This window comes from Monodelphis domestica, chromosome 8 (genome assembly GCF_027887165.1).
Source record: "Monodelphis domestica isolate mMonDom1 chromosome 8, mMonDom1.pri, whole genome shotgun sequence".
In the NCBI taxonomy this organism is placed as follows: domain Eukaryota; kingdom Metazoa; phylum Chordata; class Mammalia; order Didelphimorphia; family Didelphidae; genus Monodelphis; species Monodelphis domestica.
Window position 1 is genome coordinate 250,662,003 of NC_077234.1, and position 63,739 is coordinate 250,725,741.

At 36.1% G+C, this 63,739-nt stretch overlaps 1 protein-coding gene across 1 annotated transcript; it reads left to right on the forward strand.

The window, feature by feature from the left end:
- Positions 1–32,150: 32,150 nt before the first annotated feature.
- POU1F1 (POU class 1 homeobox 1) lies at positions 32,151–59,954 on the forward strand. The gene is made up of 6 exons (XM_056807139.1): positions 32,151–32,431; positions 36,391–36,540; positions 53,186–53,410; positions 55,948–56,112; positions 56,807–56,867; positions 58,775–59,954. The coding sequence occupies exons 1-6, from the start codon at positions 32,290–32,292 to the stop codon at positions 58,968–58,970; spliced, it is 939 nt and encodes a 312-aa protein (XP_056663117.1). The 5' UTR covers positions 32,151–32,289; the 3' UTR covers positions 58,971–59,954.
- The last annotated feature ends 3,785 nt before the right edge of the window (positions 59,955–63,739 follow it).

A 63,739-nucleotide genomic window follows, 5' to 3' on the forward strand; every position in this document is an offset into this window, starting at 1 on the left:
TTACAATAGTTTATTGAATTCTCAAGAATATTTCAGGTCTATATTTGTAGTAATGGTTTTTGTTGTGAGTTATAATGAAAATTAAGCTCTGTGTGTATATACATATATATGCACAAACACATAGTTAAATGTTAGAAAGATACAAAGAAAGATATGCAGATAGGTCTAATTCTGACACTGCAATCATATCTTTCTAGGTGCTGAATTTTGGCAAACTGCAGTGATAATGTTGCCAGTTCAGCAATTTCTTTGCACATTCAAATAATAAAATGTATCTATGATCTGTATATAGATCACATCTCATCTATGCCTACTCATCACATGGGACTCTTAAATTGCATAATTCCATTACATCATCCCATTATATCCCAGCTCTTGCCACATAACCAGTCTATCTTCTCTTTCTGTCATAAATATCTTTTGATGACATTTATTTCTATTCTTCAGAATTCCCCATTGTTTATATGCTACAGTCTGTCCATACTCGTGTGCCTTGTCATTGTCCTCTGTGCAGTTATTATCATTAGTTCTTTATTAGTAGTAGTATTCTAGGTCTCAATGCTCTAGAAAACCAATAAAATATTTTTATTGAAAAGATGGGACCTTTTTGCTATAGGAAATATAGGAAATGGTCCTCTATTTGTCCAAAACAAATCCAGCCTGTTTTCTTTATCCTTTTGATTCTGAATCAACAACAGCTTATTATACAGTGTCAGATAGGCATATTCTTGGAATACTCTAAAGAGAATACATTCAGATGCATGTTGAAATTTGAGCAACACACATTCTTTATCCGCTTGGTCTTTCACATGTGGATGGACAGTTCAAACTCTTTTAACAATTATAGATCATTCCAGAAAACTCTTCAATATCTTGGGGCTTGATGTAAGCACCATAATATCACTTGTAAACAGGAACACCCGGAGGGCATCAGCCCAACAGGGAATCCCTCTTCAACTTATACTCTAGTCTGTGTTTCTAATCACAGTGGTAAGTATGTTGGTGCAGATTTCTGTCTCATACATCACCTGATGGATATCATCATAGGGTCATCAAATAGAGTTATTTTTAATGTCAAAACTTCCAAATGATCTTGAATAATCTTGATATATGGATGGGATAACCCTTGTTATAAAAGAACATGTAAGGCAATGATTTGGTGTACTAAAATCAAATCATCTTTTTTTCCAACAAATAATAAGCACAATTCTACATTATATTTTCTATATTTTTCAGTCAATTATGAGGTGGTAAAGAGGTAATCTATTATTGAATACTGCTTGGGAAAGGCTGCTTGTTTCCTAATAATATCATCATCAAAGATGCCCTCCAGTCACATATACATATCCCTCACAATGATTTTTTGTATAGATTTTCTTACATTATCTACATCTATTATTTTGGTGATGATGATGATGATGATGATTGGAATGCATATTTTCATTGGGTTTCTGTGGACAAAAAATGAGCTATTCTGCATTTGAGCCTAAAAGGAGCCACTCCAAACTTACATAAGCTAAACAATAGATAAAGATGATTAATCCACCATCAGACTCATTTTTGATAGTAACAGTATTTAAGATTTTATTATATTTACCTGTTTTCAAGTCTTGGGTCAGTAAGATGGTGCAGTGGCTAGAGTACTGGGACTGGATTCAGGAAGACATTTTTCTGATTTCAAATCTGGCCTCACACACTTAATAGCTCTGTGACTCTGGACAAGTCACTTAACCCTGTTTGCCTCAGATACTCATTGGTAAAATGAGCTGGAGAAGGAAATGGCAAACCAATCCAGTATCTTTGTCAAGAAAATCCCAAATAGGGTCACAAAGAGTTAGAAATGATTGAACAATCACAAATGTTCAACTCTTAAGAAGAAGTCATCTTTTAGAACCAATGTGTATGAAGATTAGTCTGAAAGAAAAAGTACAGGATTTGAGTTGACAGCAACCTGTTAGTATTATTAATTAAAGGGACTAATTTCCTTTTTTAATAAGAAAATGCAATATAATACTATTTTTAATCTGTCTATTGCATCCTTATTGAATGCCAGTTACACTGACCATCTGTTTGGATAATGAATCAGGGAAAGTGACTGAGTCTATTTTTTACTTAAAGTAACAATGAGAAAATTTGTTAATCATCTAAACTGGAAAAAAAAAGAGCCCAGATGTTCTAAAACTTGTCAGATTATATCCTTTCAGACAAGTTTAGGAAAAGGGCCCTTCTCAGCTCTAAACATTTATTATACTGTGATTCCAAAATCTTCATTCTGAAAACTTCATCATCCAAACAAAAAGAAATGTTGCTGGACCCAGGAGGACCATGGTACTATATGGAACATCTCCTATTCTCTAATCAGGAATAAATATGATTTAGTCTCTTTGGTCCTGAGAAAACTGAATATCATAGAAAAGTAGTTTAGACTCCCTGTTCTCATATTCTGGCTCACTAAATACTCACCCAATGGCAAATAATTTGTAAATTATGATTATGGTTCACTTTTACATTTTCCCCAAAGGGGGGAGTAAAAATGGAATTTGATCAACATGAATCTGGTATGAATCAGGTAATTTACTGCTGCATGAAAGCAAATCACTAAGTAGCTATTTTATTTCAACTTCACTCTTCACTGACCAAACAATTCCTAGCACATGTCCATCAGTAAAGTGGCCAAGCTTAGATGAGTCTTTTTGTCATTGGCCTTCCTCTACAGTAATGCTTGGAGTAGTTGCTAAAGACTCCTTCCCTAAAGGCATTCAGCTCTAACCTGATGAGACCCAGGATATCTGAACCCTTGAGTTCCAGATATATCCATCTCAGGTAGATCCTCATCCATCCAAGGTCAAGAAAACAAGCAAACATAAAAGATGAATGCCAAGTAGGAGCTTGGTTGGTCAAGTCCTTGTTCATTAGCTGAGTGAAGGTGAGATGAAGTCACTGTGATGTTGGGGTGGAGAAAGTCAGTTCTTCTTCATCACTCATTGAAAGTCTTGAATTATGTGATGGCAGCTGAAGCAAGAGAGATTGAGCTGCAAGTTGACTCTTCTTTTAAATGTTATAGTTTATATGTTTATATGTTATATAGTTATCTTGCTACTATCACAACAGTGAGGGTGGACTAAAAAACTACTCTGGGCTTATCATGTTATACCAAAACACAAAGATTTTTTTCAGTGTTTAGTCACTATGTGGCAGGAAGCACATACCAAAAAGCTCCTACATGCCCATCTGGAACAGGGAATGAGAACTCTAAACATTCTTCATGTAATGACCACCAAAAGTCAATTCCATCTTGCTACAATAAAACAAAGGACTTAGCTATCATTTTGTAAAGAAAGGGCTTTTTCTTTCCTGATTCAGGGGTACACCTGGAGGAAACCTGGGACTATTTATGAATGCCAGTCAGAATAGCCATGGCCAACTCTGTATTTGGGTCCCATTCCAATTCTAATTCCAAATCTGAAGTTCACAATACTGCCAAGAATACATTTTTTCCCTTGAGTAACCATTGGTCTCAAGGATGCATCAGAATCTCCAATGTCACTTAAACCCCTAAGGGTTTCCTTTTGTAGATCCTTTCTTCACATGCTCTATCTGGATCAATAACTCTGTATAACTACTAGCTTTGATTTAAGAATACTGGAACCAGTTGAATTGTTTGTCAGCTCCAAGAGGGGGAAAGAATGTGGGGAGGGAGAGAGCATGATTCACATAAGCATGGAAAAAATATTTTAAAATAAAATAAAATTAAAATTCTGTTAAAAACAACAATCTGACTAATATGTGAGAATGATTCAGGGAATATGATATTAAACCTGATATTAAGATGACTTATTGCTCTATTAGGTTTTAGAATATTGTATGTGAAATATTATAAAACTTAAACACCCTATATAAATGTTAGTTATTATTGTATTTTCTTTACTGTTAGTGTTAATGCTGCTGCTTTGACTTCTGCTGGTATTCCTCCTCCTCCAAGGTCTCCTCACACCATCCATGGACACTCAAAAGAGACTGGCATTGCAATCTGCTCTGGAAAAACAAAACTCACTTTGTACAGGTGACATCATATAGATTGATAGTCAAATCATTAAGATAGATTTCTACCTATCTATCTTTCCATCTAATTTTCTATGTATTTCTCTACCTATCCATCCTCCATCCATCATTTTAGGGTCACACAAGTAGTAAGCTCTAAAGCTGAATTCAAACTCAGATCTTCTTGTGCCACCTAGTTGCTTCATCATATCACATTTTGCAGGTGGTAAAATTGGCAGTCATTGAAGTCACTCACAAGATCTCTGACCCAGGAAAGAGAAAAAATGTAGACAAATATACAAAATCTCTGTGAAAACTCTAGAACAAGACTTTCCAAGCCCTTGACCCTGGCACTTTGAAGCTTTCAGCCCTTTCCAGGAACTAAATATACACCATTTGCAACTTTCAAAGTATAAACAATCCTCTCCTCTCATTAATAATGGTTATTTTAAATGGCCCTATTAATAAAATACTCAGCCAGGTGGAGATACTTAGTAATATCAATCAGTTCCCACTTAAAACATTAAGTATTCATTTAATAAATTTATTTATTCTCTATATGAAGTTTGTCATCTTCCCAAAGTTGATTCTTTCTGGGATAAATCTAAGAGATACATTGTTCTTCTAGTCAAGGAATAATTGTCCGGCAACTCTAAGGATCCATTCTTGGCAATCACAGGGGGAGAAAAGGGGGAAAATATGTCCTACAAACATGAAGATGACTGTTGGTTGCTGGATTAAGAGAGAGGATTAGGATTGGATTGATTTGGAAAAATCTTCTACTCTGGTAATGTATGTTTGCCAAATTGGGCAATTAGATCTTCAGGCAATGCCATGGCCTCTGTTTTCTTTGGGACCTCATTTTGTAAAAACGATCTAGGCAAAGCTTTAAAATGGAATGGAAAAAGCATTTATTATGCACTTAGTATGTGTCAAGCACTATGCTAAAATAGACTTTTATTGAATTGTTAACTTCTAGGACCAGATCAGATGTTAAGTTTTCTTGATTGCTAGACAAAGTATTTTATAAACAAACACCAGGAGTGTCTCTTGGGGCTACTATAAAATTATGGCTTTTTTCATCACCAATATCCTCGTCAAAGAAGTACTGCACTAATCTGAGCTATAGAAAGACTATGGAGTTGAAAAGGAAGCCTATTTACCTGGATAGCCTTCCCATATGAATGCTTGAAAACTATCATTGGAGGACAGACAGACATACTGCCCATATATATGTGAGGTCTTCTTCAGTGTGTGTAGTTGTCAAGCCTAGTTTGTGACTGCAACTATATCATTGTGCTGTAATTTTACTTTAATCATCCCATTAAGATTTTTTAAAACTTTAGAATAAAAATCATTCTGATGTTGATTTTAGATTTTGCAGAACTTCTCTGCATTATCTGTATCTCAGTTGGTTTTAAAGGTAATCCATCTAAATATTTATAAGAAAATCAGGATTAACTCAGTTTTCTAACATCAAAAATTGAAGTTATTTGACTTATTTTCTATCTTACTTCCTTAGATAATTTTTCTATCTCCTTTCAAGCACAAAATATTACATCCATACAGAAGAGATATTGAAAAATATGACCTACCTTGAACCTTTGTTTAAAAAAATGAAATTACTTCTTTAAAAAATAAATTGTTATTTTACTCTTTGGATAGGGGGATGGAGTAGGCAGGGAAACCAAAACCCAAAAAGGAAAATAAAATGAAGATAAAATGATTGATATAGAATAGAACAGATGTCAGTGTAGGGGATGGGGGAAGAAAGGAAAATGCACTGGTCTTTGTGTGTATGTGTGTGTGTGTGATTTAAGGGAAAAAAGAAGGAATATAGAAGAAAAATTATTTCACTTTCCTTGAGTGGTCAATTCAGCTATAACTGAAATGTATGCTTTATGAACTATGGAAAATATATGTTGCAATCTCTCTTCTCTCTAAAACGTTTCCCCCCTCAGGGAGTAGATGTCATTTCAGAGAGTACTTAGGCAGGCTTGATGAGCATTTGAGAAACAGGGTGATGCTTCACTTTAAACACAAGAACATCAGAATCCCAAATAGCAAAGATGAAGCTCTAAAACCTTTCCCTATATTACCCTCAATAACCTAAGTGCCAACATTCTGTGTATTTGCACATATTCTTGGCTTCACACAGTGGGGAGGTTTTATTGGAAGTGAAGCATGGTGATAGAAGCTATCCCTGAGCTCACATACGAGTTGGATGGGTATGTACCTGCCTCCCACCATGCCTAGGGATGGAAGAGATTCTTTTATTACATATTTGTCCATCAAGAGGGCTGCATGGGAAACTGAATCTCCGCTATGAACGAGGTCAGCTTTTGCTATTGTTGTTTACTGTATTTCAAGTTTTAACGAGTTCAAATACTGCCTCAATTATCTGTATCCCCTTCTGACCTTCCTTATGTGTACAGACAAGTGCTTATAGTTCAACCTTTCATTTTCTTTCTCATTCCCTCCTGCCTATCTTGGTCCCAAATATTCACTCAGCATCACTTCCCTCCACACATTTGTTAGTTAACTTCAGAATGAAATTATCATCTAGAGCTGCAAATGTGGTCGTGGACATGAGCAGAGAGGCTTTAGGACGTTGAGATAGGACCAGGAAGGAACTTAAAACTCAGGGAGAATGATAGATGTTCTGTGTCTATAAGTAAAGAGACAGGATAGGATAGGAGTAGTAGCGGGGAAATTCCTGTGCTATGTGGGTATCTTTTGTGTCTTTGTCCATACATTTCCTTCATTTGAGGAGGGGGAAAGCACAGTGCTGGATTTATTGGGGAGGACAAGGAAGGCTCCCAGGGGTGTTCTGGCATTCATTGATACCAGCTTATTACCAATGTGAGTGTTATTACTTGAAAATCACCAAACATTCGAAATTGCAACTCGTTTTACTATTTTGTAGATTATTTAGATTTGGGAAAGTTATGGGGAAGATATTAACAATGTAGATTAAACTTAAAAATATGCTAGAGGCACTTTTTCTTTCTCCTAGATTGATGGTTGCTCAACATTGACCAAGACCTTCTCGGTGAGTCTCCTAAAAACATTTACCGACTCACACTTGTAGTCTCTCCTAAAAGAGAAAAGGATTTCATGTTTATAATTATGTCTGCCATATATATCTAGGATAATACCTGCCTTTCAGAATTAGTATTTTAGAAGCTTCTTTTTTATTAATAAATTTGTTTTTGCTACATTTAAATACCTAGTTAACTCCATTCTTTCCCTCTTCTTTTAGAAAAGGCATCTTTTGTCAAAAAATGTATATATATATATATATATATACATATATATATATGTGTGTGTGTGTGTGTGTGTGTATATATATATATATATATATATATATATATATATATATAAACTGTCTTACTTATTTCTGTTCATCATCTTTCTCTGGAAATGGACAAGTCATTTTTCAAAAATATTTCTGTTGCTGTATATAATGTCATCCTGGTTCTGTTCATTTCACTCTTCATAATTTTATGTAAGTCCTTCTGTTCTGCCAAAATGAACCTATTCATCGTTTCTTAAAGCACATTAGTATTCCATTATAATCATATACCACAACTTGTTCAGCCATTCCCCAATTGATGGACATCCTTGCAATCCCCAGTTCTCTGCTACCACAAAGAGGTGTGCTATCAATATTTTTTATATATAGGTTTTTTCCATTTTCTTTGATCAGCTTAAGAAATAAAACTAATAATGGTATCAGTGGATCAAAAGGTATATACACATTTTTATAACTCTTTGACCATAATTCAAGATTTCTCTCCAAAACAGTTGGATCAGTCCATAGTACCACCATCAGTGTGTCTGTTTCCATTTTTCCACAACCCATACCACATTTTTCATTTTGCCTTTTTATTATTTAAGTCAATTTGATATGTTAAGTTGGAACTTGGCATCATTCTGAGGTAAAGTACTATCTGTAAGAATTTGAAGTCATTTCCACAATTTGGACCTCAAGCCTTCTTGACTATGAAAGGATGTGGTTCTATTCTTGCTAATTACTGCTTTTTAAAACAACTTAAAATCTGGTACTGCTAGGTCTCCTTCCTTTATGATTTTTCATTAATTCCTTTGACATTCTTCCAAATGAATTTTATTATTTTTTTCCTATCAAAAAATAATTTTTGGTAATTTAATTGGGATGGCACTGAATAAGTTGAATTTGTTCAAGTAGGATTGCTATTTTAATTATATTAGCTCCATGAATAATAAATATTTCTCCAATTATTTAGATCTGTTTTGATTTGTGTGAAAATTGTTTCATAATTATTTTCATGTACATCCTGGGTTTGTTTTGGCAGGTATCCTCCCAGATATTTTATTCTATCTGTGGTTATGTTAAGTGGAGTACCTCTTTCTACCTCTTCTTGTAGCACTTCTCCAGTAATATGTAAAAATATTGATGATTTATGGGGATTTATCTTATATCTTGCTTTTTACATGTTTTTGAATTTAATAATCTTTTAGTTGTTTACATGTAATAATATTTTATTTTTTAGTCTTTTAAATTCAGACTTTTATTATTTCAGACTGGTTCCTTCTCTCTCCTTGCCTTCAATATTTCATGTTAATGGAGTAATACTTAAAATACTTTTGGAAAAGCTTAAAAAAAGAAGCCCATGGGCGTGGTCTTGTTTGGGATTTGACTTTGAGCTATCTAATAAAGTTTAGTTAAGGTGATGGTGGAGAGGTATTGGAAAGAAGAGGGTCAACATCATTCAAGTGGCACTCCTACACAGTAGAATCCTTCTTGGGTTGATACCTTGTGTCCACTATTAGAAATTGTGACAATGTCCATGAATTTTGCCATTTGGATTAAACACTATTAATCGCAGGATGCGTTATTTCTGGAATAGTTGATAGCTGAGCTTTATAATGATGATGATAACTATCCTTCTTAGAATTGGTTGATATCTTCAAAAAAGCAGGGTCCTGTTTGTGTCTACAGAGAATTTTAAAGATAAAGAAATAACTTCTATCTCTCAAATACAGGTTTTCTGGACTGTTTGAGCCAGTAGTTAAGTGTGTTGGTAAGAATAAGAGATAAAAATCATTCCACCAAAGCAATGGAAAGAAAATAAGGGGATCTTGCCTCCTTTGTTTTTGTTTCCCATACTGATTTCCAACACTCCATTAGTTTAAAAGCCCTGCTTCCTGTCTACCTCAAAGCAAATAGAAGGTTAAGAATAGTTCTTAAGCTTCTTTGTAGAACTAGGAGAAAATTACATTTATAAGATCTTCCATTAATTTTAAAAGTCCATTTTTCTACATTTTAATTAATATATCTCATTTATTTTCATATTTAATAATTGGTATGCATATTAAGGTTATAGCTTGATTTTCTCTTAGCCAAAGGTATAAAATGTGATTTTTTAATCCTCTCATTAAGTTATACATTTCAGTGTAATTGTGTAGAATATTAAATATACATTGAAGAATATTAGATGATCTTTCTGTTGTATTGTATTTTCAGTAAATGGGTTAATGCAGCGTTGCAAATGATAATTAAAAAACAAACAAAGCAATCATCTACTTCACAGTCCCTCCAACAGATAGGAGAGTTGGAAGTAGAGAAAATCTATTACCAATGAGAGTAAAAACTAATAATGCTGCCTGTCTTTCAGAATGAGGTTTACAATGATAGAACAGATGAGAAAGAGCCTCTAGAGGGGAATGTTCTTTTCTTTTCTTTCCCTCCCTCTCACCCTCTCTCTCTCTCTCTTTCTCTCTCTCTCTCTCTCTCTGTGTCTCTCTCTGTCTTTCTCTCTCTGTCTGTCTCTGTCTCTGTCTCTCTGTCTCTGTCTCTCTTTATCTGTCATGCACATATAGTTTTTATCTAATTCTTCCATTCAATTAATTTTTTTCTTGAAGGAAATGCATTACCAGAAAAGGGAAGATAGTCTGCCTATCTATAAAGTGTGAATGTAGAAAAACTGGCATATGGCTCAAGTGTTACACGAGTATTGATGAAATATTAAAGTTATAGAGGAAGATATCTAGTACAGTGGGAGATTTATGGGAGGAAATTGACAGTAATCTCACAAGATGAAAAAGTGCATATGAGTTAATCTGCATTGAGATGGCAAATCCATCAAATATTGAAGTATTATTTGGGAATTCAAAATTTTAATAGTTTGGCAATAGACTACTGGGTAACCAGGAATCATTCTAATGATTCTGGTAAAGGGCTTCATTTACTGCTTATTCAGGACATTGAACCCTACATAGCTATTCTAACTTATCTCCTTTGGTTCATATATTTACCTAGCTTAGAATATTCTCCACTGTTCTCTTTCCTAATAAAAAATATACATAACCCTCAAAGCCCATTCCTTTTCATCTTTTTTGCTTACTTTTCAAGCTTACTTTTCAACTGATTTATTTTATATATATATATATAAATATATATATATATTATATTATATATTATAAATATAATATATAATATAATATATATTATATATATATAATAGAACAACTGTGTGATACAGGGCAAGTCACAATTTCCTTTAGCCTCAATTTCCTCATTTCTAAAACAGAGATAATAATAGCACCCACCTCCCAAGATTGTTGTGAGGGTCAAATGCGACAATTATAAAGTGCTTAGCAAAGTGTCTGGCACATAGCAAATGCTATACAAATATTATTATTTTGTCTCTCTTGAATTCCCTCAATGAATTTATCCTTGTAATAAAGAAAAATACTTATTCAAAACAATTGATACAATGACTATGACTGGCAGCAAGGTCAAATTCTACATCTATAATTCTCCACATTTCTATCTAAAGAAAGGAAGTGTGGTCATTATCTGCTCTCCAAGACCTAGACTTATTATTACCATTAATTATATCTTTATTCCTTTTAATGTTTTGTAATTTGACCCACCTCCTCTTTCTCTGCTTGGCTCATTTAACCAAACTGCACTGATATTAGCAGTTAAAGGACTTTCAGAAAGAATGATCACTGCTAAAATTCACTCTCAAAGTTCTAGGGGGAACACTGGTGGGAAATAAATTCCTACTCCTGAATATTATAATTGTGAGTCCCCACTGATATGCTTCCTACTTAACCTGCTAAACTCCATTAGTTCATTCTTAATCTTATTTTGTTTTAAAACAAATGTTTAGTGATGTGTTTTGTTCTTATAGCACTATAATTTCTCCCAGCATTCCTCCCTGTAACTACACCCAGAGTCATCCCATGTAACAAATAATCTTTTTTTTTTTACAAAAAAAATAAGAGGAAAAAACAACAAAACTAAGCAGTAATAGAAAAGCTTGGAAATGTGTGAAATATCCCACATTCATGGACTTTCATAAAGGAAAGGAGTGAGATTGGGGTGTCTTCTCATATCCTTTTTTTGGAGCCATCTATAAATATTTGGCTTTCCGTGTGATGATTGTAGCATTAATGAAGCTTGATGGAAACGTCAGTAAGATTCACTTTCTCTCATCCCTAAAAACATTTTACCCTGCAATATATGAAATGTTTATTGTGCCAGTAGATATTGATGGTGGAGGTAGGGATTTCAGTAAGAGACAAGTGGGTGCTGGTTTATGTATATAAGGGTATCTAGAGTCATCAAAGTGGCAAAATGCTTATATGTATATGGGAAGAGGCATCTTACCCACTCCATCTTTCTGGGGTTCTATAGCAACTCTTCAGAAGACTCCTGAGTCTAACAGAATTTGTGCATGAGGGATGAGGGTTATAAGAAGAATAGTTACAGCTATCTTTCCCAAGTCTGTAGTACCCCATTACCTTCTCCTTTCTTTCCCTCCACTCTTACATCTATCCCTGAGTCTCCTGGTCCAATTGCTAGGGAAGGCAAGAAAGGAGGGAAGGAAAAGGAATGAGATCAGGAAGGAGAAAAAGGGATCCAAATATTTTTTCCTCTGAACCCTATAAGATCAATTCTCACAACTAGGAAACTTCAACATACATATGGTTAATCCCTCTAACACAAAAACTCTCCATTCCGTTGAACAATTTGATTTCTATTATTACCCTTCCTCAGTTGCAAACAGAAATAAGTGTTCCTCTTCCATGGTCATTAACTCAAAAATTCCTTCATCTTATACTCTATTGGCATTTTATCTTCCCCTCTGCCTTATTACCCCTAACCTTTTCTTCATCTTCACAATGACTTTGAATTGTCCATGTTTCATATCCTTCATAGGTCATCACCCTGTACCACTTTTACTGGCAATACTCTTCTCCCTTTTCCATCTTGACCTCTTGATAAATTCTGTACTATCCTCCACAAAAAAGACTTTGCTGTATCATAGTCTTGGATTACCTCCACCACTTGCAACCTTCACTTTTACTCACATGCTGATGAATAGAAGTGGAGAAAATAACAAGACTACGCACTGAGTCCACAATGAATTTAATGCTGCATAATATCATGTGGGACCTTAATGAAGCAATTTAATGCAATTTTTATACCACCCTAATAGATTTTCAGGGGCAACTAGGTGGCAGTAATGGATAGAGCAGTAAGCCTGGAGTCAAGAGGAACTGAATTAAAATACAGCTTCAGGCTTATACTAGTTGTGTGATCCAGGGCAAGTCACTTAACTTTGTCTTCGTCTCCTTATCTGTAAAATATTCTGGAGAAGGAAATGGCAAACCATTCTAGTATCTTTGCTAAGAAAATCCCAAACGGGGTCACAAGGTATCAGACATGACTGAAACCATCTAACAACAAGAACAGATTTGATTCTTAGTCATCAAATAGACTTTCCCAAAACTTTTCATCCTTCTTGTCAAGACTAACTTCTCTACATGCAAATGGGATGCTATTCCATCCTATTTTCTTCATAAAATTGTCCCTTCTATCATCCACTCTCACCAATTTTGAACGGTATCCTCTGCTTTATTAATACCTGCATTCTCATGCATATGTCATCATCTTCTTTTTAAAATATACTCTTATTTTGTTAAATATTTCTTGATTACAAGCAAAAAAAATTGTGAGAAAAAATTTTTTTCAAAAATCTCTGTCCCATCACTCCCCAATCCATTAAGAAGTCAAGCAATATGATATTGCCTACACTGTATCCTTTAAAACCTTCACTTGATCTGTCTCCCACTGAAAGCTATCATATATTTCTCTTCCTTTTCATGACTAAATTTGGAAGTCATCTACAATTTGTGCCTCTTTTTCCCCTCCTCTCATTCCTTTAAACTTTCTGCACTCTGGCTTTGATCTCATCATTCAACCTAAATTGTTCTCTACAATGTCATTAATGACTTTTAACTGACAAATCTGATGGTCTTTAATCAGTCCTCATTGTTAGTGACCACTCCCTGAAGTCTTTGACACTATACATCATCCACTTGTAATACATTCTCTAATCTAGGTTTTCATGACATTGCTCTTTCTTCTTACTCTCTTAACCACTTCTCAATGTATTTTACCTAATATTCCTCCAAGTCAAACCCACAGCCTATCAACATCCTCCCAGACTTTGTCCTAAATTTTCTTGTCTTCTTCCTCCAAGCTATTCACTTGGTGATCATGTCAGCTCCTGTTGCTTCAAGTATAATTTCCCTGTAATTTTTCAGCTTCCCTGTTTTTCTTCAAGACTCAGATGAAATACCACCTTCTTCAAGAAGCCTTTTCCAGTCTCCTCGCTCTTATACATACACCTCTAAATACCTTCTCTCTGAGATAACCTTTTTTGCATTGTGTATATCTTGTATACAATTATTTACATGTCATCTTCCTCCAATAGAATGCAAACTCCATGAAGACAGAATCCATATTTCTGTCTTGCTTTATATTCTCAACACTTGGCATAGTGCCTGTCACATAATAAGCACTGAGAGCCAATGGAGCATCTTGTATGGCAAATCATTACTGAGAGATAAACAATGGCAATAAGGTACCAGCAGTTTCTTAGTTTCTCCTGACTAAAACCAGTTCTGGTTGTAACTTAAAGGAAGCCAGGAGGCAGAGATGAGGCAAAGGGTGTTCTGGACATGAAAGACAGTCAGAGAAAGTGCCCAGAGCCAAGAATAGAGTGTCTTGTTCATGGTACAGCCAGGAGGCCAGTGTCCCTGAATCAAAGAGTGCATGAAAGGGAGTAAGGAGTAAGGAAATTAGAAAGGTGGTGGGGTGGGTTATGAAGAACCTTGGGTGCCAAATGAAAATGTTTCTTATTTGATAGTGGAAGCAATAGGAAGGCACTGGAGTTGGTGGAGTAGGGAAATGGCATGGTTGGACCTTTGCTTTAAGACAATGGATGAATGGAGAAGTTAGTAGAGTGTAGAAAAACTTGAAGGAAGCTGAACCACCAGAGGCTACCTAAGTGTGGGATAATAAGTGACTGCCCCCAAATCATAGCAGCGTCAGAGGGGAGAAGCAAGCATATTTAAAGAGCTCTTCCAAAAGTTAAATTGAAAGGCTTTGGCAATAAATTTGGACACAGTGGAATGAGAGATAGTGAGGAGTCCAGGGACTAAGTACATGCTGAGGTCCAAATCCTCCTCCTGCTGCTCCCCAATTTTCTATACTATCAACTGAGAGTGAGGTTTTTGTTTAAATAATAAAACTTTATTATATTTTTACATGTAAAAATCATTCTTAATTATTAGTTCAAGGACTAGATCGATCAGGGATTTTGTAAATATGTGACATGTATGTGTATGTGTATACATTATGTCAGTATATATGCAACATATGTATATGTCCCATAGGAAGAAGCTGAATAAATATTTCTATCTACCTGAATATATTGGTACATCTGTAGCTACCTGGGATGTATCTGTATGTAGTTTAGACATTCAGCTGGTCCCTCAAGTGGCACTTTCTTATTATCAAGGTAAATTATGTTTGAGAGAATCTAGATTATTTATCCTCACATCCAAAGTAATTAGCAATGCTCAGTTCCTCCTGGCCTGATTTGGATGCTCATTTTTTCTCCATACTTTTTCAAGGAAAAAAAGTCTTCCTTGTGTTTACATTGGTATTAGTTTCTAAAGTAATTTATTCTTTTTTTTCCACTCTAAAAACAATATTTACATGCTTTTAAGATAAACCTTTAAATTGTCAATGCCTGTTATCTCAGGTCTTATATTCTAATTTTTCTTTGTTAGGTGAAATAGGTAATATATTATTGCAGATTGAGAAATGATCTTGGACCAAGTTGAGAGCTGAATCAGGACCAAGCTCAAGCCCTGGATCTAACATAATGACTATGTGATCATAAGATGCAGAGAATTGGCCTGCCCTTGATTGAGGGAATGTCCTCATCTGGGAATTTTCTCTACCACCAAAATCATAGGTTTGGTCCTTATTCCTTCATCAAATGAAAGAATTCTATTTATATGTTTATTATTATTATTATATAATTTTTTGAGGATGAATTTTGAATTTCATTTGAGAAATTATGAAATAATTCCCAAAACTTTTCTCAATTAATCAAAAAGCAATTATTAAGCATCTTGGAAATTTTACAGGGAAATTTTGACCTTACACTTAGAATTTTTAGATAAATATCTTACCACCTCTGGCTTATGTTTCATAGATTTCCAAATGACCTTTAAAAGATGCTGAGTTCGATTTGAATATGCTGATGAAATCTCTTTGCTCAGGTGATGTTGGGTAGGGATATGAAACTCTAAACTGCCAACTCTGAGGAACAGATGATGTTTTCCTGTCAAAAACACTAATATTCATCACTGCAAAGTGTGTGTTCAAAGTTCATATATGAATATAAATCCGAAACTGGATTTGGGGGGAATTAAAGAGTAATTTCTATTAGGTCATACTTTCCCAACACTATCATGACCTTTACTTTGCTCTGATATTAAAAAAAAAAGATTTAAGAAAATTATCATTATAAAACTCTGTACAAGAACTTATGACACTTGTTTTCTCGTTACTAATCACTATTTTGAACTAGGATTTCTCATTTTGGGTTCCAATTGAACAAAATGTCCCATTCTTAAGAACTGTTTTCACTGATTATTTCCAACTTGAATTATTCTAAACAATTTTCTTTCCAAGTTTGGATATAAAATATAGGTAAAACAGAGTTCCCAATCTTTTTCCATCATCTTACCTCTTGCCATCCAGTTAAAATTCCTAGGTAAAATAAATTGTAGAGTTTCTCACACATATTCACAAAAGAAATAAAATCCAAGGGGCGGCTAAGTGGCCTAATGGCTAGAAAGTCCATTCTGGAGTCAGTAGGATGTGGTTTGAAATCTGACATTTTCTAGTTGTGTGACTCTGAGCAAGTCACTTAACCTCAATAGCCCACCTCTTACTACTCTTCTTCCTTGAAACTGATTCGTAGAATCAATTCTAAGACAGAAGATAAGGGATTTTAGAAATAAAACAAAATACAGTGAGTAAGTAACTTCAATAAGACATTATAGTTATTTACCAAATATTTCCTATACCCTTTAGACAAATTTCTTATATTACATTGCATATACTTTGAGGTGGAGAACCCCTGACCAAGAGAATTAGTAGAAAACTGCATAGTATAAACAATGACAACTAGCATTTATATAATACTTTAAGGTTTGCAAAAGGCTTAAAAATATCCATTTCATCTCATTTTATCCTCATAGCCAACATGGATGATATCATTCCCATTTTACCAATGATGAAATTAAGTCAGGCAGATACGCAGCTAATAAATATCTGAGGCTAGATTGAAAGCTCCGTGCTCACTCACCTTGCTCTTCCAAGCTTTATTCAATAGGACTTAAATTATATTTGTCTCTATATCTCTATACTTCTTTTAGTCAATTATAGACAGTTATAAATATTGTACAGTGATGACAACATACTGATGTCATTTTGGTCCTCCCAGTGGACAGGGCGACAACCAACCAGTTACATAATCATAAAGAAGCGGTGGTACTATAGAAAATTGACCATACTGTTATATCAGTTGGTTTTGCATGATTATAATTTCTTTATTACAAAGGAAAGTTCCTTCAGAGTGGAGGAAGAGGGACATATTGAGAAATAATCATGATTCCAAATGAAAAAGCTTCAGTGAAGTTTTATTTTTTTTTAAGGAAGGATAAAAAGAAAGGCAACAATAAGTTCAACTCCTGTCTCTGATGCTTCCTATCTGTGCAAACTTGTGAAGTCACTTGATCTCTCTGGCCCCAAGTTCCCCAAAGGGTATCAGTCTAGATGGCCTTTAGCCTATTACATTATGATTTCCCTATCCCCTTTTCATTTTTGCATTAAGGATGAACTCAGAACATTATCCATTTTTCTTCTTTTACATAGTTGAGACATAAATCTGCCTTGACATCCATCTTATGCCAATCTATCACTTCCTACTAACTTCAGAGCCTTCTTGAAAGTTTTGGACTTAAGTACACTTGGAATGGGCTCCCTAATTGGTTAGTTTCCTAAGGAAGTGTGTAGAAGTTGTATGTAAGTCCTGCATCTAACACTTAATTAGCTGTGTGACTGGATAAGATTTATGCAACATCTCTCCATGAGCATGTTTCTGCTGATATTAAAATATTACCTATTTTATAGGGTCATTTTGAAAATTTAATAAGGAAATATACATATATATATATATAATACTTTGTAAGCTTTAAAGTGCAGTATAAATCCTTGAATTTTGTTTAGAAAAGACCAAATATTTATTTAGTTTTACATTTGTATGTAGTTAGGGAGGGATGGAGATCTATCACAAAATTATTTTCATATGGTTTCATAATAGTTAAGTATTATCAGCATTTTATTTACTTATTATTCACAGCTTCTGTAACATTGATTTATTCTCTCATTAAGGATTTAATTATCATACTTATTGTAATGTGAAATGTACATTTAAAATGTCTTCCTATCAGAGAACACAATAATTAGGCGATTCTGATAAGATTCTTTTTTATTTTCCCTAGGACAACAAAATGAAAATAGATTGCTGTAGTACATAATGATACCATGGTTTTAATGGTATTTCTTTTCCAAAGTCCTCCTATATGAATTCTCATGGGTCTTTTTATTTAAATAAGGAAGAGAACCAATCACCTAGAACATAGAAAGGCAAAAGAAAAAAAAGATGTGAAAAATTAAGTCAGATATATAAAACTATAAACTATTAGCTATTTGGGGACAAGACAAAATTAAAGGACAGATTAGTGTTTATTTGATGCCATCAGGTAGAGAAATGATAAAGTCAGCCATATATATACTACATGAAGAGCTGGTAATAACATGCAAGGAGATGAGCTGAGAAAAGCAGCAGAATCTTACCAAGTAATTTCAGGAGGAATGCATACTGACGATGGAATGATTTTAAAAGCGCTCAGAAATAAAATCTTGAACTATCTCAAGGAAGATTTAAAACTATCATGATGGAGAATACTTTTTAAGGGAGACCTAGAAAACATTGCCAATTATAGCTAGCAGGTCTCTCAATCCTTTATGAGAAGGGTCTCCACCTACAAAAATACGAGAATAGAATAAACATGCACTCAGAAGGTATTTTGTCCGGTGGACTCTATCTTTATGTGGTTTCATGAAACATTCTATTATTCAGGGAAGGAATGATTTCCTCAGAAGCAGAGGAAACATTTCAGATGTCTCAGTCTTTCATAACAAATGGATCCCTCTCTGGAACTCATTTTGCCTCATAAAAGAAGAGCACTTCAGGGGCACAGTCTACATAAGGACAGTAGGTGGGGAAGTCCATGATTCTTTGGAAGAGAGTTGACACTTCAGAGGCTTCAGTTCTTATTTCTCTCAAGAAGAAATGGCTATGGCTGAAGTGATAAGGTTTTTCCTGTTTTGCCTAGTGAGGCTGAATCCTGCAGCTTCTTGTGTTCCATGAATTTTGGAGTCATGGGTGTCCCCCCCCCAAAGAGATTATCTAGCAATGATCAGAAAGAGATGAGATGAGATGAAGAGTTGTTTTCTTCACTGCTGTCGATGGGACAGAAACAAAAGAAAAGCTTTCCAGGGAATATATCCCTTGTGAAACCCAAGGACTCATATAGAGACCTAGAAAGCATCTCTAAATATTATAAAGTCCTCTGCAAAAGGGTGAAGAGTTGAAGGTCACAGGTAGAGTTTTTGTTCTTACTTCTGATGGAAGTCTACAGCAGTTCAATGCCTTTCCCCAAGGTGAGCAATATGAATTACCTAAGTGACTTCAGGAAATCAGCACAAATAAATCTAGAAGGAGAAATTGAGGGAGTTTTACAGATTGCCTGTTTAGAGCACCAACAGTTCAGAAGTAACCAGTCTAGAGAACAGGGTAAGGATGTCAGGGGTCCTTTTTGCCCAGGAGCTCCTTCCTGTTCTCTGATATCCGTGGGAACCTCAGCAGAGTTCAGGTGATAGTTCTTGACTGAAATGCACCTTGCCCCAGGTTTTCATTTGCAGTCAATGTAGTACAAAGACAGGTGGCTCAGTGAGAGAAATTCTTACTTTATCCTTTATCAAATAGCCCCACTTTTTTTTCTGAATTGGGATTTAAGGCTATTGTCAACAGTAATGCAATTACCCTTGTTTTTATTCAGACCCCAAGGAACCAGACTGCACCCACACCTAATAAGCTTTCTATATGTTTTTAAAGTCCCATGAAATGATTTAGGGCATGGGAAAGTGTCTTCCTATAAAACCTCTTAATCTCTTCTCATCATGTGTCCCAGCTGAGGTGAAAATGACTAGCTTATTGTGAGCATCCCACTTTTCTAAAGAAGAATTAGTCCTGATTTTATATCCCTACGTTCAAATAGTAAATATGCCAAAAGAACATTGAGTCTTTCACTTAATGAAAGTATCTGTACAGAGATTAGGATTTGCCAAGTTACATACCATTAAAAGAAATTGGATAACAGTGTGATAATGACTATAAAAGACATTATTCGATGCACAGGTTGTTTCTTTCAATCGTGAAAAGCGGAGATAAACTTACATTAGTAAATGATGATGACAGATTAGGTTAATGCCATTTAAAATGTAATTTCTTGTTTTGAAAAATGCTCTAAGATGGTTCCACCCCCCTCACCCCCCAGCTACTATATTGCCACAGTCTACAAGGGATAGAGATTGAACCTGTGGTTTCATTTAGCATAAAAGAACTCAAAAGTTAGAAAATTGCCTCAACTATGTCAGGTCAGTGACTTCTCTAAAACTTACAGTCTCCGAATGTTGCTCAGAACACTGAAGGGCCAAGTGAATTGTCCAAGGTGACAAAGCCAGTACATTAAAGAAGTAAGACTTAAACCCTGGTCTTCTTGGCTTTAAAGCGTGCTCTCTTTCCACTGTACCATAATTCCTCTCCCAGTACTTAATTCCTCTACAGTGAATATTCTAAACTGGATGACCACTGAAATCTTGTCTAACTGTAAAATTATATCACTTTATAAACCAATTATCTTAAAGGAAAAGACCAAGATAATGGGTTTAGATTAGAATAACTCATCTTTTTCTAATGTTTACAAAGCATTCTTCTCACAGCAACCCATTAAAGTGGACAGGCTCAATATCCCTGTGGATCAATTATCTTTGCTTGCTTCCATGGCAAAAGTCTGGACCCTTCTTGCCATTGTGACATTGCCACAGGCCACAAATAGGTAGAAGAGATGATGTAAATGAAGGACCTACTTGTACAAAGATACTTAGAGCAGCTCTTTTTGTAGTGGTGAAAAGTTGGAAAGTGAAGAGCTGTCCAGCAATTGGGAAATGGCTGAGCCAGTTGTGGGGGTATGATTTTAGTGGAATACTTTTGTGCCCTATGCTTTTTTAAGGAAAGATTTTTTTAAAGAAAATTTTAGATAAATAAGTGGGAGGTCTATTCTTCCAGTGAAAAAACAACTCAAAGGAGTTATAATTCACTAATACATGCTTATACATGTGTGTATATTATCTCATAATATATTGCATATGTAGGAACATGGAATATATCACATATATACTACTATGTTCTTTTTTATTATGCTTTATGTAATTTTGCAGTGATGATATTACCTATCTATCAATGCTATACATGTATACATACATGTGTACATGTAAATCATATGTGTGTGTCTATATCTACATCTGAAATACGACCCTGAAGATCTAGTTTTTAGAATTCTAGCTTCCTTCAGGGTTCAGTTTACATGCTATGTACTCTATATAAGAAGCTTTTCTTGGGTTCTAGATTCCCTAGTTGTTAAGGGTAATATTCTCCTCTTATAAGCATCTGTGCATGAACATATATATTATATAAAAGTATATATGCAGATAATATACATACATGTGTGCATGTGTGTGTTGGCAGCTGTCACAGAGGTAACTTTCCTAGAAGACAATGTGAAAGTCAAAAAATGAACGTCGATATAGTAGACTTATGGGAAATACGGGGTTCAGTTCCTGTGACCACCAAAAACTATAATCTTCCCTTAGAGGCTACTGAAAATGCACTTTTCAGCATACAATTCTTTATAACGAAACATTAACTCAAATAAGATACACTGTTCCTAACCTGTACAGTAACCATGAAATAACCAATAAGATGCATTATACAAAATAAAATTGGTGATACACTAAACAGTTTTTCTTCCTAGTAATTCCCTAGATATTGTGAACACTAACATCTCAATCTTTTAAACATGATTTCTGACAATATTTGTTTTTCATTACATGGGAAATCTACAGAAATTCTGTACAGCAAAAAAAAATTCTTAAAATTAAAATTTTAACCTAATTCTTACCTTCCACTGTGTCAAAGAGCAATGTGAGGGCATCATTCCCTATACTAAATCGCTATAAGCTTCTGCTGGAAGATGCTATGACTGTTTTAGTCTGGACATCGTCTCTGACACTTTGTCCTTCACAGTTGATGGATGGGGTTTTTGATCATTCGTATTGAGAGAGATCTTAGACATCATCACCATTAATAGCTTACATTTACATAATGCTTACTACATCCTAGTTATTGTTCTAAGTGTTTTATAATTATCTCAGGTGGTCAATACAAGTCTGGAAGGTGGGTGCTATTATTATTATTGTTGTTGTTGTTGTTGTTGTTGTTACCATTTTATAAATGGAGGAAACTGAGGCAAATAGAGATTAAGTGAATTGCCAAAGGTCACACAGCTAATAAGGATCTGAGGCTAGATTTGAATCCAAGTCTTCCTAACGCCAAGCCTAGCACTCCTCTGCACCACTGAGTTGCCTATTATGAACACATGCCTAAATTTTCTCTAAGATTTCTTTTGGGGTTTTACTATACTTCCATTATATTGAACCAGGATTGCTGGGGAAAGCCTGCCTTCCTCTTTTCGGAAGTTTAGTCCTCCCAAAACTGAATTTAGTTTGGTGAGTCCAGAGAGAGAGACCTATTGAGCAAAAGGGTGGCCTTTATGCTGCAAGTGACATCCGAGTTTAAGGAATCACAAAATCTTGCTTTTTTGTAGAAGTGGGGAAAGATTCATATCCTTAGCAAATAAATGCACTGCTATGAATCTGTCAAGGCTGCTGATTGAACATCCAAGTAAGGTTCTTTGCCCATATAATCCCATTAGAAAGCAGCAATCTTGTCATGGCATGAACCATAATCACGCCATTGCACATTAGAAAAAGAGAGAGAAAGCGAGTATCCTTTCAAGTAAGCATCATTTCTGAATCAATGTGACATTTATCTCCGTGAATACCAAGGTTGCCTTTTAGGTGCCATCAGGAAAGCATTCATCTCCACCAGGATGATAAGCCATTGACATTATCTTTTCCAGTGGTTTTCATATACTCTTGATTTCTGAGTGTGCAGTAATTCAGGCGAGAAGAAGGAGCAGCTTAATCCTCACATTCATTATAACATTCGGGATCAATGAAGAGCTCTTCCCAAGATTCATTACTGATACACAATTTAAATGAAGTCTGCTGCCAATTTATGGAGCGACAATTCAACACAGATAGCTGTAGATTCCCCTCTCATTTTGTGTTACATCCATTTTTCAAAAGTGATCACCAGTAAACAAAATTCATTTCACAACTTCTTTAATTGACTGAATAAATTCTTTTAGATCCATTCACCAGTCTTGTACATTTTCCCTCCCCTCTTGACCAAATTACCTCTTTTCCCTCCCAAGTATCCAGAACCTTGAAATACTCTATGATCACAGTAGCATAAACTGAAAGTTAGGGAGGAAAAAGAAAACTATCCTCAACGGAAAGAATCACAATAGAACTCTTGTTTATCAGTATTGTTTCCTTTACTCTATAACAGAATTATAGACTTCTAACTTTAAGGGACCTTAGAGGTCATGAAGTCTAACCCCCTCATTTTGCAGATGAGGAAACTGAGTCCAAGATAAGGTAAATTATTTATCAAGGGTCAACTCAGCTAATAAAAATCTGAGGTAGGAATTAAATGAATTAATTACTTTTAAAACATTTATTAACTATTGAATATGTGCAAAGCACTGCATTAAGAGCTAGGAATGTGGAAAGAAAAATGAACATGATCTTTGCTCTCAAGGAGCTCACATTCTGATGGATTTACAAATATGTTGTAGCTACAAGTTAAGTGGAAAAGCCCTGTGAGTAAAGTAATGGCGAAGCAGGTGATGATGTACTCCTCTGATGCCAGACCCGGTAAGAAAATGTTATCCTTTTTTGATGTTCAACCATCTGACCGTGCCAAGGAGTTTGGTGGTTAAGAACAATAGTTACGGCTAGTGAGGGGACCCGCGCTCCCAGGAGCTGCCAGGGAAGTCTCCTCAGGGATTGCTCCCCTGGATGGTGATTGCAGGGTTTACATGAAGGCAATCTTCTGAACACCGAATGTGTTGTTAGTTTTGTTTGCTTCACTTCTCTTCCTGTCTATCACTTTATCGATTTCAGAAGGGCTGCTTCTCCAAATCAATACCAGGATGTTGGCCATCCAAATCAATGGTGTCAGATTCAAATAGACAGGAGCTCATATATAAAGATCTCAATATTAACTTAGGAAAACACATATTACCCCTTTCTATGTTCTATCCTATTCTAATTTATTTTGTTAATTTTTTCTCAATTATATTTTAAGCTGGCTAAAATGAATTAAATCCAGTTAAACTCATATTCAGCAGTGCTGGGCTGTTCTATGTGTTTGATCCTTCTGACCTAAGTAACATAAAATGGGCACCAAAATGGACTTGAGAGGGTACCAAAAATAAATTCAATGAGCTTCTATGTTACTAATTCTAAAGACACACAATCAGTAACCAAATCCTAATGTTTCTATTTGTCAATATTTCTTGTATCTAACCCTCCTTCCCATTTCCATTGTCGTCATACTAGTTCAGTCTCTCCCTGCATCTCAATAGTGTTACAGTAATCATCGCTAACTCATTCTGGATCCTCTCAAGGAAATCTCAGGCTATGTTCTGTCTCTGTTCAAATACCTTTTACACTCCCCACTGACAACTGAATAAAATCCATATTCCTTAGTATGACTTTGCAGACACTCCATGATTTAGCCTTGCTTTGGTTTTCTAATGATAACTTTGCACCTTCCTTAATGCACTTATTTTTTTTCTTTTACCAGTCATGCCTAATATATGTATATACCTTCCAATAGAACTGTGAAGTCCAAGGACCCTGTATTATCCATTTGTATACTTTTTCCTCCCTTCTTTCCTTCTTTTCTTCCCTCATTCCTTCTCTCTTTCCTTCCTTCCTTCTTCCCTGTTCTTTCTTCATTTCTTTTTTTCTTCCCTTTTATCATCCTGCCTCTAGGATCCATCCTATGGAGCATGCTCAGAGTTCTGGTTCTGGGTGGAGCTTTGAAGCTAGTCATGCATAACTAATATTTAGAGTTGATAGAGTCCTCTTAATGGCTAAAGAGTCAAAAGTGCTGATAACTCAGTGAATATATAAAAGACTGCCTTTCCCACCTCTATCTTCCTTGAAAGTCGTAAATTTTATCAGCATTGTTTTGAAATTATTTTTATGAGAAGAATGAGGGAAAGAAATGGATTTTCTGCCCCAATTCCTCCATGCACTGTGAGCAAGTGGTCTAGACAAGCCCTTGCCTGGGTTTGGGCCTCATTTGTGTTCTTTATTGATTTTAGGAGAATCCCAAAATGGACATATGCAGTCTCAGAGGAAACTGTGAACTGGAAAGTTGTGTTGCTGAATAGTGGTTGGGGTCGAGTCCATGACAACTACTCCAGTCATCTTGGAGATGATGGCTGCCAACAAATGGATTAGACCAACCTTCTCTGTTTTATCAAAAGACAGATATGAACTTGTTAAGACAGTATAGATCAAGAGTGAAATCTGAAACGCCAAATTAGCAATTTTATAAACTGCTATTTTTTATGAAGTTCATCAGTTTTCTATCAGATTTAACAGTAATCACAAGTTTACATTCCTGAATCCTGTTTGGGTCACTGGGTGAACATGCATTGTGACTCTTTTAGGTTTAGCAATTGTTTTCTGTATAGGAAGAAATTACTTGTCCCAAAACTGATTCATGTTGAACATTGAATAACTTTTTACATGCCTCAGCTGTAAGTAAAATCATCTCTGAGGGTACAGAGTGATGGTTTAACAAGTCAAAGAGGATAAGAATGAGGATGGCTCCCTAGGACTTAACCCAGTCCAAACAGCAATTCTCAGTAAAGAAAATGGGTTTGACGCAGTTGCTCATTCCCAGTGGACCCAGCAAGTTTCTCAAGGTTTTCTTCCTTTCTTCTTGTCTTCCTGTATCTAGTCCCTTACTCTCTCATTGATCAGAGTACCATTCCCTAAAGACCCAGAACAATCCTTTACTACTTTGATAAACTCATCAAAGCTAATGGTATAATACTTGGTTAATGCCTTACTCCTCCAGGATAAGATATTTGCATTTTAAGTGGGTAGGTGATATTTCTGAGGTATATGCATATTTTGCATGTATCATATCATACCATTTAGACAGTCATTAAATAATAAAAACAAAATTAAAAGATAATTTGTATGTACTGTTTTAGCTTATAACTTAAAAAAAAATCCACAGTGCCCTACACACACTAATTTGAGTAACTTCGGTTCAGGCTTACATGGATAACATTGCCTTAGTATATAAGAAGCTTAGGGTTTATAGGAATAACAGATGAGTATAATACTACTGATAACATAAAGGCTGGAACCTGGTCCCTTTCAGTAGCAAATCCCACAATCCTATTATCAAAGGTAACTAATACAATCATAAATAAAACTCCCTAAAAGAATCGAAATTTAGAAATGAGAGACCTGGTCTCTACAGTTGAAAAGATTATGTTAAAGTGTTTAGCAATTTGAGGAACTTTCTAATAATTTTATCACCACAAAATATCTCTTCACTCATTTTTGTTGGTAAGAGAAATAAAATTATTGTTCAATATATTATCAGCAATCTTTAAATGTTAAAAATATTTCATTATTACTTTTACTTTCTTTATATTGATATTTCTACTTCCCCTTATAGGATGTGGTAGTGATTTCTGTCATTGATGTTAAAAATGGATTATTGAAACACTGGCAGATTTGTGCCATTTTTTAAAATTTTTGTATGTGTGTGTGTGTGCTCCTATAATATTCAGCTTAGTTGTTGTGTCTCATGACAAGTTTTCTAATGACTAATTTTCCCTAAGTTACACTCCAATGTTTTGTGAGGTAATAGTAGTCATTGTCTTCTATCTTTTCCTCTTTAGTATTTTACAAATGAATCTGTATGGTAAATAAGCATTATTCTTGACTATCATATTTCAACTTTGTAAGGACAAACAGCAGCTAATATGGGTTCTTCATTCTTTGTTCTTATGATGATATCAGTTAATCTGCTGACAGAAATTATGGTTTTCTTGTCTTGTTTTAATGTCCAACAGGTATATAGTACTTTATGATTTGCAAAATGATTTGTGTATATTAACTCATTTAAGTCTTACACATACTTCTGAGTTAAATATTGTTGGCGTCATCATTCTTGTTTTCCAGAGTAAAAACAAATATGAGCTTTAAAGAAGCTTGATAACACGGTTTATGTCAGCCACAGTTTTTAAATGTGTGTTTTCCTGACAAATCTAGAGTGGCCTCCATATTGCAGCATAGAAGAACTCATTTATTGTCTCTCTTTCTCCAATACACCAGTGGACTTGTGATCTGATTGATGTCTGTATTTCCTCCAGGAATGAAGGTACCAAACAACCTGTCCTCCTCATCCTTTATTTATCTGGCATTTTTTCAGCATCACTATCTTTGGTAAGGAGGCTCAGAATGAAGCCATTATATTTGCATGCCAGATCTTCTTATCGACTTTGTCATTCTCATTTGATGTTGATTTTGACCTGAATTTGCAATGATTCTGCATCATTAACTAGTCATTTCCTATCTACTAAGACATGGTCAATTTCAATTCTTTCTCTGTAGAGTGCTCATTATAATCAAACGCCTTCTTCTTCGTGTGGAGAGGTAGTGGTAAAAAACAAAAACAACAACAAAAATACAATTGTATTGTCAGCCAGAATCATGTGACCCTTGATAAATCACTTCATGCCAATTGTCTAGACCTTACCACTCTTTAGTCTTAGAACCAAAGAATAGGATTTAAAAGGGAAGGGTTTAAAAAAAAGCTTTCATGATAAACTTGGAAGTTCATGGAAGATGGATTCCCTATAGAGCAAAGAGTGGTTTCCTATAGAAGGTAAAACCCTCTGGATGTTCGACTTTCAGAAGATATTTGCTGACTATGTCAAGTCCCCAAATATTGCAAACTTCCTCAGTGAAGTTCAGGAACACTAATGAGATTGTTCTTACATTACACACAGAAAAACAATGAAAGTCGTAAAAATGGAAGATGACTAACTATTGAATATATAATCTTTAGTTGACAACCTATTAATCTATCGATACATATTTCTGGGGAAAACACTAAAAAAAGACAATGAGCTGAGTAGCATTTTTCAGATGATATTCAGGACACTGTATATATATATATGGACACACACACATACATATCTATGTATATATTCTGGACACATACATATGAAGAAAGCAAGAAGTATTGCATTTGGAAAACTGTCAATGCTTTCAACAGTCCTTAACTGTTCTCTGACAGCCAAATAAAACAAAGCAAAAACAAAATCAACAACCTTTTTTAACACAAATAGTTTCCTGTGAGGCTCTATAGTTAACAGCATAATCCCAGCAGAACCAAAATTTCAGATGCCCTAAAGAGCAATAGAAAGGATGCAAGGAATGAGTAGGCTGAGCTGATTTGCTTGCAAGACGTGGAATAAAAGATATCTCCCAGGAAACATTTGAGAAGAAAAAGCAGTTAACCAATCATTTATCAAGTGCCATTGTACAGTGGATGCTATAAATGTGAAAAGGCATACGTTGAGGTCATTTTGGACAGATTTTCTATGGAACAAGAAACTAAGAAGAATTATGCAAAATTATAAGGTGAGGGTAAGTTGCAACCTGCACCAATAGAGGGTGTGCTCATAATCAGTGAGGTCAAAGATCATTCAAATATTAAAGTCTTCTTATTCTCCTACTGGCTCTGTAAATTGTAATATTCATTATTTATTACTTGTTTTGATAACCCCTGAACACATACTAAAGCTCACAAATGCTTTAGGCAATTTCGAATTTCCAAAATGCTTATTTGAAAAGTTTTTACTAGTTGGCATTTGACATCAAGAAGATAGACTGCTCCATAAATAAAACTTACGTTTAATTCCAATTTCATATGCTATGTATTCTTTTGTATTCTAACACAAGTGGCTAAAGCCAGTCGAGCTCTTCAAATGTGTTCTGGGAAGATATAGAAAATTTAAAATGCCAAGTAGTGAAGTTGAAAAATCAATTTTCCTGTTTGTATTTAGTTGAATTCGTGCTGATGGCTCTTCTATAGGTTATATTGGATCAGGACATGATCCATATTGGTTATTGAGTCAAGTTTTTATAATAAATGATATGTGTTTAATGCCTGGAGAATGATGGAGGGGAAAGAACATGAAACTGACCTTTATTAGATCTCTTTGAATTCTAACTCTCCTTCTTTCAATAACTTTGAACCAGTTACTTAACTTCTCAACCTCAAGATGTTCATTGGTAAAATGGGAATAATAGAGAATTAACAATACTTTCGTTAATCACTCTGTAAGATTGTCAGGAGAACGTGGCTTTTAAAAGTATAAAATGTTTCATGTAAAAAAGAGAGGCGTTCTTTTCATTTTTCCAAACATTAGCTATTTTATTCAAATCTGGAATTTTTGCTGCCATTTTTACAACTAGTTAGCATCATGGACTACTACAATCTCTGAAAGAATGGAAAATTACTCATTATTCCAAAATGGGGAAGAAGGGCAAATTAAAATAAGCCACAGTCGTTATAGTTGACAAGTTATATGCAAACAATAGATGTAAGAGATATCAAAAGGACATGTGTCCAGGCAAAAAGTGGGCCAGTGGTGTTGTGGGAATGTAGAGGTAAGCTATGTACAGCCTGATGGTTAAACTAGAACTCATGTCTTGTCAGTTGACTGAGAAGGCAGTCCTCAACAGGTAAGGATGGCTCCCCCTGCCGTGCCCTGGAGAGCAGAACACACAGTTGCACAGGATAATAAACCATGACTAGGTCGCCATCTGCACTATTGGTCCCACAGAGAATAGTTTTGTTCAGGTATACGCAATGGAAACCTCCGTGTTGGTCGCTGTGTCAGAATCGACAGCGGGAGCTGTCAGCTTTGCCCTTGATATTTTTCTAAGTCTGGTGATGACTTGCAGGGTTTTTCAAGGATGGGTTCAGGGTAATTCGAATGGCCAGATCGTGTGGGGCCAAGAGGGTGGAGGAATGGGCATGCTGGGAATAATGGGAGTCAGAAGAACAAACGGGATGCTGCACAAACGTGGTCTTTTTCTTCTAGTCTCAAAAGAAATGTTGGAGGCGTACTCTGCAATCTGAGGAGGCAGGAAGCAAATGGAATTTAGTTCCTGTAACTTAGCTAGAAGAAAAAACTGGAGATTATTTTCTGAAACACTTAAGTCAAGAAGATTCCATAGCAGCTCGCAAACTGTGTCTGCCTGGGAAGGAGCTACGAGCCTGCTTAGAGAATAAGTCTGCTGGCCTAGGTTAGCTCCTTTAAAAATCTCTGTAACATTTTCCTCAGAAGGGAAGAGCAGCAAAAGAAGAGGCGGAAGGTAAAAATAGAAGTGGTGATGGAGGGAGAGATACAGTAAGATGACAAAGCCTTAACGAGTCATTACAACCCTTTGGACCATGCTGACTCTCACCCAAATCAGACAGACAGACAGGCAGAACAAAGACACAGAAAAACACACAGGCAGAGATGGATAGAGACAGACAGAAAGACAGACAGAGATACAGATATAGAGAAAGAAACCGAGACAAAGACAGAGACAGACACCATCGAAGGGAATACCGGATCCAAGGGCTAATGCCAAGCAACCACAAAACACAGAGTTATGCTATGGAGGAGCAAACCTGGTTCTTGCTCTTTGTTGGTACCATGAATCCTGTGGACCATGCACATCCAAAGAAAAGACTTTCCAATGATGCTGAGTCTACTTCCTGCTCGCAGACGTTTTCATCTCCTGGTGGTACTCCATTTAGACCAATAATGTGAGTTCCTGGGGAAGGTGAGGTCCAACCAAGGGGTAGGTTGATTGACTCCCATGCAATCCAGTGAACTTCTCCTACCTAAGATGGAGGGTATCTACTGGTTGAGGGTGATTGTAGTTGCTTTTTCTGGGCAAAGACGGGGCTTATAGGAGAGGAATCTTTTGGGGTACCACCCCTCCCTGTACACTTCATTCTTTATAGCAAACTTATTTCTTGTTCTATTCCTCAACAAACTGGCTTGCTTGCAAGGGAGCTGAAGACATAAAGTAAAGAATGAGAAATAAGCCAAATTCAAATGTTCCTAGAGCCTGAGCCTGGTAAACAAAAGGATGGAGAAAGAGTTAAGGATCAAACTTGTGATTTCATGAGCAAAGGGAACTCTGCCTATCAGAATCTTCTCTCTGCAACGTATTGTTGTTCAGATGATTCAGTCATGTCTGATTCCTTGTGACTCCATTTGGGATTTTCTTGGCAAAAACATGAAAATAGTTTTCCATCTCCTTCTCTGGGTCGTTTTACAAATGAGGAGACTGAAGGAAATGAAATTAAATGACTTGCCTGGGGTCACGCAACTCAATCCAGATTTGAACTCATGTCTTCTGCTACCAGACTCAAGAGTTCTATTCACCTAGCTGCCTACTAGGTGCCTGCAACCTATAGTCTGAGAGAATTGCCTAGGAAACGCAAGGTAGTTAAGTGACTTACCTAAGGTCATGCAGTTAATGCTTCAGAGTCAGGGTCTTAGTCCAAGGTCTTTTTCTATCCACTACATGGTGCTGCATCTCATAATGAACTAGAGAATGTGGATTATTGAGAACATTCTAATATTGAACTTAAGTTCATCTGGGTCCAGGGCTGCTTTTCTAAGATAATAGTCATCAGAGAATTCAATCCAAATCTAGGGGAAATTAGTAGTGGGTAGGAGTAGAGGGGAAAAAAAAGGAAGAGAATTGAGTACAACCTTCTTTCTTCATTTTGTGTACTGATTTCTAGAAAAGATGCTGTTCCATGTTGCAATTGAGCATTATAACAAATCAAACATATTGAAAATTATAGATTAATACTTTAAAATGTGTGCATATGGTGGGTCATCTTGAAATCAATTCGCTCTCAAAGGTATCCCTTTTTATCTTTATTTATGGCTTTGTTACTGAATGATGAGCTCCTGGTTTTCTCCAAAGAGGAGGACCATTCATGTATGGATTAAAGATGATGTTGGAAACAAATGGCGAATATTCAGCCTTGTTTTTCCATCTGGTGTTGAGCCTTCTGGAAGGGCACTTTTTCTAAATGACTGCATTCCTCCCTAAAAGACTGGGAGCTGCCAATCACGGTCTCAGGTTTCTTTCTTCTCTCAACCTGCCACTCTCTGGCTACCTGTTGAATTGGCTGTGGGCTCTTTGAATAGGAAGGCTTTGGCGTTTCGACAGCGATACTCTGGGAGAAAGAACATTAAAATGTAGGAAGGGATTTCCAGGAGGTATAAATACCTGCACACGCCCTCTGTGTGCCTCAGCGCCTTCATGATGTATATATGTAAGTAAGGAGAATTGAGAGAGCACTGGGTAGGATACAAGCCTAAAGTTCGAATCCAGCGAAGATCAGTTTTTCTTTTCTTTCTCTGATTTTGGGGATGAGTTGCCAACCTTTTACTTCAGCTGATAGCTTTGTGCCTCTGAATTCGGAATCCTCTGCCACTCTGCCTCTGATAATGCATCACAGTGCTGCTGATTGCCTGCCAGCCTCCAACCATGCGACCAATGTGGTGTCAACAGGTACTGACTCTATGACTTCCAATTCCATTGTTTTTCAGCATTCATCATTTCACAATTTTAGCTTTAAAATTGAAATCATTCCAAATCCATTAGTCATTTTCAAACAGACTTGGGGAAATAGGGTAAACGCTAGAGAATGTTACAAAGTATAGCCAAAAAATGAAGCTAGTTACTCAAATATTTTTCTTCACCAAAATGTTTATGTTCATGATTACATATATAAAAGAAAATTATTATGGGGAAGAAAAACATCCAAAACAATATAATTTATGTGTTTGCTTATTAGCAAGTAATCTATATCTGTTGTATCATGACTGACTAATTAGAAAATATGTAACCTGATAACTTCTAAATTAAAACTTTTTTTTGGCAAAACATAAATTAACTAAACAAGTAATACTTTGGAAATTCCGCAGCTAGGAAGTATTATCTCTTATTGTATTTGGAAACTGATCAGCTCACTTAAGGATTTACTTACCTTTTAGCTTCAATTATATGATATCCACTTAAGTCTTTAAAAAATTATAAAACCAGATAACAAGTGAAATTGTTATACAGCAATAATTGTCTCTAGTGGATTCTGATGATGAGAAAAATTAAAGAAACCCCAATAATCTTGTAAGTTTTTAGCAAAGTATAAATTTTAAATGTAGAAAAATATATTCACAGAACTAATATGATAAACATTTAAAATTCTAAGAATGAGTCCTAAGCTATGGTCATTGTCCTCAATACAGAAAAGAGAAGAAATTTTAAGTTTTTAAATCAATTTTCTACATCATTGTTCTAGAATTGAACAAATATTAAATAACTAAAATTTGAGAATTCAAATAAATCTATTTGAATATTAGAAATCTGACATCTCATGGACTGAGAATTTTCAATTTTTGTATAAGTTTTTAAATCAATTTTCTACATCATTGTTCTAGAATTGAACAAATCTTAAATAACTAAAATTTGAGAATTCAAATAAATCTATTTGAATATTAGAAATCTGACATCTCATGGACTGAGAATTTTCAATTTTTGTATAAGGTTTTAAATCAATTTTCTACATCATTGTTCTAGAATTGAACAAATCTTAAATAACTAAAATTTGAGAATTCAAATAAATCTATTTGAATATTAGAAATCTGACATCTCATGGACTGAGTATTCTCAATTTTTGTATGCATTGATGAAGCAATGAAATAGTCATATGGTATTCTATAAAGTTGATCTATAATGTAGACAAGTCCATGAGAGTATAAATTGCTTATGTTAACAAAACTGGAAGAATACATTGCAATTTCCCCCTTTCTGAAATACATACAAAATCATTACTGAAAAAATGAACTTATAAAATTATAACTTTTCACATATACATTGTATTTTGTAATTTATGAATTTTTCAGGACATGTTTTTATGATAAAATTGATAGGTTGAATATAACTATGTCTACAGATACACACTCAACTTTTTTGAACATTTAGATGCTGGGTTCTAGTGAAGTTATATAGCTGTTAAGACAATTTTTCTCATGTATAAATAATTTCCTATTCTACCAAAAGTTCCCAAGATTGAACATTTTATTTGGGATAATTTTACAGGCCAAATTAAAAGAAATGAATTAATGCATTAATATAATGGTAATAATGGAAGTACTGGAAGATAAATTTCATTTGAAGAAAAAGGGACATAAGGTATAATTACTGAAATAATTGACTTTTTCTTGTAAAGCAATAATGAACTCCAAAATACACATAAGGGGTAAATATGGAGAAGGGAGCACCCTGTGATTTCCTACTCTGTAGTAATGTAAAATGATGTTCCATATTGCCTGCTTGTGCATGAAGAGAAGTATAAAACTGAGGCAATTGTCTTTATGATTAACTAGCTCAAACCCCTGCTTTTGATTTATTCATTTTAAAAAACTCATTAAATTAATCTTTAAATTAAATTAAATTATGTAGAATAATTTAATGTATTAAATTTCAATTTAGCATACCTTCACCCATGCCCAAATTTCAAATCAAAAGAACATAAAAATAAATGAAAACCTAGAAGGTTAAACATATAAATATTGAAGAATATTAAGAAGTGCTTCCATTTCTCAAAGGTTCAAGTGGTTTCAGATATGATTCTAAGGATGGTCTGAGACCAGTCTACCTAAATTTGGAGGGACATCATTAGACTAGCTAAAGGTTAAAGAGTTTTCAGTTACAGGTGAACACATTTTTTTGGCCACAACAAATTTTTCTGAGACAATTTATATTGGCTCAGTAAATAGCTGATGCTTGTAAGCCTAAAATATATTAATTAGAAATCTCTTTGGTCTTTTCAAAGAATTCTTGACAGCAAAATATTTAAACATCAAATGTTGTATGTATGTGTAGTTAATTACATATTTTCCTAGTCCATAGTAAGGAATTTAAATTCATCAAATCTTATTATTTAAAGGTGAATTAGGTTTTATATATTAGTTGTCACCTATATTATGATTTTTCAAAAAATTCAGATATTTAGGGGAAAACATTCCATTTCAGGAGAAAGGGGAGGAAGAATGTTCTTAGTTAATTTTTAAATCTCTAAACTTGATCTCAGTTTAAATTTCTATAATCTTCATCTTTATATTATCTTTTACATTTTTTATTTAAAAAAATATTTTATTATCCTTATGCTAAGGGGAATCCAGCACCATAATCAGAATGTAAACAATTACAAATAAAACAATGCCCAAACTATAGCACTATAGCCAACAGGATAAGATAGAATTGAGATTTCTATGGGATGGAGATTCCCAAGAAGGAAATTCCCTCTACCCAGGCAGATAGTACATTTTCTGTACTTTGGGGACTTAGAGAGTTAATTGGACCGCTGAAAACATGAGGAATTTGGCCAAAGATATACAGCCAATATTTGTCAGTGATGGAACTTACAACTAGGTCTTCCTGGCTCTGAAGCGGGCTTTCCATCCATTATGTCATCCTGACTTTGGCAAACATGAAAAAGTTCTCGTTACATATTCCTGTTACAAGAAGCCATCATTAGTCGTGAATGAAGCAGTATCTATACATCGTGGCGTTCCAACTCTCAGAGCCAAGCTTCTCAAGTCATTTTGTGATTTGATTGCCTTGAATAATTTTTAGAAGACTTCCCAAGTGGAATGGTAGAAGTGGCTAAGTGTATTGATTCAATTGTGCAGGTATTAAGATTATGAGCAAATTATCCACATACATGTCTCCTCAAAGGAGTTTGTTAGTTTAATACCAGGCTTCTGATTTTGTTTTCTCCTAGTATAAACTGCACATGATGAATGAGTTTAGTAGCATACGTATGTAGAAAAATTTTATAAAAGTTCCAGTAATCCAGTTTACCTATTTTTATTACAGAATATTTTAAGTACCAGTAAATTTACCAGAAAGGAGGCAGCTAGGTGGCTCAGTGGATAGAGTCAGGTCTTGAGACAGGAAAATGCTTGGTTCAAATCTGGCCTCAGACACTTCCTAGCTATGTCACCCTGGGCAAGTCATTAACCCCAGTTGCCTAATCATTACCACTCTTCTGCTTTGGAACTGGTAGTATCAATTCTAAAACAGAAGGTAACGGTTTAAAGAAATCAATAGAAAGAAACCTTGCAACTGTGTCCTTTTTAAATTCATAGTACATATCTTAGGGGAGGGATCTAGTTCCTAAAGTGCCCCATGAATCTCAATATGCAGCATCATCATCGGGTTGCTGAATAGCTTGGAATTACAGTGAGGTTGCAGTCAAGTAAGACCTTTAATGATTATCATCTTTGAGAAATAGAAACACCTTATTCTTGATTGTTCAAAGGTGAATTTCATACAAATGGGAAGTGATTAGAAGTGATTAACTTTTTAAAAAAGTAACAGAACAAATATAAATATATATATATATAAATATATTTCTGGATTGAAAAGAATATGTCTTGAATCCTCATACATTTTCTTACCAGTCCCGTCTATTTTGTCTTTGATCCAAACTCCTAAATTTTCGCACATGCATTTCTCCATGACAACTTTTGGAAACGCATCAGCAAGCCTTCATTATTCTGTTCCTTCCTGCCATTATGGAAACCAACAGTCTACCTATGGGGTAATGACAGGTAAGAGAGTATAATTTTATCCGATGAGTTTTCAACAGGCCAGATTAAGATTCAAGATGTCTGAAATTACTGGGTGAGTTTAATTTGGGATACGTGCCCAGAAAGAGTGCATATATACTGGCAAGTGTATATTCTTGTCCCTGGACAAGAGTCTATTTTCTATATTTTCAATATATTTCTATATTTTCAATACATTCCAACTATATTTTCTAATATTTTGAAAAGCAACAATTAAGTAAATATAGCCATCAAAAACAACCAAAGGGAATTGCAAATTCATACATTTTTCATAGCTTCTTTCCAAAGAGGAACAAAAATTGGAAAAATTATATTAAAAAAATTAATGATCTCATCTTTCAACTGAAGAAGCTGGATGTAAAGATACAGCCTAGGACTTGGAGTCAGGATCTTGCGTCATAGATAGCAGCTGGGTGAAACTGGACAAATCATATAGCTTGACTCTGTTTCCTCCACTGTAAAACAAAACTACTAATAGCGATTATTTCAGAGAGTTATTTTGAAGATAAAATGAGTTGACATATGCAAAGTGCTTTGCAAACTGTAAAGCACTCCAGAAATACTCGATTTCTTCTTCTAGATCCGCAGATTATCTGTTCTAGATGTTCTTGTTGCAGTCAGTATAGGAAGCAGAGGGAAATATTTTAGAAAGAAACTATCTCCAGGTGGCCTTCTATGGGTATTCCCAGCGATTTAATCAGTGTATTTTGAAAGCTTCATATTATGAGTGTGCTGTGATTTTACATTTCAGTATGGCATTTTCCTGATAATTTATAATGTAGCAAATCTATTCTCTTGGTTTTGGGCTTGAGAGGCACCTCCGTTTTATTCTAAGTACACAGAGCACGCAGCCAGTCCGTCTGCTCTGCTCCCCCCTTTTTATGGGCTAAGCTATCTCGGGATAGGATTCCTTCCGCCATTGTGGTGTGGCTTTCTCCCTAGGCGTTTTCCCGGATGGACATGGACTTTCCAAATGGGCTCAGTGGCCCAGGCTTTACTGGGGGCTGCCTACCTCATTGCAGCCCGCCCCCGGCAGTGATCACTCACTTGTTTTAAGCTTAGGAGCATCACTGCCCCAACACCCCCAAGGGAAAGTTCTCTCTCAGCCTGAAAAGTGGCAAAGAATAAATCTCTCTGTGACGAAGACCCTTCTCTTCCCCCGACAGCCCGCATGTGCTGCTAAAGCCTCGGTTTCCATTTTCTTCCCTCCACTGGCACATCCAATTGAACAATTCACTGCGGTTTTGATGGCGTAGGCATTATGAGGAAATTTAGGGGAAACGTCCAGACCCCCGTAGCCTAGTATGCCACTGAGAGGCTGCCCTCTTTTCTCCTGAGCCCCGGAAAGGTCTGCTTTGGGGTGAAGACCCCCTATTCTCACCAAGAGCAGCCCTGGTGCCTGTTGGCTTTGGCACCATTTCTCCTGGGCACTCTGGGCGTGCTCTGCTCTGCTCTCCTGGCATCACCTCCGCTGCTTCTTGCTCCCTCTTTTTGCACCGTTCTCTGGACTCTCTACAGCTCCAGTTTCACACTCCCAAGGTCAAGTTTCGTGTGTCTCTAGGGGGGCTCCATCACTACCCCAGAAATCCCTGAGAACTTGAAACAGCCGGGGATGAAAATGCAATGCTTGCCTTCCATCCATTCTTCACTCTCCCCTGCTCTTTTGGGTCTGGGGGGAAAGCAGTATCTTTGAAAGCAACCGAAACTAGGAAGACTTGAGTTCGAGTGGTGCCTTGGAGGGGTGCAGACTACTGCATATAACACTGGACCTATACATTCCAAAGGAGGAAGCTGTCATGGCAAAAGTAACTTCCTATTCTGGGAATTTCCTTTAACCAAAGGAATCTCTGACTCACAATCTGTGTCCTATATATCCACCCGTCCAAGTGCTCTTTCCAGGAGCTCCTCATAAAGGAACATTCCCTAATATTCATGAATTAAAATCCAGCCTTAAGCATTTATTAACTGTGCTAACCTGGACGGGCCATTTAATGTCTGCTTGCCTCAGTTTCTTCTGCAGTAAAGTAAGATAATAAGCACATCTCCCAGAAGAGATACATCCACCGAAATCATTCCTGTGAAGCAGACAGCACAGTACCTTGCACATAGTAGGCTATAGAAATGTTTCTTGTTGCTCTTATAGTTAGTTTTTGTTTCTATGACTTCGTTGTCCTAAACTTTAAAACTGATTATAAATTCCTCCTTGCGATTCATTTTAGTTTTGCTCCTCTTTCCTTTATATCTTATGAATATATATTAGTCAAATAGGGAGACATGAAACAATTATGAAGCAAGCTGCTGGGAAACCAGTTTGATTCTCCACCTAGACACTCTGATAGCAGTGGTGGCCAGCGAGGCAAGGTAAATTATGGATAGCTTAAAACTGCACAGAGACTTGTAGGACATAATGTATTTGTTGGAGAAATGGCTTTGCCAGAAACAAGCTCTCTGGTGCAAGTAAATTGTAATATTACCAATCAAAAAGCTGCTTAAAAAAAAAAAGGTCCAAAAATAAATCTTTAACTAATCTGATCAAAAATAAGAGAAAAAAATACCAACAAAAAATGAACAAGGTAGGGGGCATCTGGGTGGCTCAGTGGATTGATAACCAGGCCTAGAGATAGGAGGTCCTGGGTTCAAATCTAGCCTCAGATACTTCCTAGCTGTGTGACCCTGGACATGTCACTTAACTCCCATTGTTACCAAAAACACTTCTTTATTCAGGACAAGGGAGAAAATGCTCCTACACAGAGAGATGAGTATACATACCAATAATACAGCAAGCACATCTCTAAGACTCTGGGAAAATACTCGACAAATGGAAAGCCCATCAAATTGAAGAACTTGGAGCCTTATATATCCTTTAGGGAATATAAGCAGAGAATTACTTAGAGCTTGAAAAAGAGGCTGTAGCTTGAGGTTAGGGTACCTAGGAGAACCCCAAATATCATAAAAGAAACCAAGAAATGAAAAGGGTACTCAAGATCTGAGTATCTCCATCACTTCCATTCAGTCTGTTTAACAGCACATTGTTCAGTCTGGGACAAAGGTCAGTCTGGAAGTTTTTTTGAAGGCCAGTTTTCACAGGACAGAGGTAAATTTGGGGTTTCACAAAATAAGATTGTTAGAACAATATTTATGTTTACTCTTACCCTCACATATTCTGTGTTTTTGTGGGAGTATATGCCCCAAATTTGGGGGGAAATGCTTTATAATTACATTTCTTGCTATGCCCTTTGAGTAAATCCTTTTTCTAAAAAGCCAATTTAGAATACTGTCTGATTATTAAGGGGAAGTTTACCAGTTGGGGCCTGGGGTCTGTGTAATTGGGAGGATAGCCACCCCCAAAACGATCCCAGAAAAGTAGCAACCAACCTCTGGACATTTAACCTGTCGGTGCCTATCTGGATTGGGAGAGTAGTATAGGTATTATGATGGTGGCAAGATAAGTTGCTAGGTAATACGGTCTCTCCCTAGGGCCAAGGCTGTTGAAGTACGTATAGTTGTCTGACCCTACCATAAGTAACTACAACCTAAAGTTCTTGAATTCTTTTAAATTCTTTTCTTGATTTTTCCCCCCTTAGCACTAGCTGGCACTCATCGCTTTAGCTATTTAGAGAACCTCTGGTACCATACTTCCCTCTTCAAATTTAACATTGGAAGATAATCTTTTTTTATTCCAACAAATAATTTCTTCTGTCGATTACATGAACTTTGTGACAACTATTTTCAGCATTTGGAGTTTTTTTTTTTTCCTTTAACAATGGAGTTTTAGAGGTCTTGGGCTGGCAGCTGATTCCAAGCAAATATTAGCTCTCTATGAAACGTTAAGTTGTTAAACTTATATGTAAACCTTTAGCTACCAAAAGCACTTATTTCTTAAACTATGAACTTTAAAAATGGATTATTGTTTTTCTTCCTCCTTTGTTTTCTTCTTTTACCTCCAGAATGTATTTACACTGACTCTAAAGATCCAAGCGGAGGCTCTTGGTAAAATGTAGTTGTTTCTTCTGCAATGAGGAACTTAGAAATTCTTGTTATAAAAAGGAATGAAAAGCGATGTAAAATACTTTATAAAGTTAGATTTATGGAATCAAAATTGTAAAATACAGAGAACCCTTCATGATTTTTCCTCATTTACTTATTGTTTATCTTATGTGCCAGGAAATACCAAAGTGGTGTTTTCTCTTGTAAGGATTATTTAGGGGATGCTGTTTGTTGGTCATGAGCGTTGGGGTTTGTTGTTGCTCATGAGAGGATGGTGTTTGTTGGTCATGGTGTGATGAAAAGGTAGGCGTCCAGGTGGAAGGACTCCAATGGCTCTCTCACTCACTCCTCCTGGGTTATGATACAGAGGGTAGAGCGTAGGAAAATGTGGTTCCCCAACAGTAAGTTGGTGATGGGCAGTTGAAGGGAAGTGTCCCCTGTGGAAGGATGGCTGAGGTACCCCCAAAATAGCCAAGCACAAATTGGCTAGAAGACAAGCCTTCTCCAGTCCGCTGGCTCACCCTGGGAGGGATCTTGACCAGCACTTGGCAATGGCTGATAGTAACCCAAAGGCTCTTCCTCAAAGTTCCTTAAATAAATCCCTTTCAACTATCTGACTGCGTGTTGAATAATTTAGTAACACAGGTATCAGGGTGTGTGTGGGATCGCTTAGAGGTTATTGGGGTCCCTATTTTCTAAGTCCCGCGAGGTCCTTGGTTCTGACTGCTTCAGAGCAAAAATCAGAATTCCTCTTCACTTCCCAACTATCTCAAACTAAATTAAATACTAAAAGGCTCAAGGGGGAAGGGAAAGAAGGTGCAATAGGGCTGAGAGAGGGTCCCGCTCTCAGGCAGAGTCCAGTGAGACCTGAATCTCTCCGTAGATGCTATTAGAGATATTAGGATGTAGTAACCCTCCTCTGGAGAAGTCCCAGGGTTAGTCAGTTGGAAAACCTTCAGTTGGCTCTTGACAAATCTCTAGCAAGCTGCTTTCCTCCCACCTTGAGATCCAAACTCAAAAGCCCAGCGTTCCTCTCGGAGCTCTCCCAGGTCCTCATTCTTCTCCCATGATCCTCTGCTACCAACAGTCTTTGCCTGCCAATCATGTCTTCTTCCAGCGTTCCATCTTTACCTTTGCATGCTGCTCTCACAATCTTAAGATTATAAAATGTAATTAAGTTGGAGGCTAATATGAAAATGATGAAAAATCTATTCAGTCTTAGAGTCCTTTCTGAGCTATCAAAGAAAGAACGCCCCAAATTTTGTAGAGATCTAACATGTTTTATGTCTATGAAAATTGGTCATTTGTGTAAGGTATGATCATTCTCGGGGACCAGAATAAATTGTTTAACATTGTTTACTTTATTGAATTCTTGGATTTCCTTGATATTCCATAAAGCTAGTATTCCTGTAGTGCTTTAAGGTTTGAAATGTATTACATTTGACTTATTTGTTCCTTACAACAATCCTCTAATATAGATGCTATTATTATTCCCATTTTATAGATGAGGAAACTGAGGCACAGAGACATTAAGTGGTTTTGCCTCGGGTCACATAGCTAGTATGTGTCTGAAGCATGTGTCTCAAGTCTTTCTGACTCCAAGCCCTGTGCTCTGCCCATCGCACCACCTAACTGCCCCTCAATTCCTACAAATATAGCTGAAGAATGTATAGTCTGGAAGGAATATTGAATAGAATGCCTCTGTGTAATGCACTGGTTTGTGCCATACACTTTGTGCTGTTTAGTAGTCAATCTTACCGTTCATTTAACAAGTTGGATGACTGCTGATGACACACTCAGGTACTCTCTGCTTGCCTTTCTGTCTGTACAAAGCATTTAGCAATAAAGAATTGATTGCTTCCTTGCATGCTAGACTATGTAATTCGGTAGCAATTCTAGCTAATGGCATGTAATGTATTAACATTGGCAAAACACTCCACATAGGCTGTCTCATTAGATGTGCACCCCAGCCCGTGGGGGCACTGTGGCTATTCTGCCTCTCTTTTCTCCGACTTTTTGACAGATGAGAACGCTGAAGCCTGGGTGGAAGCAGTTGGGGGAAGAAAGGGCATAATATTCCATATAGCATCTGCTTAGTATGTGCCAGGCATTGTGCTGAATGCTTTATAAGTATCTCATTTTGTCCTCACAACTGGGGGAGGTAGGTGCTGCTATTATCCCAATTTTACAGTTGGAGAAACTGAGGGCAGAATCATGGAATCTGTCAGTACTGGAGGGCACATGTGGAATCAGGTCTTCCTGCCTCTCGGTGCAGTGACCTTCTCATAGTTATCCCCCTGGGAAAGAGGGAAGACGGGGTTCTAAACCAGTTCTTGTGAGTTCCATTGACTTCTCAGATACATGTCAGACTTCCAAGCAATATTCCACCCAGGGAGCAGCCCTCCTTCCCCTCCCTCTCTCTGCCAACATGCAACAACGCATCTTAAACACAACTCATTTAGGAGTCCAAACCTTTCCACAGTAACAGTCAGAAACAAATGGGCACTTTAAGATTTATGGGTGCCCCTCGAGGTTGTAAAATAAAATGAAAATGCTTTTTGAATCTGTGTGTGCCCCTTTGTTTAGAAACAACAACAGGCAGCCTCAGCCTGGCACGGATGATTAAGTGTTCTAAGTATTATTCTTAGAGAGAAATGGCACGAAAGTGCTTTATGATTTAGAATTTGTCAGAATTCTGACACATGATCAGGATTATCCTTTGCTACTTGACAAATTCAATGTCTAGAATCTGCACTCCCTGCCCCCCAAATCCACAGAGGCGACAGAAATGGAGCAGTCAAATACAGAATTTCAGACATGAAAAAGAAAGGATATAAAACGGCATAAATGGAAACCCAGTTCTGTCATTTAAAACCTCTCCTCAGTCCCAAGACATTCGGGAAGCATAGTCCCTTCCATGCAATCCCAGAAATCATTGTGTCACCTACTATAAAGATATGCTCAGCATCACACTCTATATGAAAATGAAGATACCAACGAAACGATATTTCAAATGATGTGACTTCATTTTAATGCTGTTATTTTATTGCATCCACTGGGAGGCTCATATGCAGTGAGGACATTTCATTAATAATAGTACTTTGGGACAGAAAAACAATCGCTGATGTGCTACATTAAAGGCTGTCTGGTTAATTCAGAGTACTTCTTCAAGACAGGAGATTGCGTGTCAGAATAAGCGCTTGGCTGTTTTAGATTTGGCTTTTGTCTGGGGCTGTGATTCTATTGTTGAGCAAACTCTCTCCATCACTGCAGAAGGGCACTCAGCTGCATTTAGGGTTAGAAAGTCGTCTGTAACGTTGAAATGGTAAGTGACTTGTCCAAGATCATTGACTTCTGCCTGTATATAGACGAGGCAGAAATGGAGCCCAGGTCTTGGCATGTCCAAGACCAGTTGTCTTTTCTAGTTTGAGCTCTGGCACTCACTAATTTTAGGCTGTTAGGTTGAGTCTCAATTTTTTTTTCATCAGTATAATTAAAATATTGCATTGGATGAATTCATATATACCTTTCCACTCTGTCGGGGATTCAAAATACCTACTGTGTAATTTACAATAGCTACGAGTCTCCATTCTTGCCTTAAAGTTACCAATAATACAGCAAATATTTATGAAACTGGGAGCTATAAAACTTAACTATTAATGGGATTTCAGGAATAGTTAGTGAGTACTTAGAAAGTGAAGGAGGCAGCTAGAGAATATAGTGGATTGAGTGCTGATTGTGAAGTAAAGAAGACTCATCACCGTAAGTTCAAATCTGGTCTTAGACACTTACGAGCTGTGTGACCCTGGGCAGGTCACTTAACTCTATTTGACTCAGCTCCTCATCTGTAGTATGAGCTGGACAAGGAAATGGCAAACTGCCTTAATATCTTTGCAAAAAAAATCTTCAAATGGGACCATGAAGAGTCAGATACTACTGTAAACAACTAAACAACAACAGAGCAAGTGTGAGTTAATTAAAAATGAGTCCTATTAGATTAACTTTATTCCTTTTTGAAAAACTGTGTTTTTCCTCAGGTGTACTAGATACATAAATATATATATATATATATCATAGACATTTTCTGCATTGTTGCATGGTTTATAATTTTGAGGCATAAGGAATAAACTACTACTCTAGAAAGCAGATCAGGGGAATACCTAAAGATAAAACTACACTATGAGCTATGTGTACATCATTAACTATAGTTGCTATATCATGAGACTCATTTTTCATTCTCATCCAGAGATTGAATGAATTATTATCCAGACTTGCCAAAATGTTGCTAGTAAATGTCCAATTTCCCATGATCAATCAATTAGTTTTTCAGACTAAAGGGTTGCATTTTTGGATTCTTAACAAATGAGTTCAAAATACATTGGAACTCTTCAGAATATGTTAATATGTTAGAAAATTGTTTTCAAGTTTTCTGGGCTGTAGATGAGAGTTTTCATAGGTGACATACATCATTTTTAGTAACAAAATCATAGGACAGAATTTTTCCCAAAATTCCTTTTCAAAATGAATTTTCCTTAGTGTTTCCCCCCAAAGGCAGGTATTATCTTACTTACGGTTAGAACATCATCTTGGTCTGATGTTATAAATATAGAGAGAGCTAATATGAGAACTCCAAAAATTACTTTCCAATGGGCAAGTAGTCAAAGAATATGAATAATAGTAACCTCGTATTGACATCCATTTAAAAAATATAGCAAGATAGTAATAAGAAGAGAATGTAAATGAACACAATCCTAAACTTTCACCTGATACCCAGAAAAATGACAAAAGTGTCAAAGTTTGAGAATGGTCCATGGACTCCATTACTAGGGATATTAAACAAGAAGATCAAAGACAGAAAGGAGAGGATAGAGGTTTTTGGAAGATTTTACTTGTTTATTTTTTTAGCATTTTCTAAGTAAATACTTAATGGTGAAAATTTTGCATTTTTCCAATAATTCAATCAAATGGCTCACTGTATTGCAGGTCTTTTCTTCTGTCTTTTCCTCAAATACATATCTTATTCCTTCTGTGTCTTGTTTCATGAATCCATAAATTCAGGAAGTTTCTAGATGCTGATTACAAGCAGTTAAATCTTTTAAATACTCAAGCAGATCTGGAATCTCATCAATTTGGCAGGGTTTTTTTTCAAATGATTAATCAACTGATCAACAAGTATTTATCAAGTATGTAACTGTGTACCAGGATGTACACTACAACAGTTTTAGGTTAATGGAGATAATTCCAAAAGGTTGGAAAGGTTATCAGTCTCTTTTACCCATTCCTCAACATAAACAATGAATCCTCTACAAATGTATAATTATATGGTAGACATAATGCCTTGGAGGGAGATGAAGGGAAAGCTTACCTGCTTCTCTAGGACAGCACAAAGAACAAATAAATATAGGAATATAGGAAGATATGCTCAATGTATTAACATTTAATTTTCACTATATACTTTTCTCAATCACTTTTTTAAAGTTTGGACGATAAAAACAGCAAATCAGTCCCTGATTTATATAATGCATTTTCAAATTTCTGAAGTGTAAATGGCTATACTAAAAATTTAACAACCGTATTTCAATGTGTGAGTTGGTTCCAACCTATCCCTAAGTGGTGCCACTAAAAGATGAAAGACACCCCAACACAAAACTTACCTATGTAGTAAGAATACCAGAATGAGGGGCAGGTAGTGGCTCAGTGGATAGAGAGCCAGTCCTAGAGATGAGAGGTCCTGGGTTCAAATATGACCTCAGACACTTCTTAGCTGTGTGACCCTGGACAAGTCACTTACCCCCAATTGCCTAGCTCTTACTACTCTTCTGCCTGGGAGCCAATACTTTATTGATTCTGAGACTGAAGTTTTTTTAAAAAAAGATGAAGGAAGAAGGAGAAAAGAAAGGAGGACAGGGAGATGGAGGACAAGGAGATGGAAGGGAAGTCAAGGAAAAAAAGGAGGAGGAAGAGGAAAGAGGGAAGAGGAAAAAGAAAGAGGAGACAAATGAAAGGAAAAGTGTGAAGAAATGTTGTAACGGTAGACTTTATTAGAAATTAGATATATGGAAATCTAGGCAAGCAGTTGATAATGGAAGTTTGGAAGAAGGAAGGATTTTGAGTGGAAGATAAGGAGTTCTTTGTTGGCTCTTTTGAATTTGAAATACTGACAGGACATCCAGTTTGAGTCTGAGTTGTGCTGTAAGTACTGGCGATCAGAGGAGATGTTGGGGGTGGTTCTATAGAGCCGTGAATTATTTACCAAGACATAATAATTGAATTCATGGGATGTGATGAGAAGACTAAGTAAAATAACATAGAGGGAGGAGAGAAGAGAGGGCAGGACAAAACCTTGGAGGAAGTCCATTATCAGTAGGGATGAGGTGGATGAAGATACAGCAAAGGACACTGTGAAGCAGCTATCAGACAGACAATAGAATCTGGAGAGAGAAGTCATAAAAACTAGAAAAAAGAGTGCTTGAAATCTGAATGATAACGTTGAAAGGAATAAACTGAAAATCCAATTAAAGCAAGTGCCCCTCACTATGCAAAATATAAGGATTATGACAAACCCTAATGAATACAAAACTACTTTTAATTAGGAAAACAGTTTGTCAAGATGAAGGCTGTCTTGTAGTTGTAATGGACAACAATTAGCAAAAATAACATTGACAATAGTAATATCAGTTTGGTACTTTACTTGGCTTCATTTCTCCAGGTAAAGCATTTCATATATCAGCAGCATCTTGAACCATGTGCTAAGTTAGAGCCATCAAAACAAGATATTGACTAATTCCAATTTTTGTAAAGACCACACAGTACAAAGGCATGAGGAAATGGGCAAAAATGCAGCAGCCCCTTCCCTCAAAGAGCTTTCATTTTGTGGGGTAAGAAAACGTGGACGTAAAGACATAGAAAAAGGATGTATGCTAAATGAAATACGTGGTAATTTGGGGAAAGAGGGCACGGCGAGAAACTAAAGACTCTGGGTAGAAGGTGATACTTGTACAGTCTTGAAAGAAATAAGGAAATCTAAGAAGGTGAGAACAGAATACAGTAGAAGTATGGGTGAAGACTGAGCTCCTTCAGAACAGAGATCGTCTTTTCCTCTTTGCATCCTCAGCACTTGGGGCCAACGCCTGACACGTAGTATGTAGTTTATAAATAGCTTTTGATTGAATGACTGAGACACAAGCGGTGTAAACCAGTTGACAGACCAGAGAGGAAGAAGGCCAATCGAGTTGGACAATAGACTGCAGGAAGTGCTGTAAGGCATTATAATTCTGGGAATTGAGGTTGCAGACAGGAGTTTAAAGGCCAAACAGAATCATTTCTCTTTAATGCTAGCAGTAATTGGGAGCCCTTGGAATTCATTGAATCGGTAAGTGGGGGACCTTGGGGAAAGGGAGTGAGTTTTTCATCCCCAGAGGTCTTAAGTGGAGGCTACATAACTCTTTGTCAGTAGTACCATAAAAAGGATTTACACTTTGGGAAGGAGTGAGACTTGGGCTCTTCCAATTCTGCATTTTTATGATATGAAATGCTTCATTTTGACAAAGAAAAAAATGGCGCAAGTATGTGCTATGTTGATACTTTTAGTGAAAAACCAGGACATTCTGGAAATGTAATGATTCAGGTTGGCATCAAGAAATTCCTCACTCCTTGGGAATGATATGATAATGAAAAAGATTGCAATGCAAATGGTAAGTCTATCTTTGCTGCATATCCTTGACTCTCTCTGCTATCCTTACTTTAATCTCCATCTTGGTTTGAACCAAACCTTCTCTGGCATCACCACCTGGATGAGCAGTCAATAGAGAGAAGGTAAAAGAAGAGTGTAGACTTGCAAGGACCTTAGCCTGTCTACTCTGGTCCATGGAGCAGTTGTTTTCACTTTGTCCTCATTCCAATGTATTATACTCAGACCACACTGATTGCCTCTTGGCATGGCTATGCCAACCATGAAGAGGAGGAAGCCTCAGAAAGCGTTATCTACTTCTATATCATAGTAAGCTGTCTTTGTACCTCCAATTTTGCTTCTGAGTGAAAGGTGGCTGTGCAGTGCTATCCGACAGCGGGAATAAAATATTGATGCTAAAACATCCCCCAGAAAAGACTGTGGCTGGGGGAGGGGGGTGAAAGGAGAGAGAACACAGAAAGGACGCCTGTTTCTGACACTTAAGTCAGCACTGCCTCCTTTACCTGGTCCCGCTTCATTCTTTTCAAGGGTTCCAGCCCACAAGCCCAGGACAGTTGCCAGCTATTTCCTTTCAAGTTTTGTATCCTGTCCCTGATCCAAAGTGATGAAGGAAATCAGTTCTGCACGAAGCAAATCTAATGCTTCTCTTTTTCTACCTTTATTTCCTTTCAGTGATTTATATCCCTATCCAAACCCTAACACAGATGTACAGAACAATTTTCAGATTATGTACTGGGTTACTTATTCCAGGCCAATGAGTATGCTTTGTGCTATAGGGAATAATAAAAAAAACTTCTCAATCTGTTTAAATAGCTACATATGCAAACAGGTATTGCCAATGGGTTTGGGGGCTTAGAAGGACTTCAGAAAATGTTTATTACATCCTTGATGCACATATGTTTTTAAATATTCTTTAAACAAACAAAAAAGTAGCCTGTAGAATAGAAAAAAGACCAGATAGCTCTCAAAACAAATGGGGTTTAGCATATGGCTGGTAATGACTTTCTACTGCAGTAACCAGACCATTATCTTGAATTTAGCAGGTTTACTATAACTATTTGTAGGGTTGAATTAATAGGGGAAAATACCCTTTTTTTGTCTTGAAATGTGCTTAGCAGAGACATTGTTTTTCATTTTTTTTCTTGAGTTTAGCACCAGAATGAAAATGGTTTAGCTGAAGAACACACATATTTTTCCCATCAGACACTGGCAGTACTGTTTGTCCTTTACTGTATTAGATGTCAGGAATCTTGGAGACAAATTCAGTGCCCTTTTGGAACTAGTGGGTTTATTTCAGATACCTGTTGTCATCTACTCATTTGAAAAATACTACAGCTGTTTGCACCTATTATGTTCAAGGCCCCCTGTTTAAGGGGATCCTTTTTTATTTTACCCCTGGGTGTCTTATTTCACATTATGTTCAAAGTAGTAAGCCACATCAAAAATGTGAAAGATGCTGGCTGGGGTGATGTAGTGAGGAAATAAAGTTTGCCCCCACAAGTTAGTTTGCTAATGAAATCAGACGTAGAAAACTGCCATTATTCAACTGAATAAAGTGTGCTATTAAGCATAGGCTGCCATTTATATATCTAAAGATGGCAAATAAGATCATTTCTGCATAATGCAGTTTTGTGGAGCAAAGATAGGTCTAAGCAGGACTCAAGTGTGAATCCCAGTTCTCTCACTAACTAGGAGTTGTTGTTGAGCAAACCACTTAGCATCCTTCTGACTTCTATTCTCCATCTGTAAACTGGAGATAATTACACTTCCTTGTCTAACTAATGAGGTTGTTGGGGGGATTCAAGGAGGTAATGAATGTGAGAGCCCTGAAATAGAGATGACTACATATTCTATGTCATCTATTCATAGCTGTTTCCCAGATTTCTCCAAGCTGATAATCTTGGGGCATTTTTTGTGTTGGCCATGATAAGTTTACTGTAGACCATTTGGGTTACTGCCCCTCTCTCAATGATGCTTATGCCACAGGAGACTATCAAAAGCTTCTCACTAGCCCTCTAGCTGAACTTGTTTAGTTGAAGGAGCTGTCCAGCACACCCTCCAGTCAGCATCCCTAGAGGATTCTGTAATAGACTTAGAGAGAGGAAAAAAGGTATAAAGTCGGTAAGACTGGCAGAGGATGATATGACTATAACAGGCAAGAGTAGCATTAATGGAAATCAAATTCTTTAAAGGAGCTGATAAATAAATACGGCTGGAGATGAGGGAAATGTTTGCTAGAGACAGACATTCACCATGAAGAGTTTATGTAAAAGAAAAATTAATTGACATGAGTTAAATTTGGGCTAATTACATCAAATGACTTAGCACCTGAAAACTACATGAGATACAATCATGACACATGGAAATGAAAGAAACTCACCCCAAGAAGTCTATGAAAATATTATTAGAAAACAGCAACCTAACACTAAAACATGAATAAAATCAACTCAACACTGTTGTGGATGATTAGTATTTATTCCAATATAAGTAAAGCTTGTATAACACATGTGTACATAGATACATGTATATGTAGAAACATAACTAATTAACATTTAACTCATCGATTAATTTCCTTTCACATGAACATTTCATTTTTCATCCATGTTATCAATTACCCTGGGCAGATTTCTTGGCGGCTTTCAAGTATTCACAGTAAATACCATTACAAAATAATTGCAAAGAGAATGTTCCAATGTGATCTCTATTCCACACTCCCCATTTGTGTTGGCCAAATGGACATATCTAGTTCTAAATCTATTATCCCAAATTTCTGAGTATCAAGGTAGAAGCACTAAGTAGAAAGGAGCCTTCCTGTCAAAGCCTAGCAATATAAGAGGTAAAACTGATACACCTAAATTCTATTTCTCACCTTTATTTCCTTATTTTATTTCTAACATTTCTTATTTTCTTCCTAAAAATAAGACACTTCATTGTGTGGGTGATTATTTTTAAACTAGTAGTCCATAACAATTGTTCTCAAACTGGGATCAGGAGATCTGTGAGCAGATTTCAGATGTTCTATTACTTTGGATGGAAGGGAAAAGGTACATTTCTATTTTCACTAACCTCTGCCTGAAATTTAGCATTGTAAATGTGACCCCCCCAATTACTTCAGTACCAGTAGTTTTTCCTAATTTAGTTGTTTTGTGATCATAGATTTTCAACTTTACTAAAAATAATCAAAATATAATTCTATCTGAAGTATTTCCTGTATCTTAATCATGTAGGTATTTTTTGTAAGCCTAATTTTAAAGGCATCATTTAGAAAAATCACATCTCCCCCCTTTGCTCTATTCTGTAAAGTTGTGGTTCAAACACACCCATGTTATCTGATTTGACTGGATTCCTGAGGGACTATACAAATACCTGGATTCTTGGGGGGACTATAAATAAATATGTATTCTTGGGGAACTATAATCATATCTGAAAAGCTATTGTATCTTTAGAACAAGTATTTGGGCATATAAGAAGGCCATTCACAAGGGTTAGGGTCTCCTGGTCTTGACTGTGGTCCAGCTTCATTGTGAGACCAACCCTCTCTCAATAAACTCACTTCTTTTTGTCTTGGAGACTTGTTTTATCTTGTGGCGTCTGGGCTAATCAATGTTTGCTGCAGCATTTTCTTCAATTCTGAGAATAAACAACCAAACATTATTCTAAGAGAGATCCATAGATGTCAAGGGTCCATGGCACAAAAAAGGGTTAAGAATTCTTGGTCTATAAGAACCAGAGAACCACACAAAACTCTCTTTGAATGCTAAACATTGCTAATTTTCTCACCTACTTGCTCCTTTTTCTCAATTTAGCCTGTTTTACACATCACATTTCAGCAAAATTCAATGCTTCTGCACATGCTTTCAACTTTTAAATATGTTTGTGAGATAATCAGGCAGCATGAAATTCTGAAGCAAATATTTTGAGTCATTTGCTGAAGATGATTTTTTATTTTCTTCTTCCTTTAAATGTTAATTATTTGTACCCATCAGCAACATGGTTAATTATTCATTATTTTTGTGCAACAGAATTTTTCAGTTGTATAATCCACAGTTAAATGTAAATTGGAAGTGATGAGTGCCACAAGATCATGATTGTAAGGGAAAACACAAGCCCAGTGTTATGTCATTCTGTCAATCAGAGGAGGAGGAAGCTGAAAGGCTCCATATTACGGACAGGCATTTCTCCAGGATCTTCATGCCTTCTTTGGTCAAGACAGAATGACAGTAACATCCTCAAAGCCCTGCATACAGATTTTTCTATTTCAGGAGGTAGAATACTTTAGCACCGAGAGCATAAGGAAACATTTTTATTGTCTGTTTGTTTGACCCTGCATGAGGGACTTAATTAACCTTTCTGTATAGTCAACTCCAGTACTCATGAGCTGATCTTCCAGGATTATTCCCCTACCTTCATCCTATCTTTCTTGCAACCCATTAAATGGATAATTAGGAAGTGAGTCAGTTTTATTTCAGAATCATCCCTTAAGAAATAAGACTGGCAACTAATTATTATATAGCTTTTCAAATTCTTTATTATTCTATAATCACTGCTAGAATCTTCTTGCCAATATTAAAAAAAATTCTCATGTTCTTTTCGCCCTTTTTTAAAATTAGTCATGATTTTTATCTACAGGAATATTCACATTTGAAATTTTAAAATTATTGACCTTTTGTTGAATGTTGCTTGCTTGAAAGAAATGAAACCTTCAATGTGGGGGGGGGGGGGAAGCAGAATTAATTCAACTAAAAAACTTACTAGGGCTTAGGAAAGAAGAGAGTATCTGTATGTGTGTGTTTGTGTGAGCAGTAGCAGCAGTAGCCATAATATCAGTGTTAGTATTATTACTAGTAGTGACTGTAGTACTACTGGTAAATAGAACTTTAGTAGTGGTGGCAATGGGGTAATGAGGAATTATTTCACCTGGTTCTGTTTTTTTTTTTTTAATTCTAGCAGGTAGCTTGACACCTTGCCTTTATAAGTTTCCTGACCATGCCTTGAGTCATGGCTTTCCTCCCATGCATCAGCCTCTCCTGGGAGATGACCCCACAGCTATTGACTTTAAGCAGGAATTCCGTCGAAAAAATAAATCAGTTGAAGAGCCAACTGACATGGATTCTCCTGAAATCCAAGAACTAGAAAAGTTTGCCAATGAGTTCAAATTGAGAAGAATTAAATTAGGTATGTATTTGCTAAGAATCATAGTTGTGTCTGCCATGGGTCTCAAAGTTCTGTTGGATTTAAATAGCCATACATGAATGAGCAGGGGGCAACTAGATGGCACAGTGGATAGAGTGCTGGACCGGAAGTCACTTTGCACAAGTCACTTAATGCTGTTTGCCTCAGTTTCCTCATCTGTAAGATGATCTAGAGAAGGAAATAGCAAGCCACTCCAGGGTCTTTGCCAAGAAAGCCCTGAACGGGATCACAAACAGTCAGACGTGACTAAAACCACTAAACAATAACAAGCATTAAAAAAACCCAGGGAATATTATTCTATAATCATACTGTTGGTTAAAGAGTTAACTAAACCCCTTTCTGCCATTTTGCAGTGTCACCATCATGGTACACATGAATGTCCTGAATGATGTTCTCAAAAACTTTAGCAATGCAGAGAAGAGATGACAATGCCAGGTTCTCCATGGGCTACACTCTAAAATAATTGCCCGATTCTCAATTGTGATGATGGAATGTTAAAATATTGGCAAATGTCAAATCATTAATTTTATAGAGCAGCATATATTGTTGTGAACCTCATGGGTAGGAACCCCATATTTGATTTTCAATGGAATGATCTGAAAAATTGGCAAAAAAGTATGCTACGACCCATTCAGTTTAGATCCATTGATTAGGACATCTTGGATCATAAAGATGTAAGATGATGCTTTTGCTAAGGGGGGAGGGCAAACAACTGAAATGCTCGAATGGGGGAAAAATGAACAAAGCTATGTAAATCTTAGTAAAAGTATTAACTGCTGATAAGTTTGTGGCAGTGTACATTGTTTAAAATATCATAATACCTTCCTGTCTTCCTCACCTGGAAATTTATTGAGGGAAGGAAAGAATTACAGCCATTCCACCATTTTAATTCTAAAAGTAGCTGTAACTATTTGCAACTGCTTAAAATGGGGAATCTATTCAAAATAGAAAAAAATAAGATTGTTCATATCATCACAGTAGTCGTTTATATTCTAGACTATCATTGTCATCTTTGAATGGACAGTAATTTGTTTCATGATGACATTCATTGTTGTGAATCATAAGAATTCAATTTTTGCCTTAGGCACAGAAATATTATGTAATTACAGGGAATTGTGAATATAAACAGCAGCTGGCATCTAAATAATATAGAGTTTCAGTTTTCTGTTTATATTAACTGCTGATATTGTTCATCTGCTTTTTATATCTTATCTCAACTTGTAGTACAGAGTGGTTCTGGATCACTATGGTGACACCATTCCTTTTGATGAGAGATCAAAAATCATTTCCAGCCAATGGAATAAATATGCTCAACTATATATTGAATTATGATTTATAGTAATAGCTTCCTAATAAGCATGTTACATAAAGGAAATAAAAGACACTATTTCTAGTCTTTATTAGTACCAAAACAATTCACATTTTAATTTCTTGGTTGAGAAATTAAATATTTTGTCACATCATTGTTGTCATCAAAGTAGGGAAAATATATTTATTTTTTGAGTATCGCGAACATTATCCAACACAACATTACCAAACTATGTTAACTGGATATATATTTATCAATGCAAAACAAGATCTTTGGCTTCAAATATCTCTGTGAAAGAGGTGACAGATTGTTATTCTATTTAGCTAAATAATATAATTGGCAGATATAGCAAGGGGAAATTTCTTCCCTTGTGTAGACAAAAAGTATTCCATTTACTGGATGACTACAACCTTATGTTCTCAAAAGCAGATCAATGATTTTTGGTTGATGTTTTCATTTCCAATACTTTTCAAGTCCTTGTTGGAGTCTATTTAATAATTTGGAATAATTATGCATTGTTCATTATTAAGATAATTCATAAACAATGTTAATAATAGACAAAGGAAGTGAAGATTTTCCTTAATGAAAAATAATACCTCTAGGTATAGGGGAAGGCAACTTGGAGTTTTAAAAAATATTTTAATAACTGCTCTTGTTGTTCAGTCATGACCAATACTTCCTGACCTTTTTTTAATGTTTTCTTGGCAAAGATACTGCAGTGGTTTGCCATTTCCTTCTCCAGTTCATTTTACAGATGATGAAACTAAGGCAAACAGGAATAAATTATTTGTCCAGGTCACACAGTTAATATCTGAAGCCAGATTTGAACTCAGATGACTCTTCCTTACTCCATTTAATGATAATAACAATTATTATCATTATTATAGTAATAATTACCATTTATATGTTACTTTAAAGTTTACAAAGTTCTTTAAAAATATTTATTTATTTATTTTGTATGAAGAAGAGATTATTACTGTTCCCATTTTACAGATGAAGAAACTAAGGCCAAGAGGCAGAGGCTAAATGAGTGGTCCAAGGTCACACAACTTGTTGGTATGTGAGACTGGATTTGAACTCAGAATAAAATAAATAACAATACAACAAAAATTAAAACATTATTCCAATAATGAGAGTTCATCACATACAGAAATTGTTAAGAACACCTGCTAGTAAGAATTAAAATAATGTTGTTGTTGTTCATTTACAGGCTACACTCAGACAAATGTTGGGGAAGCTTTGGCTGCAGTACATGGCTCTGAATTCAGTCAGACAACTATTTGTCGATTTGAAAATCTGCAACTCAGTTTTAAAAATGCTTGCAAACTAAAATCAATATTATCCAAGTGGTTGGATGAAGCTGAGCAAGTAGGAGGTACCATAGCTACATTTCTGCAGTTTTTAGAATTTTAAGCATATCAATAATTCCTTTGTGGAAAGATTAATGATAAATGAAAATCTTCCCCCCTTTTATTAATGTTAAAAGAAACTTTTATGGCATTCTGCTATGTCAGATTTTCTCCTTAAAGAGAAAGAATTCAGGTATAATAATAATTGTTTTGATGGGAGACTGCATTGAGCAATGAATGAATAACATTTGGGGGAAAAACATTAAGGAGAAATGATAGCAGGTAAGGATGTGAAATTGAAACTCATCAGATTCTTAGGTTCATGTCTCTACTTTATAAGTACAAAATATGAATGCTGTCATGAATCTGTTCTTCATATCAATGAAAGAATTCTACAATGCAACTCTCCTACGCAAAAATGGAGTCATGTTTGAGACTGCTTATTAATAAATTGTTAAAATAAGTCCCACTGATGTTTTAAATCTTAGAAGAGTTATTTAGATATGCAAACTGCTAAAATCGAAAATGGATTTCGTAAAGTTATGATTTAGTTTCATTTTTTAACTAGTCATCAATTTATTCAGTATTAGATGGACTATTTGGCACAGACATCATAAAAATAGTATATGTTTTAATTTTATAATGTTTTAAAGAAATTGAATGCCATAAATAGCTATTGTTCTCTGTATATGAATTCCTTTTTGTTTTTCATAAATATAGCTTTATACAATGATAAAGTGGGGGCAAATGAACGGAAAAGGAAAAGGCGAACAACCATAAGGTTAGTATCCATTTGAGATATTAAAAGTTGCCAATGAAATGCACTAATCTATTGGGGGCAGCGTGTGTGTATGTGTATGCATATGTGTGTGTGCATAAATTTATTTCCCTAAGTGCTGCTACCTTGGTTTGATCAATAGTCTTTAGCTGAAGTGAAGCCTCTTCTTCAAAAAAGTAAGACTCCCCTCTGGTGTTTCTTATTTTCCTTAGACCTCAAAGAGCCCCTTCAGCTCTTTTAGAAATGGTTCACCTTATATGGTCATTGGAATACAGCAAAGCATTTTTTTTCTCAGTCAGGCAGGAAGACAATAAACATTTTTTATTCAAAGATATATTTTCCCAATAACAAATAATAACAATTTTCCAAAATTATAAGCTCAAAATTATCTCCCTCCCTGCCACACGTCCCCCTTGGAGAAGGTAAGCAATTTGATCTGATTTATACATGTATTATCCTGCAAAACATAATTCTGAACTGGTCATCGTTATAATAGAAGACTCATATGAAACCAAAACTCCAGACTAAAACCCTAAATAAACTGATGTGGAAGACCATGCTTTGGGCTGCACATGCCTCCAACAGCTCTTCCTCTGGAGGTAGAGAGGATTCCTTGTCTTAAGTCCTTCAGAGACAGTAGCATTTCTTAAACTGCTTCAGGCACTGTGCTAAGCATAGCCTACAAAGGATACAAAAATAATGCTTGCCTCAAGTGGCTCCAAATCGAACAGAGGAGTGAAGGTTAGTTGGCTCCTCAAATCTTTGCCATAGGGGCTAAAATATTTTGGATCACAAACCAGTCAAACAGCTGGAGACCATGGGCACTTGGTCTCTGGACTCCTTCCTCCTGCTGGCAGGGCACCTATTCTTGTACCAAAGTTTTGATTTTGATCACCAAAGAGGGAAGAGCCAAGATGGTGGCTTAGTAGCCACAGAAAGTCTAAACTGCTCTGACAACCCTTCCAAACTGGCAATTAAAAACTGCCTCAAAATGATGGGACTCAAAAACAAACACCAACATCTAGATTTAATTTAGGACTAGAAAATCTCCTTTAATTCCAGGCGTTTCATGATAGTCAACCTGTATTCCCAGGTAAACCATTTAGGATACATGCCAACAAACGTCAAAGAATTGTGTGGGTTGGATGTTCTACCATCTCTCTTAGTCCCCTAAGAAAGATACTCTAAACCTCACAAACAGATGAAAGCAAGATTTTTTATTTTAATGAGGCAAAACTGCTTTAAAGTTATTGCTTGTGCTTTAATTTTCTCTTTTCTAAATGTCTGACTTTTACACTGAATTATGATTGGCAATAAACCTTTTATTCTTTGAGTTGTCCTATAATCGGGGCAGAGATGAAATGAATTTTGTAGATCATCTAGTTCAACCTCTTCATTTTGAAAATGAGGAAACTGAGCCCCAAGAACTTCTCAAGATCACATAGGGGGAAGATTTGGGGTACAAATTGAGAGAAAAGAAATAAATGTGGTTAGATTGGAATTTTTTCCTGTTATCACTACATCTCCCAAATGTTTTAGATTTGTATATATGTTTAATTAAAAATTCATCCCTAAATCCCCAAATCCCTAAATAAAAAGTCATAGAAATTCATTTCCCTGGTGAAAAATGTAGTGCCCTCTCCTGGTAGTTTAAAAAAAAAAAAAGGAGGAAGCCATTGATCTGGGATCCTCTTGCTCTCTGGCTGGATTTAAAGATTAAAGAGAAGCTAATTTTTCACCATTTTATTACAAATCAATCTTTTGATAAGCAAATTTAAAAGGGTTCTAATGTTCCAAATATTTTCAAGTATTTAAAAATCATTTTCAGATCCCTTTGGGGAATTTAGCACCGAAAGGAATAGACATTTGGATCTGCCACATCTTACTTACATGATACATTTTCCCCCCAGCATTGCTGCTAAAGAAGCTCTGGAGAGATATTTTGGAGGACAAAGTAAACCCTCTTCTCAAGAAATTATGCGGATGGCAGAAGGTCTGAATCTGGAGAAAGAAGTCGTGAGAGTTTGGTTTTGCAACAGAAGACAGAGAGAAAAAAGAGTGAAAACAAGTTTACATCAGAATTCATTTCCATCTATTGTTAAATAGCATCATCCTAAGTCTAGATGAGAAGTGGATCTCTCCAGCATTCATTTTCCCTACCAAAATTTGGAAAGTAGCTATTTGGGTTGCTTGTTCCCAACATAATTATGGGAAGTAAATTAATACATTATCTAATTTATTTCTCTAAAATAATTGAAAACTGATTATTAAAATTGTTTTTCACTTAAAATATTTTTGTTCAAAAGACGATGCATACATGTTAGGCTAAAGATGTCTATTTTAAGGAATTCATGTGTTGTTCATATGTGCAGACCTGTTAGTATATATAAGTTTGTTTTCACACAGTCTGCCTCCATTTCTAAGCTTTCAGGGGATCAGAGAGACAATGAAAGACTTTCCAACAGGAAAGAGTGATGAGCAAATTCTGTAACTTGGGGTGTTGGTCACATTTCTGTGGTCCATTCTTACACTTTCTTTATATCAAAATTTCTGCACTTCTTTAAAGATTTAGTTGTGACTCATTAAACAGGCATATTTTACACTTTTTGGCTAATGCCTTCATCATTTATTTCCTGCAATTGAAACGTAAGGGATCAGTTGTATAACATTCAAGAACACCGAGTAAAAGCGCTTTATGAGTTTGCTAGTAACTGTCCCCGACTCTTTGGAGCCCAACTATGGCCCACTTTTGCCATGTGCACACCTGCACACAAAAGCGGCTTGTTTATTGGTCCAGCCACCCTGGTATAGCCAGGCTGTTCTGGTCTGCCATGTTGGTGTCCTGTCAGAAAAGGTGTCACATTCAATGTCATTAGCAATAAGAAGCCCGGCTGTGCCCGGGATTGTTTCCACGTAGCAGAGCAGTTATTTAGTGTTCAAGGATGCACTGTTTGGACCGTGGAAGCCGTGGCGCTGGGATGGAAAACCAATTCAAAGTAACCTGTTGCTTTTCCTGTGTGCTGTGTGTTTGCCTGCGTGGCTTTCTGTAAATGGACATTTAGATGTGGATTCTCTAGATTGTGATTTAAGAACGCTGACTCAATAAACGGTACCTCCACTGTCTCCCGCCTTCTTATGTCAATGCTAAGAGACCGGAACCGAAAAGGACGGCAGGTCTCCTCAGGGGGAAGTCACCGGATAACGTTCGTTCATGTTTCTTCTCCTTGGACTTGAGAGCTCCTCAGGAGAAGGGATCGATCGCCTCTGTTTGTCTCTGAATCCCCAGGACGTAGCCCAGCGCAGAGCGGGCATTGCACAATTCATGCGACCCTTCCCATTCAGCCTAGTATCAATTCTCCAATAGGGTGAAAAGGCGGCTGATCAAGTCAGCGCCCGGTTAAACTGCATAAACCGGCTTGGATTGAGAGATCGTGTCGGCTCTATTCTTGGCCCTGATCGTAGAGCATGTAGAATGGCGAGCAGAATTCTGGGTACTTTCAAAGAAGCGTATTAGGTATGTCGTTCAGCCCTTTGCAGTTGTATCTGGCTCTTTAGGACTTCGTTTGTCCGTTGTCTAAGTCTACCTGGCAAAGAACCCAGAGTGGTTGGCTATTTCCTTTTCTAGCGCATTTTTCAGATGAGGGAACTGAGGCAAACAGGGTGAAATGACATTCAGGGTCTCTCAGCTGGTACAGGGATGAGGCTAGATTTGAATTTAGAGTCTTCCAAATTCTGTTGACTTGCCCACCTAACTAGATTTGAATTTGAGTCTTCCTGACTACAGGCTTGGCTTTCTATCCACTGTGCCACCCATTTAGTTTCCTGAAGCATGTTTAGAGGAGGCCATCCAACTGGTGAAAGACCTATAATTTAGGGGAATCCTTTTTCTTTTCCCTGCTTTGAGTTTATATATTGTTTCATTTGTTTTTCTCTCTTGTTTCTCTAAAGGGAAATTTCCTGCCATTAAATGGATAGTACAAAAAATACATTAAACAAAATTTTGCCAATTAAAAAAAATTACAGATTGAATATAAAGTGGCATTTAGCAAATGGATACTTTTAAGAAGAACTAATGGATATTGAATTTATTTATATTCTTTTTATTGTTTATAGGTTTACATATACATACTATATAAGTGTATATTACATGCAAATAGAAAGATTATTTATATATTTATATGTAATTCCATATTTACATATATAATTTATAGGTTTTTTGAATGTTTAAATCTTTTGCCAGATTTTTTCTATTCCAATAATTTTTATATAGATTATTATTTTTTAAAATTTAGTCAATTTAGAACATTATCCCTTGGTTACAAGAATCATATTCTATCCCTCCATCTCCTACCCCCACACTTTCCTGTAGCTGACATGCAATTCCACTGGGTTTTACGTGTGTCCTTGATCAGAACCCATTTCCATGCTGCTGATGTTTGCTCTAGGATGTTCATTTAGAGTCTACATCCCCAGCCATATCCCCTCGACCCATGTAATCAAAAAAAAAGCAGTTGTTTTTCTTCGGTGTTTCTACTCCCACAGTGTTTCCTCTGAATGTGGATAGTGTTCTTTCTCATAAACCCCTCTGAGTTGTTCAGGATCACTGCATTGCCACTAATGGAGACGTCCATTACATTCAATTGTACCACAGTGTATCCATCTCTGTGTACAACGTTCTCCTGGTTCTGCTCCTCTTGCTCTGCATCACTTCCTGGAGGTTGTTCCAGTCTCCATGGAATTCCTCCACTGTATTATTCCTTTGAGCACATAGTATTCCATCACCAACATATACCACAATGTGTTCAGACATTCCCCAATTGATGGGCATTTCCTTGTTTTCCAATTTTTGCCACCACAAAGAGCGCAGCTATGAATATTCTTGTACAAGTCTTTTTCCTTATTATCTCTTTGGGGTACAAACCCAGCAGTGCTATGGATGGATCAAAAAGCAGACAGTCTTTTATCGGCCTTTGGGCATAGTTCCAAATTGCCCTCCAGAATGGTTGGATCAGTTCACAACTCCACCAACAGTGCATTAATGTCCCCACTTTGCCACAGCCCCTCCAGCATTCATTACTTTCCTCTGCTGTCATGTTAGCCAATCTGCTGGTGTGAGGTGATACCTCAGAGTTGTTTTTATTTGCATCTCTCTGATTATAAGAGATTTAGAGCACTTTTTCATGTCCTTATTAATAGTTTCTTTGACTGAAAATTGCCTATTCATGTCCCTTGCCCAGTTATCAATTGGAGAAAGGTTTGATTTTTTTGTACAACAGGTTTAGCTCTTTATAAATTTGAGTAATTAGACCTTTGTCAGAGGTTTTTGTAATGAAGATTGTTTCCCAACTTGTTGCTTCCCTTCTGATTTTAGTTACATTGGTTTTGTTTGTACAAAACCTTTTTAATTTGATGTAGTCAAAATTATTTATTTTACATTTTGTGACTCTTTCTAACTCTTTTTTTGGTCTTAAAATCTTTCTTTTCCCAAAGATTTGACATGTATACTATTCTGTGTTTACCTAATTTACTTATACTTTCCTTTTTTATGTTCAAGGCATTCGCCCATTTTGAGTTTATCTTGGTGTAGTGTGTGAGGTGTTGATCCAAACTTAATCTCTCCCATACTGTCTTTCAATTTTCCCAGCAATTTTTATCAAATAGTGGTCTTTGGTCCCCAAAACTGGGATCTTTGGGCTTATCATAGACTGTCTTGCTAAGGTCATTTACCCCAAGTCTATTCCATTGATCCTCCTTTCTGTCTCTTCGCCAGTATCATATTGTTTTGATGACCACTGCTTTATAGTATAGTTTGAGATCTGGTACTGCAAGTCCTCCTTCCTTAGCTTTTTTTGTTTGTTTGTTTTCATTATTTCCCTGGATATCCTTGATCTTTTGTTCTTCCAAATGAACTTTGTTATGTTTTTTTCTAATTCAGTAAAAAAAAATTTTGGTAGTTCAATGGGTATGGCACTAAATAGATAAATAAGTTTGGGTAGGATGGTCATTTTTATTATGTTAGCTCATCCTACCCATGAGCAGTTAATGTTTTTCCAATTGTTTAGATCTAGTTATTGTGTGGAGAGTGTTTTGTAGTTGTGTTCATATAGTTCCCGTGTTTGTCTCAGGAGGTAGATTCCTAGGTATTTTATTTTATCTAAGGTGATTTTAAATGGGATTTCTCTTTCTAATTCTTGCTGCTGAGATGAGTTGGAGATATATAGAAATGCTGATGACTTATGTGGGTTTATTTTGTATCCTGCAACTTTGCTAAAGTTGTTGATTATTTCCACTAGCTTTATAGATTATTTTTAAGTGTGCTTTTATTTATGGCTATATTTTATCTGCCTCTTATTTAAATCCAAATGATTTTTGTTGCAAATAATATATTTGCTTCTTTTGTAATTGAATTTGAAACTATACCTTAAGATTCATTTTCCATTGATAACTTCTCCAAAACTCTATTGCATATGAATAGTAGTACTTGCTATTTGATTTGCCAAAATGGTTATACAGCAGTCTATTTGACATACAAGTGAGATGCCTTTGGAATTATGGCTATTTCTCTACATGTTTGCCTTGATGATAACTATTTGCTGGCTCTTATTTTTATTGCTGACTTGCATTTGGCATTATTGGCCAAATTACCTGGGTGAGTAGTTCCCAAGTTGTCTGTTAAATGCTATTGTTACGGATTAGTCTTATTTGCTTGGAAAGTACTGTGGTATTTTTGAATTAGGAACCCATAGTTTCCCAATTCTAGTAATGGACCCAGAGATTAGAAACAGGAATATTATGAGAGCATTAAAAAGAAAGGTAAAAAAAAAAGACAGGGAGAAAGCAAAGTAATTCATAATAAGGTCAAAGATTGAGATGAT

Excerpts from the sequence above, each read along its gene's own strand:
- POU1F1 (XM_056807139.1), top strand. The coding sequence starts at position 32,290 with ATGAGTTGCCAACCTTTTACTTCAGCTGATAGCTTTGTGCCTCTGAAT. Across the intron at positions 32,432-36,390 it reads GACCAATGTGGTGTCAACAG|TCCCGTCTATTTTGTCTTTG; the intron begins GTACTGACTCTA and ends TTTTCTTACCAG. Across the intron at positions 56,868-58,774 it reads AAAAGGCGAACAACCATAAG|CATTGCTGCTAAAGAAGCTC; the intron begins GTTAGTATCCAT and ends TTTTCCCCCCAG.